We start from the raw sequence: 61,497 nt of genomic DNA on the forward strand, positions 1-61,497 counted from the left end.
GACAAGCATAGCAGAACAGAGCAGAAGGTGCAGGCAGACAAGACAGGGCTCTGTTCACATGGAACAGACTGGAAAATACAGGAAGATAGTTAGAACACAGGAGGTAGATACGGAGGCAGGGAAACGGGACAAGCAGAACCAGATACACACAAGGTACTTACTATGAAGTAGCGAGTGAACACAAAACTCACAAACAGAAGTACAGAGACAACGAGTTGGAGTTAGGTGCAGGTTCAGACACTGCAGGAAAAGGGAAGATTCGGACATAGAGACAAACAGGTAACGGGCTAGGACACAGTTCAGACAGGAACTGATCCAGGAACAAGATACAGGAACGAGCCTGGGAACTCAGCTCCCAGGGTGGCGGAACAGACTAGAAGTCACAGATACAGGTAACAGGCCTGGGTATACAGCCCCCAGGGTGGCAGAACAGACTAGAAGTCACAGATACAGGTAACAGGCCTGGGTATACAGCCCCCAGGGTGGCGGGAACAGACAAGATACAGGACAGGACAGGACCTCGCAACTCAGTTGCACAGAACACACTGTAAGAAAGTGTTGCTCAGGCACCTCCTCCTAGGTGGAGGGGGTTTAAGTATCCAGTGACTCACAGCAATAGGCTGGGGAGCCATTAGGAGTGCGCACACAGTAACTATAAGAATTAGGCAGTAACCGCGCGGCCGCCCTAAGCAATGAGACAAGAGGCACAGCAGGTACTGGAGCAAAGTGTGCAGCCTGGACTGATAGGTAAGATGGCGGTCTTGCATGGTGGGAGGTGGTAAGCCATGCCAGCATGCCACCAGGTGTGTTACAACAATGAAGACCTTCAGCAGTGGAAATCCATGATGTCGTAATGGGCTTCAGTTTATCTCTCTGGGAGCTGCCATGACAGTTACATTGCCTTTTAAGAGACACAGTCATGCATAGTACTCTTGTGAGATATGCATGTATTTCTCAATATCTGACATGAAATCAGAATAAACCTTTCCTGTTTTAGGTCAATTAGGATTGCCATAATTTTTAATGAGAGAATGAGAGAGAGAATGAGAGAGAGAGAATGAGAGAGAGAGAGAAAATGAGAGAGAGAATGAGAGAGAATGAGAGAGAGAGAGAGAGAGAGAGAAAGAGAGAGAATGAGAGAATGAGAGAGAATGAGAGAGAGAGAGAATGAGAGAGAGAGATAATGAGAGAGAGCGAATGAGAGAGAGAGAGAGAATGAGAGAGAGAGAGAATGAGAGAGAGAGAGAGAACGGTTTAAGGCATTTTTATTACTTACTGCAAAGTCAAAAGTTTACATACACTAAGATTACTATGCCTTTAAACAATTCTGGACTGCCCATATGATGATGTCATGAGTTTGGAAGCTTTTTGGCAACATTTAAGTTAATTAGAAGCACACCTGTGGATGTATTTTATCTATGTTAATGAAAACATGTTACCCAAGCAAGGGTTAATTCAAAATGGCAGCCTCCAGAAAAAAAGCTTGATTAAATGGAACACTGCACATGTCACAATGAAGACCTTCAGCAGTAGATAGCCATGATGTCATAATGGGCTTCAGTTTATCTCTGTGGGAGCTGACAATGACACTTACATTGCATATTAGGTGACACACTCATGCACTGTGTCTCATCCATACACGGTCAGACACAGCCATGGATTAAAATGAACTTTTATTCATGGGAACACCCCTTTCAGCTGGGTGGTGGTGAAGGAAGTGAGACCAGTGAAGGCAGGAATGTGTGAGGGCAAGGAAGTAACAAGACTGTGTATTGAGATGCTCTGTATTAATGAAGAACGTACGAGTAGTTTGTGACGCCCAGCTGTGCTTGGTATCACAAATCCTAGAAGGGTGTATTGATGGATTCCTCCACAAAAGGCCCCCATAACCATTCACACATCTCCACCTTCCACCTCAGACCACCAGAGGGAGCCCGTTAGGGATAGATAAATAGGGAAGGTGGAGCCAGGCAGCAGTTAGTCTATTCGGGAGTTAGTCTAGACTGGAGTCGACAGAGAGCAAACCTGTTGAGAGAGTTCCTGCAGGAGAAGCCTGAGAGAGGTTAGTCTGCGGTGGAGCACGGTCGAGACTCAGTTGTAGCTCAGAGAAGTGAGCTTAGGTGTGCCGGCGCCATAAGATCGGTGAAGCGCGGCAAGCTGCCGTTAGTGTGAGTAGCCTAGTGAGGGCCCGAGTAGGCCAAAGGCAAAGAGGAGAGTTAGTACATAGGGGGCAGAGGAGCTTACCCAGCTCACCCCGAATCAGTTACAGGACACCGGGTCCGAAGCTTACCGGGATCTCCACGACCCAGTAAGATAAACCAGAATCCCTGGAGAACTACAAGTCCCAGGATCGCTAAAGTGCTGATACATAACAGAGCCAGAAGACACATAGGCCCCGTAAGTCAGGAGCGTGTACTCCAAGGAAAGGCCCTACCACAAGGTCAGCCAGCGCAGGACAGAGACAAAGTTAGGCCTAGCTCCAGGCAGGTCAGAAACTTACTACGCAGAGGCAAGAAGCAGGAGGCTCAAAGCCCGCTCATTGGGGAGGATCCTGACATGCACCCTTCACCCTACAGTGCTCCGAGACGTGCCTGAATTTCCGTAAGTAAAAGGTACGGGAGTGACTATCGTGTCTGTCCCTGTTCTTGCTCTTACCCGGCTTGGTCTCACCTGTCCTGCATTCCCCGTCATACACTGCCCTGAGGCCTAGCTCAACCTGTGGGGAGCTATACCATCAAGCTGCCTTATCATCGGCCTCAGTGGACTGCGCAGCGCTGGTGATCTTCACCAGAAGCCACAGGTGGCGTCACAAACTCTTTTATTAACTTAACAAAATATCCACCCTTTTTAAGGAGCAACCCCCAGGGTACGGGCCCGGGAGCCGACCACCGCGACATCCCTAAAAGGCCAGGCTAAAGGCTCGGGTACCGAGTCATCCCCATTCCCCTGGGCGAGTCATCTCCGATTAGCGTCACGAACAGGATCACGTGCCCGCTGCAACGATGAAGTGTTTTGCCCGTTGCCACCGGGTACTGTGCGCCTTTCTTCTGAACTGTGTACGCAAAGTTGTGGTGAAGGTTGCTGCCATTGTTGGGCCGCTGAGCGAGAAGAAGGGCGTAAGCGCGGGAAAATAAGGGGCATACCTGCAAAAGAGCGCGAAGTCCCGGACACGCCCCACGCTTCAACGTCAGACCAAGAAGCGGCAGGTCCTGCGAGGAACGTCGCTGAACGGTCTGACGTAGGACGCAAGCGATGCAAGGTCCTGAAGACAACCATCACATGCGGAGCTGCGGCCTACCGGAAGAAAAAACAGAAGGTAGGCCACGGTTAACTAGGGGACGCCAGGATGTCCGACGAACAGCAGAACGCTGACCTGCCGGTCAACGTCCCTGAGGTTCAACCCGCCCCCGATGATGAGCAGGCCGAAGCCGCCGCTCCACCAGCAGCGCCTGTAACACCTGTCATTCCTATGACTTTACCGTACATTCCTGAAAGCAAAGTGGCTCCCCCAGTACAACGGCAAACCAGATACCCTGTCTGGATTCAAACGGAAGATAAGTGGTATCTTGGACATGTACTCTATGACCGGCAAACAAAGAGCTGCCATTGTATTAGGACAACTGACCGGTGCTGCGGAACGGGAAGTGGAAACATGGTCGGCCGCAGACCAGGAGTCAGTGTCCGCAATCTTTCAAAAACTACAGACTGTCTTTGAGGACCTTACTGAGGCGGACCTCCGGATGAGGTTCTATAGCTGCTCCCAACAACCAGAGGACAATGTTCAGGACTACGCCTGGCGTCTTCAAGGGGCCCTGCGGGCTCTAAACCAGGTTAGTCCAACCAGCGTTGAGAAGGAGAACAAGATGCTGAAGGAACAGTTTGTCCGGGGACTAAAGTCTCCAGAGGAGAGCAGGACTGTGCGTTGGTGGTCCCTGGATCATCCAGATGCCACCTTTGACAATCTTAAGGACATGGCTATAAAAGGACTGCAGCCCCTGGAAACAAATTCCATCCAACGTTACCAGGGTGGGGCTACCCCAGAGCCTGCAACAGGGTGGCACATGTTAAGGAGCTGAAACTCCTAAACCCTTCATCCAATTTTAATGTGGATACCCTCAAATGAAAGCTGAAAGTCTGAACTTCAACTGCATCTGAATTGTTTTGTTTAAAATTCATTGTGGTAATGTCTAGAACCAAAATTAGAAAAATGTTGTCTCTGTTCAAATATATATGGACCTAACTGTACATATAAATGTTTAACATGGCCGCGGCGGAAGGACGTCATTAGTCCCACCCATTGGTGACCGTGTTACATGAGCGTGGGTCGCCGTTTGGTTGGCATGACAACCCGGGGTCTGCAGGAGACCTCTGTGGTTGTCATTCACAGGAAGCTATGAGCACCTCTCAGCGGTCGGCGATCATAGCAAGTGAGCATTTCTGCTACACACAGGCAATCCCTGTTTGTAGCATAGGCGATCAGATGATCGCAGTTTCTAGTCTCCTATGGTGACTATTGAAGCATGTGAAAAGTAAAAATAAAATATTTTTAAAAACATTTAAAATATATAAACCTATAATTTATAAATATAAACGTATAACCCTTTCGCCCCATTCAAAATAAAACAATAAAAAAATCAAATATACACATATTTGGTATCGCCACGTTCAGAAGTGCCCGATCTATCAATATATGAAAAAAATTAATCCGATCGGTTAATGGCGTAATGAGAAAAAAAACAAAACTCCAAAATCAAGTTTTTTTGGTCTCCTCAACATTGCAATAAAATGCAATAACGGGCGATCAAAACATCATATCTACCCCAAAATAGTATCAATAAAAACACCAGCGTGCAAAAAAATAAGCCCTCACCCACCCCCAGATCCCGAAAAATGGAGACGCTATGGGTCTCGGAAAATGGCGACTTTTTTTTTGTTAACAAAATTAGATTTTTTTCACCACTTAAATAAAAAAGAACCTATACATGTTTGGTGTCTATGAACTTGTAGTCACCTGGAGAATCAGAATGGCAGGTCAGTTTTACCATTTAGTGAATATTGTAAAAAAAAACAAAAAACCAACAACTGTGGAATTGCACTTTTTTTTGCAATTTCACCGCACTTGGAATTTTTTTCCGGTTTTCCAGTACACGATATGGTAAAATCAAAGGTGTCATTCAAAAGTACAACTTGTTCCACAAAAAATAAGCCCTCACATGGCCATATTGACCAAAAAATAAAAAATTTGTGTCAAATTTTACTAAATTTGCTGAACCCAGTGAATTTGCACAAATCGCCTAAAAAATGCTAGCTGCCATTTTACACAAAGCAGAAGACGGCATCAGGCAGAGAAGGTTCACATGACTTCAGGGTTGCCGCTTCCCTATGATGCTTTGCACCTATCACATCACATGGCATAGCAAAACCAACCTGGAAGGATAGATGCTACATGCGAGGTTGTTACAGCTAACCTGGAGAGTTGGATTCACAAAGCCTCAGGTCAGGCTGGACATATGGACTCAGGCTGGAAGGCACATGGAACAGTAAGGACACAGAGAACAGGCTATGTGCCCACGATGCAGAAATGCTCCGGATTTTTTCCTGAGCGTTTCTGCATCTACCTGGCAGAAAAAACGCATACAGATTGTACATGCGATTTAGCATGCGGGTTGTCAAGCGCTTTTCCAAGCAATTTAAGCATCACTTGGAAAAGTGCTTGACAACTTGGTCACACTATATAAATCCATGCAACCGGCATGGATTTATATAGTGTGACCAAGTTAATAGTTAATAAGAATGGTAAAAAATAAAAAATAAACATTATACTCACCTTCTGATGGCCCCTGGTCTCCTTGTCCGGTGCGTCCAGTGTGTTGGGCGGCTCTCGGTGGTCTAAAAGGACCTTCCATGACGTCATTTAGTAATGTGACAGGTCACATTTAGGGTTAAAACTGAGTTTTCTGAGACTCTGGACTCATGTGTAATTGAGCTTCTGAACAGGTGATGTTGGTGGGCGGCTACTTTCTCCATATGCCTTAAAAGTTTTTCCATTTCAACATTGTATTATGCTATGAATAAGGATCTACGTATCCGAAACGCGTAAGCCTCTGTACGCTTTTATTTGCACTATGGTCTCATGGTTTTAATTTTTTCAAAATAAAGGCTATTTTTTAAGTCACTTTCACGAGTTGCTGGATAAATACCTCTTCATCACTGTCTAATAACAGTTTGTAATGCTTACAGAAAACTGTGTGTTGACCAGCAGATCTTATGGAGCAGTAGGTACAAATTGTAGAAATCACAGAAGTCTGAGGAAATGATTGGAACAGAAAAACTGGAGGGTGGCAAACTCCAAACAAGCGTCAACTGAACACAGTCTCAATACTTGGACTTAGAGGTGTGTCAATGTGGGCCTTAAAATGCCTTGAAAGATAATGTCACTGAGGAACGCTAAGCCAATTTTAATACCAGATGTGGATCACTGCAAAGGGCGACGGCCATAGATGAAGGGATTGGATCCCATCCCTGAAGACAAAATAGGTGTTTTACAGGTGTACAACTGCAGCATTGCAGAAAGTGAATGTATTAGTCTGAGAATAATAGAAAGATATAAATGATGGGGAGGGGAAAAAGAAAACGGAGAGGATGTACCTGTGTGAATGATCACACAGTGATTGTCTAGTTGGAAGCTGTTGGTCTGCATTTTACTTAGGTTTTTTCCATGCACAAGAAATCAGCAAGCCAACACAATGTTTTTTAAGGAAAAAAAAATGTAAACTCTGTGTCTGTCCGAGAAAGTCTGCTTGTCACAAGCAACTGCACTGAGTTTTTGCAGAAAACTAAAATTCGAACATTTAATTGCGACTTTGTCTACTCCGCAAAGTGTGCGCGTCACAATTTTTTTTTTTTAGGCAACTATTTTAGTAACACTAATGAATAGTAAGAAACTTTGACATTTTAGAACACAATAGAGGTCTCATCTGAGTGCGCTTAACCCCTGAGTGACAGAGCCAATTTTTACCTTAATGACTAAGCCCAATATTTGAAATCTGATCAATGTCACTTCATTTGGTATTAACTCTGGAACAGTTCAACACACTCCAGTGATTCTGAGATTGTTTTTTTTTTTTTTTGTGACACTTTGTACTTGATGATAGTGATAACTTTAGGTCAATATGTTTTGCATTTATTTGTGAAAATATCAGAATTTTGGCAAAATTTTGAAAAATTTGCAAATTTTCTATTTTTATTTGTTTTAAACGTTAGTCATGTTATTCAAAATAATTAATAAATAACATTTCCCATATATCTGCTGTACATCTGCATCATTATTCAAATATTTTATTTTGTTAGGATGTTAGAAAGGTTAAAAGTTTAGCAGCAATTTTTTTCAAGAAATTTACAAGACCTGTTTTTTTAGGTACCTGTTCAGATTTAAATTGACTTTGAGGGGCCTATATATTGGAAACTCCCTATAAGTGATACAATTTTAAAAACCACACACCTTAAGTACTTCAAAACTGCTGTCAGGAAATTTGTTAGCCCTTCAGGCCATACAGGAATTAATGCTAGTGGAATGAAGAAAAGGAAACTTTTAATTTTTCTTCTAAAATGTTGCTTTAGCCCCTAATGTTTCACTTTTACAAGGGATAGCACAAAGAAAATGAACCCCACAATTTGTTACCCAGTTAATTCAGACCGTGTTGATACCCACATGTAGACAGAAACCTCTGTTTGAACAAATGTCAGTGCTCAGAACAGAAGGAGCACCATATGAATTTAGTAACAAAAATTTGGCTGAAATAGATTGCGGGCACCATGTCGCATTTGCAGGGCCCTTAAGATGCCTAAACAGCAAACACCATTTTGAAAACAACACCCCCTCAAGGATTTTATCCAGGTGAATAGTAAGCATTTTGAACCCACAGGAATGACACAGAATTTGATAATATTAGGTCGCCATATTGAAAGTTTTACATTTTTTCACAAAAATTTTGCTTTAGCCTCAAATTTTTCACTTTTGTAGTAGGTACCATAAAAAAGTAGACCCCATAGTTTGGTACCCACTTTCTTCTGAGTGCGGTGATACCCCATGTAGTAAAAAAGTTCTGTTTGGACACATGGCAGGGCTCAGAAGAGAAGAATCGACATTTGGTATTTGTAATCTAAATTTGGCTGGAATAGCTTGCAGATACCATGTCTCATTTGTAGAGTTCCTGAGGTACCAAAACAGCAGAAACCCACAAGTGACCCCATTTTGGAAACTAGACCCATCAAGGAATTTATATAGGGGTGTGTTGAATATTTTAAACCCATATGTGCTTCACAGAACTTTTTAAAACGTGGATCTGAAAATGAAAATTACATTTTTTTGCTAAAATATTGTTTTACCTCCAAATTTGTAATTTTCACAATGGATAATAAGAGAAAATGGACCCGTTAACGTGTTACACAATTTCTCACGATATGTGGTCAATAACTCTTTTTTTGACACATGGCAAGGCTTCAAAAGAAAAGAGTGAATGCCATGTTGCATTTGCAAAGCCCTTGACATGCTAAATCAGCAAAAAAACAAACAAACACAAATGACCCCATTTTTAACCTACAGGTGATTCATAAAACTTTAGAAAATTTAGAGGTGAATACAAAAAAATTCATTTTTTCTACTAAAATATTGTTTTAGCACCAAATGTTTAATTTACACGAGGAGTACTAGGAGAAAATGGACCCCATAATTTGTTAAGCAATTTTTACTGTACATAGCAGTACCCCATATGTGGTTGTATACTATTGTTTGGCTTTTAGGATGCAGATTCCATTTGAATAGATTGTGGACTCCATTAGCCGAGCTGTGCCAGTTCAGCAGAAATCCCCCCAAGTGACCCCATATTGGAAAATTCACTGCTTAAGGAATTCATCTAGGAGTGTAGTGAGTATTTTGAACCTTAAGCAGGGGATCGCAGCTAATTCTTTCTTTGAAGTAAAACATTGTTTAAAAAAGGCAGTGAAATTTTTTTACCTCACAAAAAGAATCAGGTGTGAATTCCCTGCTGTAATGTCTGTATTGTGTTTTGCTTCCTCCCCTGCCCAGGAGCTGTGGTATGATCAGACCGTGTTTGTCTCAGTCTGTTCCTCAGGATCACGCCAACTCTGTCCTAATCATCTTTCTCTCTTGCCACAAAACACCCACTGCATGTTGGCTTGCTGAGCACTCAGACCAAACGTCTGCTCTAGCTGCAAGCTAGGCCTTGTCTGAGTCACTATCAGGAAGTCCTCTCTGATTCTGTTACATAGCCCTTCCCTCTCTGGGCTAGTCCCAACACAATTATGTCTTACTTTACTAACTGTCTGTTGCTGGGCAGAACTCTACAATGCATCTCAACACTACAATGCATCACAACAAAATTCATATTACCCTCACAATAACACATAACATTATACACATTACACTTTACATTGTACACAGCACTGATGTCTTCAAGGGAGAACAGAGCAATATGTCTATCGCCGTATATTTCCCCCTTCTTTAATGATGGTCGTCCTTGACCTTCCGGAAACCTGGAAGACACCAATGCACAACACCAAACATAATGTAACATTTTAATCAACATGACGTCTTCGTCTTTTTCTTCTCCGGCACACAGATGATGTCTTCTTTCTTCTCTTTTCCGGAGTGACACGAAACCAGCCCTACTTGGTTAGGACCCCAGAACCACAACTGTCCAAGTTTCTTTAACCCGACAACAGTCCTTTGGGATAACATTGGCCCCATTTTGCAAGGGCCCACAAGGCAACACAACAGTTCTCCCCTGTAAGGGGAACCCTTTTTCACCACGGGCACAGTCCATTGTCCTCAATCAGTCCATAAGACGGGGACACAACTGGGCTCGCAAAGCTGCCAGCCACTGGCCCTACCATAACCCGTGAACCAGGCCATCGTGAAAGGCTCTGGCTCCCGTCTGAATGCCATCTTCTCGCCATACTCTCCCTACACCAAGCACTTAATCCTGCATTCCCAAGAGTTGGGGCAATTAGATGAAATTTAAAAAGCCAGAACCTCACAATTTTTTTACACGCATGTATGAAACTAATGTGCTTCTAGTGTATATCTAATGAAAGTCTTACAGGACCGAAACATCAATTGATTGAATATACACTTATCTTTAAGCACAATATTCTATTTATAGAGTGCCAGACTTCATATTTTTTCAGTGAAGTGGAGGGGGTACACAGAGCTCAACATTCTGAGAACTGCTAGATCTGCAGCTGAGAAAACAGTTATTTTATAAAAATGATATCAAGCAGCCCAGTAAGTGATAAATTGCTGAAATGAGGGTCTCAACGCCTAGATGCAACTCTCAAATGGGGTACCTAGTGCCAGATTCACTTTAACAAGCCATCCAAAAATCTCTATTTTGGGATAAGCAATAGATTTTCTGTTTGGAAGACAAAGAAGCTTTGGCTTTTTAACAGGCAATTTAAAAATTATCACTTTTTGGGAGCAATAGATGTATTGTTTGCAAATTAAAGATGTAATGGCTTAAATGTAATGGCATTGACAGCCACAGCCACAGCAACAGAAGTACAGTATAGCTATAAAACTTATACTGGTCATATAGATATTTGACATTGCAATGGAGGAGGATGTAGAAGGGAAGTGCCCAAAATGTACATTATATATATATATATATATATATATATATATATATATATATATATATATATACAGTATATCTATATGTAGAAATATATATATGGAAATATATGTGCATGAGTGTATATATATATATATATATATATATATATACATATATATATATATATGTATATATGGAAATATATATATATATATATATATATATACATATATATTTTGCAGGTTAGCCCATGTATGCAAGTATCTATCTATCTATCTATCTATCTATCTATCTATCTATCTATCTATCTAATCCTCCCACATGTATTAATGTCCTACTGATCACAGTGTGGTTGCTGAAGGGGGAGGATTCAATAGAATGTCCAGCCATGTGCTAAAACAGGTTTTGCAGTATGGTTGGAAACGGACAAAGACCTAAGCCAGTGGGCGGGTAATAATACCTCACTTCCTCTTCTCCTGGATTTAAAATATCAAGAGACATGTGGCTCTCTCTTTGACGGGATGGACACCATGAGACATGTGGACTAAGTATCTTCCCTGTAACCCCTTACTTACTTACTAGGCCCTGCATACATAGGGATAGTTAGTTAATGTTAGACGGGAGGGCTGCTTATTGGATGTAACGTGGGTGGAAAATACACTGCTCAAAAAAATAAAGGGAACACTTAAACAACACAATGTAACTGCAAGTCAATAACACTTCTGTGAAATCTACCTGTCCAGTTATGAAGCAACACTGATTGTGAATCAATTTCTCCTTCTGTTGTGCAAATGGAACAGACAACTGGTAGAAATGATAGGCAATTATCAAGATACCCCCTATAAAGGAGTGGTTCTGCAGGTGGTGACCACAGACCATTTATCTGTTCTCATCCTTTTTGGCTGTTGTTTTGGTCACTTTTTCATTTTGCCATTGCTCTCACCCCTAGAGGTACAGTAGCATGAGGCGGTGTCTACAGTACAACCCACAGAAGTTGCTCAGGTAGTGCAGTTCATCCAGGATGGCACATCAGTGCGAGCTGTGGCAAGAAGGTTAGCTGTGTCTGTCAGCACAGTGTCCAGAGCATGGAGCAGATACCAGGAGATGTGGAGGGAGCCATAGGAGGGCAACAACCCAGCAGCAGGACCGTTACCTCCTCGTTTGTGCAAGAAGGAACAGGATGAGGACTGCCAGAGCCCTGCATAATGACCGCCAGCAGGCCACAAATGTGCATGTGTCTGCACAAACGGTTAGAATATGACTCCGTGAGGGTGGTATGAGGGCCCGAAGTCCACAGATGGGGGTTGTGCTCACAGCCCAACACCGTGCAGGACACTTGGCATTTGCCACAGAACACCAGGATTGGCAAAGTCGCCACTGGCACCCTGTGCTCTTCACAGATGGAAGCAGGTTTACACTGAGCACATGTGACAGACGTGACATAGTCTGGAGATTCCGTGGAGAGCGATCTGCTTCCTTCAACATCCTTCAGCATAACCGGCTTGGCAGTGGGTCAGTAATGCTGTGGGGTGGCATTTCTTTGGAGGGCCGCACAGCCCTACATGTGCTCACCAGAGGTAGCCTGACTGCCATTAGGTACCGAGATGAGATCCTCAGACCCCTTGTGAAACCATATGCTGATGCGGTTGGCCCTGGGTTGCTCCTAATGCAGGACAATGCCAGACCTCATGTGGCTGGAGTGTTTCAGCAGTTCCTGCAAGATGAAGGCATTGAAGCTATGGACTGGCCCACCCGTTCCCCAGACCTGAATCCGATTGAGCACATCTGGGACATCATGTATCGCTCCATCCACCAACGTCACATGGCACCACAGATTATCCAGGAGTTGGCGGATGCTTTAGTCCAGGTCTGGGAGGAGATCCCACAGGAGACCATCCGCAACCTCATCAGAAGCATGCCCAGGCGTTTTGGGGGGGTCATACAGGCACGTGGAGACCACACACAATACTGAGCCTCATTTCAACTTGTATTAAAGACATTACATCAAAGTTGGATCAACCTGTAGTGTGTTTTTCCACTTTAATTTGGGGGGTGACTCCAAATCCAGGCCTCCATTGGTTAATAAATTTGATTTCCATTGATGATTTTTGTGTGATTTTGTTGTCAGCACATTCAACTTTGTACAGAACAAAGTATTCAATGAGAATATTTCATTCATTCAGATCTAGGAAGTGTTATTTGATTGTTCCCTTTATTTTTTTGAGCAGTGTATATTACTAGGTAATTGTGGGTTGAATGTGTGGTATTGCTGTGATATTACTGTCAATATACAGTAAAGACCAAAAGTTTGGACACACCTTCTCATTTAAAGATTTTTCTGCATTTTCATGACTATGAAAATTGTACATTCACACTGAAGGCATCAAAACTATGAATTAACACATGTGGAATTATATAGTTAACAAAAAAGTGTGAAACAACTTAAAATATGTCTTATATTCTAGGTTCTTCAAAGTAGCCACCTTTTGCTTTGATGACTGCTTTTCACACTCTTGGCATTCTCTTGATGAGCTTCAAGAGGTAGTCACCGGAAATGGTTTTCACTTCACAGGTGTGCCCTGTCAGGTTTAATAAGTGGGATTTCTTGCCTTATAAATGGGGTTGGGACCATCAGTTGTGTTGTGCAGAAGTCTGGTGGATACACAGCTGATAGTCCTACTGAATAGACTGCTAGAATTTGTATTTTGGCAAGAAAAAAGCAGCTAAGTAAAGACAAACAAGTGGCCATCATTACTTTAAGAAATGAAGGTCAGTCAGTGCGAAAAATTGGGCAAACTTTGAAAGTGTCCCCAAGTGCAGTTGCAAAAACCATCAAGCGCTACAAAGAAACTGGCTCACATGAGGACCGCCCCAGGAAAGGAAGACCAAGAGTTACCTCTGCTTCTGAGGATAAGTTTATCCGAGTCACCAGCCTCAGAAATCGCAGGTTAACAGCAGCTCAGATTAGAGACCAGGTCAATGCCACACAGAGTTCTAGCAGCAGACACATCTCTTCAACAACTGTTAAGAGGAGACTTTGTGCAGCAGGCCTTCATGGTAAAATAGCTGCTAGGAAACCACTGCTAAGGATAGGCAACAAGCAGAAGAGACTTTTTTAGGCTAAAGAACACAAGGAATGGACATTAGACCAGTGGAAATCTGTGCTTTGGTCTGATGAGTCCAAATTTGAGATCTTTGGTTCCAACCACCATGTCTTTGTGCGACGCAGAAAAGGTGAACGGATGGACTCTACATGCCTGGTTCCCACCGTGAAGCATGGAGGAGGAGGTGTGATGGTGTGGGGATGCTTTGCTGGTGACACTGTTGGGGATTTATTCAAAATTGAAGGCATACTGAACCAGCATGGCTACCACAGCATCTTGCAGCGGCATGCTATTCCATCCGATTTGCATTTAGTTGGACCATCATTTATATTTCAACAGGACAATGACCCCAAACACACCTCCAAGCTGTGTAAGGGCTGTTTGACCAAGAAGGAGAGTGATGGGGTGCTACGCCAGATGACCTGGCCTCCACAGTCACCAGACCTGAACCCAATCGAGATGGTTTGGGGTGAGCTGGACCGCAGAGTGAAGGCAAAAGGGCCAACAAGTGCTAAGCATCTCTGGGAACTCCTTCAAGATTGTTGGAAGACCAATTCCGGTGACTACCTCTTGAAGCTCATCAAGAGAATGCCAAGAGTGTGCAAAGCAGTCATCAAAGCAAAAGGTGGCTACTTTGAAGAACCTAGAATATAAGACATATTTTCAGTTGTTTCACACTTTTTTTGTTAAGTATATAATTCCACATGTGTTAATTCATAGTTTTGATGCCTTCAGTGTAAATGTACAATTTTCATAGTCATGAAAATACAGAAAAATCTTTAAATGAGAAGGTGTGTCCAAACTTTTGGTCTGTACTGTATGTGCAGATATATATATTTTTAGTCGATAGCTTGGGTAGAAATATATATGTATGTAATAGACTTTAGACTTCTGTGTGTAATAAATATTCCTTATTGATACACTGTTTTGGCTCAGTTAGTATATAGTATAAGGCACAGATAATGTAAAGGCATAACTTAGTGGATATTAATTATTAATAGTCAAGTTTGATGGTAATAATTAATATCGGACCGCAATAGAGGTGTAGGAGAGTTCCCCCATTAATAACTGGTATTTTTGGAGGGAAACTCGTCTTTTACCAGAGGAGTAGTCAGAATACGACAAGCAGTAGCTGAAGATGATAACACTAACCAGGCACTAACTGAGGATGCAGCCTGGCTACTGGAAAAAAAGAGAGTGAGAAGAAGGGGTAGGAGGACAACTTGACCTTCTCTCATATTGCTGACCTGCATGATTTTCCCAAATGAGCAGGTGATGTCATTTCTTGTGCTGATGGCGACCTGTAGTTCCTAGTTTGTTTGAATCACTTTAAAAGATTAGTTGGCGAAAATGATTTAGTCTAGACTATCTCAGCTTTTAACGGATATTATCCACCTGGGGCAGGTGCGATTCATAAGAGGCAGAGAAGCTAGGGCCAATACAACCAAGTGTATGGAGCGTGGCCGCGCCCACTGTATGGGCTATAGCCAGGAGTATATATAACACATACATACCCTCCGGCCCTGGCTCAGAAACTGGCAAATCCTCGCAGCACACAGTGTGTGTGCTGGGGGGATTCATAAGTCTGCAGTCACACAGAGTGACTGCAGACTTATTGATTTGGACCAGACAACGACTTTAAGGTAAAAATTCACACTTAGAGCTTTTCGTGGAGTGTTCAATCTGTTGGCAGCCTCGCCTGATGCTCTAACAACAGTCAGCCATTATATGTACATCCCATCTACCCTGATACCATGCTTCCATGACCTTCAAATCTTGGTGGAATCATTCACCTTAATCATCCATGCCTGCACCAACGTTTTTAGGGAAGTTAGCAATATGGTTATGCAGAAAATGCACCTTGATAATTATGTTACACCCAAGCATTTTGCAGCTCTCAGAGTTTCTGGACAATTTTTGGTGTAATTGTTTGCTCGTGTATTTCTAAGAAAATCCTTGACAAGGTCTTTGAATGATAACCAAGCATTCTTTTTGGAGTTCTGACATTGTCCCGATGACATGTTAATCTTTGATGAGTTGCCGAATCTGTGGCCCATCAAACACACTGGCGTTTATTTTTTCAAATGACAGGATTGGAAATGCCAAAATGAGGTACTTGAAACAGTCTCCTTCAGTTGGCAAAGCTTTAATGAATTGCTTCATGAGACCCAATTTCATGTGCAGAGGTGGGAATATAATGTTCCCTCTGTCAACAAGTGGCTCATGTACAATGTTTGGATCACCAGGTTTGAGGTCAGAGCTTGGAAGCCAAATCCTCTCCACCCAATGCTTTGCATGAGCTCTGCTGTCCCACATACACAGAAAACAAAGAAGCTTGTTGTATCTGCATTGCTGACCAAAAAGGAAGCATACCATTTTAACGTCAAAACAGATGATCCGATTGTGTTTGTGACATTGCAACCAGTCAATGACTCTCCTTATGTCTCTGTATTCTTCGCTAAAAAAAAACTTGAATAGCCAATTTGGACGGCACCAAATAAATTGCTGCTGTGGAGGGAGACACACTTTAAACTCTGCTTTGAGTTATCGATGAACAGTTGACATTCATTTGAGTTATAGATTGGAATTCCCAATTCCTCAATTAAACCATGTATTTTATGGCAATACACAAAGCCAGTGTCACTTAAAGTATTGCAGAACTGCACTCTCTCTGGATCGAATGTAGGATACTTTTGCAAGCAATTTTTTTTTTCATACAGTCTTGACTTTAGGAGTTTTGAAGACTTTTTTGATAGTTCCAAATCTTGTGCCAAATCACTCAACTTATTTTAGTGAAATCCCTTATGAACTAAGACATCTTCAATTTCAAAATCTTCATCATTGCTGAAACTTTATTTTTTACCATAATGCTGTTCTTGAAAATGGGGTAGTTCAATGAAAACTGACACTGGGATTTCAGCTGAGTGAGACACTGGATGTATATTTGATGATAGATTAGAATACTGTATTTTATATTTATTCTTCTTGATATATTCTGATGTTTTCACTTTATAAAAAATACAGTCACTGGGATGATCTCTTGGCTCTTGCCAAACCATAGGTATACCAAATGGCATCATATCATGTGTTGCCGTCGTCCACACCCGTAAACTCTCGACACACTGCTTTGCACACCTTGTCAGGGGCCCAAGACTTATCTTGATCACCAAGTTTTACTTTGAAATATGCTAAATAGGATTTGCTCAACAAATGTGATGTTCGTCCTTTTACTGGGAATGGTGAAACTGCCAAAGATAACAAAAGGAATCAGGGCTACTTAGGCACTTACGACAAGAAATAGCAGAGACAGACATGATCTAGAAGAAAGGAAACAAGCTTAGCTCGAGGATATAAACTTTTGAGCAGTAGCCACTGGCTAGTGCACTACTGAAGGACTCATAGCATCATTTTGGACTTATTGGAGTTATAGGACTGGAGCAAACCGTCCCTCACAGCCTTTGAATAAGAAAAGAGTACCTATGGACATTTATACATTGACAGTTTTTATGTGTTTTTAGTGTAGTCTATTGATCCTATGAGGTCTTAATTTCTTGGATACACAGTACTATATATGAGGATGTTATAATACATATGTTCCACTTTTATCACTAAGCACAAATAGCGTATTTATTTGGAGATTATCATTTATCCCAAGGTGGTCGGGAGTGTTACATTGCAGCAGGTGATCTGTGGGTGGACTTAAGGGCCAGTGGCTATTTTGATTTTATATTTTTGTCAATACTTTTTTTTTTCTCCGTTATATATCTGAGAAGTTATGTGGCTCATATAGCAAGAAGAGGTCACATTTTCAGTAATGGCAACAATATATGAATCTATTTTCACAGGACTTTGTGCACTTTTTCAGTTGTATATAGTTGCAGATCTCAATACAAGCCCCAAAAGACCTTTGTCATTTTTTATATACATTGATGTTTTTATACAGGCGAGCACTTTTGGAGTTATGAAAATAATGCACATAGAAATATTTTCTTATACCCATACTCCAAAACAACTTTCTTTTCTACTGTTTTTGCATGGAAAAAGTCCATTGACTTGACACTTAAGAATCATACTGCTGAGGGTATTTACCATACTCTGAAGACTAACAGACTGCGGCTTCATTTGCATTTATGTTTCTGATGAGTCATTTAGAAAGAAGATTTTAACTTTTCAATAACCTTAGAAGCAGCTTCACTCTGATATTTTTTTTTCAACTTGTACCCATAGGCCTACCACATCCGTCACCCTGAATAGGGTCATAGAATCATAGAATCATAGAATGGTAGAGTTGGAAGGGACCTCCTGGGTCATCTGGTCCAACCCCCTGCTCAAAGCAGGATTCACTAAATCATCTCAGACAGATGTCTGTCCAGCCTCTGTTTGAAGACGTCCATTGAAGGGGAACTCACCACCTCTCGTGGCAGCCTGTTCCACTCATTAATCACCCTAACTGTCAAAAAGTTTTTTCTAATATCTAATCTGTGTCTCCTCCCATTTAGTTTCATCCCATTGCTTCTAGTCTTTCCTTGTGCAAAAGAGAATAAAGATGATCCTTCTACAATGTGACAGCCCTTGACATATTTGTAGACAGCTATTAAGTCTCCTCTCAGTCTTCTTTTTTGCAAGCTAAACATTCCCAAATCCTGCAACCGTTCCTCATAGGACATGGTTTGCAGACCAGTCACCATTCTGGTCGCTCTTCTCTGAACTTGCTCCAGTTTGTCTATGTCTTTTTTAAAATGTGGTGCCCAAAACTGTACACAGTATTCCAGATGAGGTCTGACCAAAGAGGAGTAAAGACCAATAATGACTTCACGTGATCTAGACTGTATGCTTCTGTTAATACATCCCAGAATTGTATTTGCCTTTTTTGCTGCTGCATCACACTGTTGACTCATGTTCAGTCTATGATCTATTAGTATACCTAAGTCTTTTTCACATGTACTGTTGCTTAGCTCTATTCCTCCCATTCTGTATATGCTTTTTTCATTTTTATTGCCCAGATGTAGTACTTTGCATTTTTCCCTGTTAAAAACCATTCTGTTGGTTGCTGCCCACTGCTCCAGTTTATTTAGGTCTTTTTGAATCCTCTCTCTCTCTTCTCTAGTATTAGCTATCCCTCCTAGCTTTGTGTCATCAGCAAATTTAATCAGTTTACCCTCAATTCCTTCATCTAAATCATTGATAAAGATGTTGAACAATACAGGTCCCAGGACGGAGCCCTGTGGTACCCCACTTGAGACATTCATCCAGCTGGATGTGAAGCCATTTACAATCACCCTTTGAGTCCGATCACTAAGCCAGTTATGAATCCACCTAACAGTTGCCTGGTCCATTGCATACTTGGTCATTTTTTCAATAAGGATGGTGTGAGATACTTTGTCAAATGCTTTGCTGAAGTCAAGATATACTATATCTACAGCATTTCCCTGATCCACCCAGTCAGTGATTCTGTCATAGAAGGAAATTAAGTTAGTCTGACATGACTTGTTAGTTATAAACCCATGCTGACTCTGGTTAATCACTTCATTCTTATCCAGGTACTTACATACATGTTGTTTAATAATTTGTTAAAAGATCTTTCCTGGTATAGAAGTCAGACTCACCGGCCTATAGTTACCTGGGTCCACCTTCTTCCCCTTTTTGAAGATAGGAACAACATTTGCTCTTCTCCAGTCTTCTGGGACTTCTCCTGTTCTCCAAGAATTTTCAAAGATTATGGAGAGTGGTTCTAAAATTTCTTCTACGATCTCCTTCAGTACTCTGGGGTGTAATTCATCTGGACCTGGAGACTTGAACTCATTTATGTTAGCTAAATATTCCCTCACAATCTTTCTGTTTACAGATAACTTGGATTCTTCTATTCCTTTAAAAGGACAGTGAAGATCAGTTGATGTTACATTTTCTTTCTGAGAGAAAACAGATGCAAAATAGGAATTAAAAAGTTTGGCCTTCTCAACATCCTCTCTTACCATTTCTCCATTTTCATCCTGTAAAAATCCTATAGCATCTTTGACTTTTCTTTTACTTTTGACATACCCCCAAAATCCTTTTTTATTGCTTTTGACATCTCTTGCAAGCCTTAATTCATTGTCAGCTTTAGCTAACCTGATACATGCCCTGCAGGATCTGCAGACTGCATTATAATCTTCTTTAGATATGCCTCCCTCTTTCCATTTAATAAACATTTCTTTCTTTCTTTTTAGCATGTGTTTAAGTTCTGTGTTCATCCATCCTGGTTTCCTTAAATGCTTCCCATTCTTCCTACTTTTCGGGATTGTTAACGATTGTGCTTTGAGAATCTCATTTTTAAAAATTTCCCATCCTTCCTGGACATTTTTGTCCTTAAGGACATCCAGCCATTGGATCCCTCCTATTCTCTTTCTGAGTCTCTTAAAATCTGCCTTTCTAAAATCTAACCTTGAAGTTTGAGTCTTCACATGTCTTCCTCCTCTAGTTATCCAAAATTCTATAATAGCATGATCGCTGCTTCCTAGGGTCCCAGCCACCTTTACCTCCTCAACCATTTCCTCCCTGTTTATAAGGATTAGATCTAAAGTAGCAGATCCCCTTGTTTTCTCCCCTACCTTTTGGAAGATAAAGTTGTCAGCAAGAGAGGATAAGAATTTGCTTGACCTGTTAGTTTTACTTGAGAGAGATTCCCAACAAATGTCTGGATAGTTGAAATCTCCCATGACCACTACGTCATTTTTTGGAGAACTTGGTCATTTGATACATAAAGAGTTCATCCATATCTTCAGCTTGCCCAGGTGGCCTGTAGTAAATGCCTACAATGGTGTCCTTTCCGTTGTTCTCTCCTTGTATTCTTACCCAAACAGTTTCCACAGAACTCCCAGTCTCTGAAGCTTCAATCTCTGTGCAGATATACGCTTTTCTAACATACAATGCGACACCTCCTCCTCGTTTATCAAGTCTGTTTCTTGCAAATAAGTTGTATCCTTTTAGCCTTTTATTCCAATCATGTGTATCGTCCCACCAAGTTTCAGTGATTCCAATGACATCATATTTCTTTTCCTGCGTTAGTAGTTCTAATTCTACTTGTTTGTTGCCCATGCTTTGTGCATTTGTATAAAAACATTTTAGTTTGTGATTGGTTTCTCTTCCTCCCATATTTTTATTATTTAAATTGTTTTGTCTTTGTTCTTCCTTTCCACTTCCAGTAGCAGAGATCTCAATAGTATTTGTCAGCTGTATGGCTTTTTCTGGCCTTTTGCTTCCCTTCCCACATTGTTCTAGTTTAAAGCTCTCCTGATGAGTGCAGCAAGGCGACTTCCAAATACATGTTTTCCAGTCTTCGTAAGGTGCACCCCATCTCTAGCAAGTAGTCCATCGTATAGGTAATTCATTCCGTGATCCAGAAATCCAAATCCTTGTTGACGGCACCATCGACGTAGCCAGTTGTTCACCTGTAGAATCTTATTCCACCTCATTGTTCCATGGCCATCCACTGGGAGGATGGATGAGAAGACCACCTGCGCTCCCAATTCTTTCACTTTCTTGCCCAAGTCTTCAAAGTCACTGCAGATGGTTTCCAGGTCCTTTCTTGCGGTGTCATTTGTCCCCACATGTATTAGCAGGAATGGGTAGTGATCTGTAGGTCTGAAGAGTCTTGATATCCTGTCAGACACATCTTTAATTTTTGCTCCTGGAAGACAGCACATTTCTCTTGAGGTTATGTCTGGTCTGCAGATAGCAGCCTCTGTTCCTCTTAACAGGGAATCCCCCATGACCACCACTCTCCGTTTTTTCTTCACAACATTCTTCTTTCTCCATCCAGGAGGATTCTGAGGGCTTACAAGGTTATTCATTGCTGGCAAAGTCTTATCTTGCTGTATTTCTTCATGGTTCTCCTGCGAGAGAGCCTGGTACTGGTTCCTGAGCAGTATAGGTGCTGACTGCCTCTCTATCCTCCTGCTTCTCTGGGTCACATGCTTCCATTCCTCTGTTTCCTCAGGTGCAGTTCGAATTTCTTCTCTTTCTGAATCATGAAGAGATAATTCTGCTCTGTCTAAGAACTCTTCACCTTCCTTAATGATTTTCAAGGTAGTTAACCTCTCTTCTAGATTTCGCAACTTTTCCTCCAACAGGGACACAAGCTTGCATTTCTGGCATGTGAAGTTTGGCTTTTCCACTGGCAAGTCTGTGAACATGTAGCAGGATATGCAGCTCACCAAATGGCTCCTGGACTCTTCCATGTTCTTACTGTTAATGTTCTGAAAACAGTGAAAAAAGCTTAAAAAAAAAGCTTCAAAATGCGCGCGCCGGTAGGCGCGCGGTTTACCGATGTCCTCTTTTCAGCTCCAACAGCCAAAATCCAGTGTTCTTTGAGCTCACGGAGACTCTTCACTTACCCCAAAATGCAGTGGGAATATGCAAATTATCTCCTCAGGACTCCTCCCCTGGGTCAACGGGATCTCTGTGGACCTGGATATGATCATAGTTACAGCGGACATAGAATCACGGTATACATGCATTGATCACAGTGATGGTTTGGAGGCAGTCCGCTTCATCCTGAGGAACAGTAACTGGGACAGCCCACTGTATGAGTTAATATTTGAGCTCTTCCAATTCGTGCTAACCCACAATTTCTTCATCTTTAAAGATTGCTATTACTTGTAGAAGCCTGGCACTGCCATGGGTGTGGCCTGTGCACCCTCGTACGCCAACCTCTTCCTTGGATATTGGGAGAGGGGAATTTTTGGTGACAAGGGTGTGCAGGCCGTGAACCATGTGCAGAGCTGGCTGAGATATATAGACGATGTTCGAATTTTCTGGCAAGGCACGGTGGAGGAGCTCAAAGAATATATGAGCTCTTTGAACGAGAATTCACTGAACATCAAGTTGACCTACAAATACAATCTGAAGCAAATCGATTTCCTTGATGTCAACTTGAAGTTGGATGAACATTCCCTCCTGCAAACTGATGTCTTCAGGAAGGCAACTTCAGTGAATTGTCTTTTACATGCTTCATCCGCTCACAACATTGCCACTATCACAGCCGTCCTGGTTGGGCAGTACCTCGGGATGAAGCAGATTTTTTCCATGGAGGAGAGTTTCCAATAACAGGCCTGTAATCTTAGGGAGAGGTTTTTGCACAGGGGGTATAGCCATAGGAGAATCAAGAAAGGATACAACAGGGCCAAAAATATGGCATGCGACCAACTGTTATAACACAAGGTGAAAAAAACTAATTCTGATCAGAAGATCAGATTTATTTCCACATACAATCACAAGTGGGAAACTATGAGGACCATCCTTAAGAAACATTGGTCTATTCTTTTGACCAAACCTTACTTGGCTGAGTGCCTTAGTGATGCCCCTTTGATGACCTCAAGACGCTCTAGGAACCTCAAGGACCTTTTGACAAATAGTCACTATGTCCCTCATGCTTAGAATCCATTTGTCTCTTGACGGCGAATTCAGGGATGCTTCGCCTGTGGTCACTGCTTGGCTTGTGCTAATGTGTCCAGTTCTACTACTTTTAATTCGGTTGATGGCACACAGCAATTTAACATCAACCAATATATATCCTGTGGCACCATTCAGGTGGTATACTTTGCCACGTGTGGCTTCCCCAGAGGAAAAGTGGGCCTGACATCTAGGGAGTTAAGAACTAGGGTCAGGGAGCAAGTGCACGATATTGGTGCAACCAGGGTAGTTGCTGATGTTTCAACATTGAAAACATTGCCACGTGACTTCAGAATGTTTCACGAATGTAATGCAAAAAACATTATCTATACGGGGTATTGATGTTGTGCATGGTGGTATCAGAAGGGGCAATCTTCAAAAGATACTAGCTCAAAAAGAAACACAATGGATCACAATTTTGGGGTCCATGGCCCCTTACGGATCAGTTTCGCACCTTTTTTGTAGACCCTCATCACTTCTTCCTGCTCTTTTCCATTCCCTTTTCAATTATACGTAAAGGATTTATTAAACGTTCTATATTTAGTTGTAAATAATGTTCTTTTTATATAATTTTCTGTTTTTGTGATTTTCCTTGTTGCTATGGAACTGGGACTTGATCAATTACGTGGTGTCAGGAGCTATGTGGGATGTCGTTGCCAATATTGCACGATATGAAAACCGCAAAGTATGGACTGAACTAACGATTTCTCAATACTACGCACCATTAAGAAGAATTCCTTGTATACTCCTATTATTCATGCTTGTATGTTATTTCATGGTTTTAAAATCTGTATATTTGCCCAGTTGTTTGTATAAAGATTCCTGTATTTAGTTACTGTGCAGCAACTGCTCCTGTCCAAAATACCTGTGACTATGATGTGCGCATGCGTTTCTCCCCCGCCTTTTGCCTTTTCTCCCCATGGCATCTTTGTAGTGTGGAGCGCATGTTGGAGACGTGTCCATGCTCCCGCGCATGCACTTTACACATGACACCAGTAGGGGTTGATTTATGATGTGGGCGTTTGGGCACGCGCATTCGCTGCCCATATCATTTCTTATTGGACACCACTCCAACCATGTGACCAGTTACTATGGTAATAAAAGGTCCTGTCAGGTGCTTTACTAAACATTCCACCATGATGAAGCAGTTGATGTGAAGAGAGAAATGCATGTAGGGGACATAGGGGGTCTTCTTTTTGGGCTAACAGACACTCTGGTGCCTCTCCTTTCCATTAGTATGTTTGGGGTTCAACTCTCACTACAAGCGTGGTCTTGCAAGTAATGTGTTTTGACCTGTTGGTGACCCTATCACCCCTTGTGGGATTATCACTATGTCTATGTCCTATAGTTTTACATGCTGCAATATGCTATATTCCCTATTTTCTCATAAATTGTAAGCTTGCGAGCAGGGCCCTCACTCCTTTTGGTTTCTGAGTTATGTGTTATTCTGTAATGGCTTTTTGTCTGTACAAATCCCCTCTAAAAAAGTGCTTCAGAATATGTTGGCACTATAAAAATAAAAATGATTATTTCCTTGGGTGGGACGATTATCATGTTTATGACTGCAGCAGGAAGTATGCTATTGTGATTGTGCCCATCTATTGCTGTCATGCGAGCTTTGCTCTACTTCTGGCACCTGATGTATCATCAGTTCAATCCTTTTGTCGATCATGCTTTTTTAATGTTTATTGGGGTGTCTCGTATATTTTAACATTTGTACTCATTAAAGTTTGTTATATTTGAAGCATCTTTCGACTTTAAAGTATCCCCCTTTATACAATATGTAGCTATATTAAGTTACTTCTAGGTTCATCTGGGACACTGGTGTTTAGCAGATTCCTTCAATATGTATTTTATTGTACCTTGTGGGTTGTTGTTTAATAATGTATGGCACTGCTGCAGTGGGGAGAACACACTTAAAGGGATTCTCCGGTTCTAATCATTGATTATCTATCTGCTGCATACAACTTTCAATATGGTGGGTGTGCTGGAGTCAGACCCCCATCCATCAGCTGAAAATTGTTCTGGCAGCAGCTGGACCTAAGCAATGTACCAGCGAAACACAGCAGTCCCGCACATTGCTTAGTAGACGAATGTTGATCGTTTATCTCCCATTAAAGGGAATGTACTGCAGTATTCAGGCAGTGGCCACCAAGCCATTTACGGGGTTGCTGTATGTAGTCCATACATCGCGGGGAGCACCTAGTTTACAGTATACATCTGGAAACTCTTCCAGACATATACAATAAGGTCACCATGGCAAAGCATTCACCTGACACAGGCTAAGTGTGTTTTTCAGCCTCAATCTGGCCAGCAGACTTCTGTAACTGTATAGGAAAGAGCAGCAGATTGCACCTTCCTATACAGGGGGACACTGCAAACAAATATATACCATGCGATTTACATCTCTTCACAGTGGGTCCCTATAGTGGAAGGATGCTTCGAGATCCATCCTGACCATGCACACTGATGGGCGCATACCTCCCTAGCCAATGCATCCAACAGTATCCACAAGCAGTGTGACCTAGCCTTAGTTCAGGACACTGCCAGAGCAGTTTCAGCTGATCATGTCAGACCCCCATCACTCTTATATTGAGATGAACAGTCAATTGTTAGGTCCTGGACAACCCTTTTAACAATTTATGCAGCACATGTCTCCAGCAGCACAAGCTAGGCACTATGTATTGGGCACTAAAATGGCATATTTGCAATTTTCACTCTGCAACATCAAATGCGCACCAATTTCTGGAGAACACCAGTGGGGTTCAAAATAGTCACTTGTGCCCTAGATTTCCATGAGTGTAATTTGCAAAATGGGGTCACTTTTGGGGGATTTCTGATGTTTTGTAACCTGTAAGAATCAGCTGACATGTGCCTGGTTCAGTGCGGGCTCAGCGCCGGAGCCCATGCTGAACCGGGGGTGGTGGCCTGGGGCGTACTAATACGCCCTAGGCTTTAAAGGGGTTAAGTACACATGTGAAAAATATTAGTTATACCACACAAAATATATTGTATTAAATCTGTCAAACAGTCGCAAATCATGTTCACGGAGCGACGAAAACTTAAAGCCCGAGCATTCTATAAATACTCGGTGCACGGCCGAGCATACTCGGCGAAAGGGTTAACAAAACATACTCGCTCATCACTAATCACCACATAAAGTGACACTTGTCAAAATTGAAAAATTTGGCCTGGTCAGGAAAGTGAAAACAGGCTTCGGCGGGAAGGGGTTAATACTTGGTCAGATGCACAACCCATATAAATTCAAACTTTACAATAATTAGAACCTTTAGTTCTGTATAGATCACCTTTCATTAGGGATCTCAATCTCATCACTAGCAGGATTATAAAGTAATGCATAACTACACTGCTCAAAAAAATAAAGGGAACACTTAAACAACAGAATATAACTCCAAGTAAATCAAACTTCTGGGAAATCAAACTGTCCACTTAGGAAGCAACACTGATTGACAATCAATTTCACATGCTGTTGTGCAAATGGAATAGACAATAGATGGAAATTATTGGCAATTATCAAGATACCCTCAATAAAGGAGTGGTTCTACAGGTGGGGACCACAGACCACATCTCAGTACCATTGCTTTCTGGCTGATGTTTTGGTCACTTTTGAATGTTGGTTGTGCTTTCACACTCGTGGTAGCATGAGACGGACTCTACAACCCACAGAAGTTGCTCAGGTAGTGCAGCTCATCCAGGATGGCACATCAATGCGAGCTGTAGCAAGGTTTTCTGTGTGTCAGCGTAGTGTCCAGAGGCTGGAGGTGCTACCAGGAGACAGGCCAGTACACCAGGAGAGGTGGAGGGGGCTGTAGGAGGGCAACAACCCAGCAGCAGGACCGCTACCTCCTCCTTTGGGCAAGGAGGAACAGGAGGAGCACTGCCAGAGCCCTGCAAAATGACCTCCAGCAGGCCACAAATGTGCATGTGTCTGCACAAACGGTTAGAATCCGACTCCATGAGGGTGGTATGAGAGCCTGACGTCCACAGATGGGGGTTGTGCTCCCAGCCCAACACAGTGCAGGACGCTTGGAATTTGCCACAGAACACCAGGATTGGCAAAGTCGCCACTGGCGCCCTGTGCTCTTCACAGATGAAAGCAGGTTCACACTGAGCACATGTGACAGACATGACAGAGTCTGGAGACGCCGTGGAGAGCGATCTGCTTCCTTCAACATCCTTCAGAATGACCGGTTTGGCAGTGGGTCAGTAATGGTGTGGGGTGGCATTTCTTTGAAGGGCCACACAGCCCTCCATGTGCTTGCCAGAGGTAGCCTGACTGCCATTAGGTACCGAGAGGATATCCTTAGACCCCTTGCGAGACCATATGCTGGTGCGGTTGGCCCTGGGTTCCTCCTAATGCAGGACAATGCCAGACTTCATATGGCTGGAGTGTGTCAGCAGTTCCTGCAAGATGAAGGCATTGAAGCTATGGACCGGCCCACCTGTTCCCCAGACCTGATTCCGATTGAACACATCTGGGACATCATGTCTCGCTCCATCCACCGTCACGTTGCACCACAGACTGTCCAGGAGTTGGCGGATGCTTTAGTCCAGGTCTGGGAGGAGATCCCACAGGAGACCATCCGCAACCTCATCAGGAGCATGCCCAGGCGTTGTAGGGAGGTCATACAGGCACGTGGAGGCCACACACAATACTGAGCCTCATTTTGACTTGTTTTAAGGACATTACATCAAAGTTAGATCAGCCTGTAGTGTGTTTTTCCACTTTAATTTTGGGGGTGACTCCAAATCCAGGCCTCCATTGGTTAATAAATGTGATTTCCATTGATGATTTTTGTGTGATTTTGTTGTCAGCACATTCAACTGTGTACAGAACAAAGTATTCAATGAGAATATTTCATTCATTCAGATCTAGGATGTGTTATTTGAGGGTTCCCTTTATTTTTGTGGGCAGTGTATATTCGATAGATAGAACAGGATCACACCAATAGGTAATGGTCACAGCTCACCTCCTCCCCGTTCCTGCACAAATACCTCTGCATACATCACAGACCATGCTTATAACACTCTCCCTTGTAAGTCTATGAGCCATCTCCAAACTGTAAAGCATATCTTAGGGTATGTGCCCACGATGCAGATTTGAAGCAGAAATTTCCTGAGCATTTCTGCATCTCCTTGGCAGAAAAAACGCATGCGGATTTTACATGCGTTTTTTTAGCATTTTTTTCAAGCGATTTTGAGCATCACTTGGAAAAGGGCTTGACAAGTTGGTCACACAATATAAATCCATGTAACTGGCATGGATTTATATTGTGTGACCAACTTAGAGGAAATTTCTACTATCAAATGCAGCATCTAAAGTAAAAAAAATAATTAAAAATGTAAAAAAATCTTATATTCACCTCTCCGGCGGCCCCCGGTATCCTCCTGGCAATGTCCTCGCTCCTTGGCGTCCCGCGGTGTACTGGCAGGACCTGCGGTAACGTCATTCAGTCAGCTGATGGTCACGTGACCATCACCTGAGTAAATGATGTCACCGCAGGTCCTGCCAGTACACCGCAGGACGCCGAGGAGAGAGGACACTGCCGGGAGGAGACCAGGGGCCGCCAGAGAGGTGTGTATGAATATATATATATATATATATTTTTTTACTTGTAGGTACTATGGTACCCGGGTTGGAGGAGAGTCTCCTCTTCTCCAGACCCGGGTACCATCCGCACACTGAACCGCATAACATCCGCATGCATACATGTGGATGTTATGCGGATCAATTCAAGTCAATGGGCGCGATTTTGCCTCAAAATCGCACCCAAATTGGTTGTGCTGCAGATTTTTCCACAATGATAATCCGCATCGGAAATTTCTGCAGCATGTGCACAGCACATGCGGATTATCATTGGGGAACATCCCAGACCTCTTAACAAGCGATTTTAATGCGTTTCCGCGGCGGAAATGCTGCAGCGGAAAAGCATTAAATCCGCATCGTGGGGACTCAGTGGTGTGCTCTATAAAAATAAAATAGAACACCGCATCTGTCCATGAGTTGTGTCTTTGTTGTTGCAACTAGGTTGTACGGTCGTGAAAGCGGCTAAGCTAATATGCCACACACAACCCATGGACGTATATGGTGATTTTTTTTCTCTTTTAACAGAAATCAGACATTTTCTAAGCTTTTTCTTTTATAAGCCGCTCAAGCAAGATGGTCTCCATATAATCATGTATAGATAATAGAATTAAATATCTGCAATCAGAAAATAAAGACAGGTTGGAAAAACAAGGAAGTATGTTTCAGTATCTGGTTTAATTAGTAAAAATATAAGTGATACATTCCCTTTAAAGATCCACTAGCTTGGGCACTATAAATGATCTGATTCATGCCTTTTTATAACTTGGGATCCAAAAACGTAATGAAATTAGTCAATCTACTGTGATTCCACGAGGATTGATTCCCTGGTGGATACGAAACCCTAGGAGACAGCAGGATGTCCTGTCTCCTAATGCACCAGTATGAGCAGACCACAGACTGTGGTTGGTCCATGCTACTAGTTACAAGCAGAATCTGCTTTACAAGTTATTTAACAAAAAACAAATATTGTGCACACCCCTGCACTATTGATTTTCTATATAATTGGGGATACACTTTAAGTAACAGATATAACATACTATGCAATGTAAAGTAACAGCAGCCATTGTTTGTGTGGTTTGCAGCAAACACTTTTAGTGTCTGGCACTCTAGTTTTGCTGTAATCACAATGACTTAAAACTAGGACCTCAAAAAGGATTAGGACAGGGAGATAGAATGAAAAGAAAATTAGGAAGAATCGTGAAGTATTGAGAGCAATGATGTAGTTGCTCTGCAAAGGGGATTTCTTTTATAGTTGGGCTTTAAAGGAAAGCTAAAAAATTGCTAGAAATATGTGCAAGTGCATACTACACATCATCATTGTTCTTTCCATTAGGTTTTCGCTTCCCCTGAATAGTCGAATAGTGTTTTGCCACTCTTTTCAGGGGAACAACATTGATGGTAGTAGTAAAAGCATACAAAGCATGTGGCTATGCAGAGGGATTTCTATTACACAATGGGCATATCAAGTAGTTATAAAAACACGTCAAGTAAAATCCTGAGCATATACAGTACTGCACAAAAGTTTTAGGCAGGTGTGAAAAAATTCTGCAAAGTAAGAATACTTTAAGAAAAAAAAAAAAAGAACTAGAAGTCTTATTAGGTTGTTTTTATAAATTAACAAAATGCAAAGTGAATGAACAAAAAACTTGTCAGAATGTGGCATATCACCTGGCCACATTCCGACTAGACATGTACGGTCTAGTTTAATAAGTGAATTGAGCGAAGCCGCGCATGTCTAGTCAGAATGTGGCTGCCAGTATACATATCGCATACTTGTGGTCACATGACTGCCCAATCTTGCCGCTGCCACAGAAGAATCCTGACAGCGCACACTCTGAGGATACACAGAGCGTGACTGAAGACTTTCATGCCAAACGTGGACAACCCATTTAAGCTACAGATGCAGGGTTAATCTGTAGGTTAATAGCATTACAGTGTTGTGCAGCCGCCTTACTGAAAGTGCGGCTACCAAGAGAAAATTAAATTTATTCCACCGGCTTTCAGTCATAGAGATATGCCCCGAGTGGCTACGGTCACTGCTCAGTACACACTAAGCAGCTGTGAGGAGACCCTGGTACTTTGAGTGACAGCTCATTCTGCACTGCATATGTGCAGAGCAAACTCTCCATTAAATTGCCAGGGGTGCTTACAGCCACCGCTCACAATGCTACGAGTGATGACTGTAGTCACTCCAGGCACACACCTATGACTAAAAACCAATTGTTCCAAGGAGGAATAAAGTGAATTTATCTCTAGGTAGCCACGCTTTCAGTAAGGAAGTCGGGCAGCAATATATCGCTACTAACCTGCAGATTAACCCTATATGTGCAGTTTATTAGCAGTTGCGGACATGACTGTTTCCCTTTAACAGGAACAGCTGTTTAGGAGGCTTAAAGATGAGTGACTAACAGCCAAACTGTGCTACAAATATGATGTTGTGACAGGCAGTTTCACGTTACAGATCATACCCCGTGACAAAACGGAGCACAGCAACAACACACAAGGTAGTTATACTGCATCAGCAAGGTCGCTCCCAGGCAAACATTTCAATATAGACTGGGGTTTCAAGATATGCTGTTCAAGGTAATTTAATAAAAAGACCAATAGGCAGCATTGAGGGCTGTAGATCGAGTGGCAGCAGATCATGCTTACTTCCCTTCGAAATCAGAAGATGTTCAGCATTGCTCTCAGCTCAGAACTGGCAGCACTCAGAGGGACCCAGCTACGCACTTCTAATTTAGAGAGCACTCTTACTTTGCAGCATTTTTTTCCACAAACTGCCATAAATTTATGCACGATATTGTATTTATATACATACTGTTATAACAAAGAGCTACCATAATATAACTAATTCTTTGACACAATCAAGTAGCATTATTGTTTTTTGTTTTTACATTGATCATTACATTATAACATAGTGAGGTCTTGTGATATCCAGTGTATCCCTTGCTCATACACATGGTCATATTACATCTCCATGCATGAAATGTATATTAAGAGCAAAGTACAGGATCAGATCCAGCCCAGAGAGCTCAGGAAAGTCTTTTCCATTCTTGGTGCTAACAACATGATTCAGCCATATGCATCATCCCTCACAGATACCGTATAACCAGAAATGTGATAGTCAAACAAAATAGATATTTTTGTGAAGTACATGATCAATAAACAAATTGTTAAATAAGTCTGATCAAAATTTTAATTCTGTAATCAGTCCTAACTGTCTATGTAACGGTGGGTAAGAGTATGGAAGTACTTACCGATCACCAACTTCCCCAGTTTCCAAGGCCGCTCGGGTCCTCTTCTGGCCCAAGTGACCTGAAGTCAAACGAGCCGGCTCACACAGGGGTTTGTGTGGCTGACTGGAGCTCGCTATCTCAATGTAAGTCTGAAGTCTCGTTCGGAGTCTTCTAGAATTACACTGGGAAGGCAGCTACCACTTCAGACAGTAGACCATGTGTGAGCTCTTAAAGCTGCAGAGCAGTCAGGCGCTTACTCGAGCGGCACAGGAAATTGGAAAAGCTGGCGATCATTAAGCATTTTAATACATTCACAAACCATTACATAGATCATCAGGATGGATTTCGGAATTTAAATTTTGATGAGACTTGTTTATACAGACAGTGGAACGTTACTGGATTTAGCCACCTCTTCAACAGAAATATTATTGAAACAATTACGTTTCCAAAGGCTGTTGGGGACAGTTTTTACACTGAGGTGGGCTACCATATCATGAAAAGAGCATTTGCAAAATAAATTAAATAAAATCTATGGTAATGGATTTTAACATTGCAGTTTCCTTAGCTTTTGACATATCACACAAACACACAATTAGAAAAAGAAAAAAAGAGAGTCATTGGAATTGAACAGATTGCTACTCTCTTTACTGTGATGTTAGTAAGGAGATACTTCTATTAAAAGTCAGTCGTTTATATGGAATCTGTTGCCAGATTTTTGCTACCCCATCTGAGAGCAGAATGAGGTAGGGGCAGAGACCCTGAGTCCAGCGATGTATTACTTAATTTACTGTTTGCAGCAGTTTTGACTAAGAACTGTTTATTTGCTGTAGATCTACCAATTCTCTGAATGTGGAGCTCTGGGTAACCCTGCCCACACCACTGAGTGACAGCTGTCTGTACACTGTGCATAGGCACAAAGCTGCCAAATCAGTGGAGTGGTTGAAATACACGGCAGCAGTTTCACTAGTCCTCTAGTGATAATCTCCTGCTGATAAAACAGTGATTTTAGAAAAACTACAATAAGCAGCCCAGTAAGTGACAAAACTGGAATCAGGTTTCTCCCCCTATATTTTGCTGCTCTCGGATTAGGTAGCAAAAACCTAGTAACCTATTCCAATTAAAGAGTATGTCTAATGCCAGTTGAAAAAAAAAATATTTTCAGGTGTTCCTAATCGAAACATATAATTCTCATTAGTATACTTTTATTTCAAAAGCTGTTCTGATCTTCAGTTATCAGCAGCAGTAAATAAGTGCTATTTGTGAAGGGGGCTGGCTCACTTCAGTAGATAAATCAGCCCCTTTTATGGCTATGCATCAGTTTTCACAAACAACCTGTTGCCTTAGTTATTAGAGTGGACCAGTTAGTTTGCTGGTTATGTGCCATCCTAGGAAACACTTGAGCACCAACCAGAAGAGGAGCTACTGGTATAGAAGCCGAATAGGTCTTTGGAAATAAATATATATCAACAAGTTCCACATGTTTATATGGAACGCGCCTAAAGATTTTTGTTTTGCAACTAGACAACACCTTAAAGTTCTTAGCTTAATAAAAAAAGAATAAGAATATCCTATATGTAGTTGTATGCATTTTAAAGGGAGTGGGTCATAAAAAAATTAAGTTAAGTCTGGTTTTTTTTGTAACATAAAACCCTTTTAATTGACTCAACGGTTTGCAAATCTGTTTATAATTTTTTTTAATGTAATTTTCAAATTTAGATTTTTACATTTTCCATATCACTATCTACATTAAAAACAAACTCCAAAATCAAATCTGCTTTCACCCTAGGCCTAATATTAGACTTTTCAGCCGTCTCATTAACATCACAGACAGTATTACAATAAAAGGCTTCACCTCTATATAAAAGGAGATAACACAAGATTAGCCACTCACAATAGGAGGGGGGTCACCGCTCACCTCCCTTTGCCAAAATCAGAGTAAAGGCCCCGTCACACTAAGCGATATCGCTACGTGTGACACTTTGCAACGATCAGGCCCCTGCTGTGAGGTCGCTGATCGTTGCAAAGTGTCCTGGACCATTTTTTGGTCGTTGGCCTCCCGCTGGCCAGCACACATTGCTGTGTGTGACCAGCGGGACCAACGATCTGGCTGGTAACCATGGTAAATATCGGGTTACTAGGGGCACGCGCGCACTTAGTAACCCGCTGTTTACCATAGATACCACTCTGCTACGGTGAGCGGAGGCTCCAGCGCACAGTAGCAGAGTGGTATCCATGGTAAACAGCGGGTTACTAGGGGCACACGCGCACTTAGTAACCCGATATTTACCATAGTTACCAGCCTGCTCCTGCTTAAGCAGCAGGCTGGCAACGGGAGCAGGACATCGTGGAACGATTCTTTCCACGATATCGCTGCTCCCCTGATCGTTGGTGAGCCTGCCTGTTTGACAGCTCACCAGCGATGTATTAGCGATGCAGCAACAATCCCTGACAGGTCGTATCGTTGTCGGGATCGCTGCTGCATCGCTTAGTGTGACGGGGCCTTAAGGCTGTGTGCCCACGATGCTTCTAAGCGTTTCCGCAGCGGAAATTCCGCTGCAGAAACGCTTAAAAAACGCTTGGTAGAAGGCCTGCCATGTTCCCCAATGATAATCCGCATGTGCTGTGCACATGCTGCGGAAATTTCCACTGCGGATTATCATTGCGGAAAAATCCGCAGCACTACCAATTATTTTGCAGAAGCGCTGCGTTTTCGCCGCCATTGACTTGCATTGGACCGCATGTCATCCGCATCACTACATCTGCACATGCGGAATCCAAGCGTTTCAATGTGCGGATGGTACCCGGGTTTGGAGAAGAGGAGACTCTCCCTGGACCCGGGTACCATAGAACCTGTAAAAAAAAATAAATAAAAATAAAATATATACATTATACTCACCTTCTGATGGCCCCCGGTGTCTTTGTCCTGGCTTCACGGCAGCTCGCGGTGGACTCAAGGACCTGCCATGACGTAATTTAGTCATGTGATGGGTCACGCGACCGCTGACATTGGCAGGTCTTTCAGTGTACCGCGAGCTGCCGGCAAGCCGAGAAAAGCACACTGGGGGCCATCAGAAGGTAAGTATATATTTATTTTTTATTTCTTAACATTCTATCAGTCACACTATATAAATCCATGGCAGGAAAAAAGCATGTACAATCCGCATGTACAATCCGCATGCGTTTTTTCTGCCAGGGAGATGCAGAAACGCTCAGGAAAAATCCTGATCATTTCTGCATCGTGGGCACATAGCCTACAAGCTGTAAACACTTCTATAGAACTGAATAGAGACCGTTCATTCCTGCTTATGGTCATATGATTGCTGAAAAGAACATGACGTAGGAGTTGAATTTTAGGTCTCATGGCCAGTGTGGAAATTGAAAAATTTCTGATTTTTAAATATAATGATATGGTAAAAAAAAAGAAATTTGAACTAAAAACTTGACTTAACCAATAGCCAGTTTTCTCATGACCCATTCCCTTCAAAGCTGAACACCAGTATTTGACTACCCCATGCCACATTCTCAGTAGGGTAGAAAGTTGGTAGAGTACTCACACTGTAGAGCTTCCTCAGCTCTTCCTGTGCCACCATGGTGTGAGCTACGGATCTCTTTTTCCTCTGATGAGTGGCTGTTTAGGCTCAGGCAGTCTATTTAGGACTTATTAAGCCTGAATATATTTTTAAAGGGAACCTGTTACCATGTTTTTGCGATCAAATCTGAGAGCAGCATGATGTAGAGATAGAGACCCTAATTCCAGCAATGTATCACTTACTGGGCTGCTTTTTGTAATCTTGATAATCTACTGCTGATAGCACAGTGGTTTTATCACTAAAGCAATAGGAAATCTGCTACTATGTAGTCCCCCATATTCATGAGCTCTGTGTAACCCTGACCCTACCACTAATTGGCAGCTTGCTGCCTATGCACAGTGTATTCAGAGCTGTCAATCAGTGGTGAGGGCGGGGTTACACAGAGCTCAGCATTCAGATAACTAGTAGACATGTAGCAGAGAAAGCAGTGATTTTATCAAAACTGCAGCAAGAAGCCCAGTAAGTGATGCATCACTGGAGTCTGTACTCGTATCTTAGGCATCTTGGCTCTGCATGAAATGGAGAATAATCGATATTGGGGCTAACTGCAGTCAGATCACAATTTTCAAGTTCATCAGATTTAGGCTTTAAGACTGTAAAATTATTTTGATAGTTCACATACTTGCATGTGTGCTTGGTATAGGTAGCTAGAGCACAATAGAAATTAATGCTCTGTATCCAAAGTTATCATCAAAGCAAAATGTCAGCTCCACAAACGCTTTGCTCATACAATATATTGCTCTCATTGGTACAAGATGCTTCAAAATGATAAGGTGTGACTTCCTATAATGTTTTATCAGATTCTAGAACAATTTAAAACACCGATGGTAGAAAGATGTAAAATAATGAAGCAGAGATTTTGATAGAAGATAAAATAATAGAACTAGTGCCTCTTTCCTCTTATCCCACAAGGCAATGTAAAGTCATTGTTCAATATACAGCTTGGTTTCATCTTGTCCTCCTACGTCTTGTGCATGAAGTGCTCTTGTATTCCATAATGAGGAGGTAATAGTGACCAGTGCCTTGTAACCGGGGGCTTCTGGGCTTTATCGTGAAAATACAGTTGGGTACTAAATTGGTTTAGTTCTCTAACTCTCCCCTTGTAGATCTCCAGAGGAAAGGTGATTATCTACTTATGTCCAGACATTACAGAAGAGAATCATCTGTACAGCCACCCTCCAGCCCATAACGGAACTCTTGTAGGTTGGAAACACCATAGAAGTGGATGAAGGCAGCGGCTACAACCAGTACATGAAAGATTTGGTGAGACTGAAACTGGAAAACAAAGGGAAGAGAAAAGGACACAATCTTAATGTAGTGTATGACCAACCGAAAAAATGTAACTTATTATTTGCAATATGTCTCTAAATATCCTTGGATATCCCTTGGATCCCGGTCAGACGCCTCTCACCCAGCCAAACCAGATCTCACACGTTGAACTGATGAGGGGAAGCACCCCGAAACAGTGTCTGCAAACTGAGATTCAGGTTTGGCTTTTATCTTAAATCATGAGGCAAGGCTCGTTAAAGGGTCGATATTGACTTTTATCATTACTACTTCTTATAGGCGGCACTAGAGTCCTAGTCCTCTTCCTCTCTAAAGAGACAATTAGAACATTTAAATTTCCCAGAGGAGCACTGCAAGGCTTAAAAGTCTCCTCACAGTGGCATGCCAGGCTTGGCATGTTACTCTTTACAAGGAAAAACGTTAACCCTTGGATCTAAATATCCAACGCAGTCATAAAATTAACAAATAAAAGGATACCTATTTTAGTTTTTAGAATATCCTTTCAACTGCAAGGTATAATACATCTACAATTAATTTTATAAACCACCATATTTACCCAGATATCAAACTTTCCAGGGAAGAAACGTTCAGGGATCCGAGCTGCATACAGACCAGCCCCTGTTATATACATGACAGCCATTAGGAAGAACCAGCCCATCTGGCCCACTGTAGTCGCTTTAACAAAGCCCTCTGCGATAGTGAAATGGAGAGTAGGAACAATGCCACTCAGGCCGAGGCCTAGAAATACGCCTAGAAAGAAAAGATCAATAAAGGATTATCCTTTATGCAAAATACATATTTCAAAGTGTCATATGTTTGTTTATTTTTTTTTACATTTATGTACAATGGGGGAAATAATTATTTGATCCCTTGCTGTTTTTTGTAAGTTTGCCCACTGACAAAGACATGAACAGTTTATAATTTTAAGGGTAGGTTAATTTTAACATTGAGAGATAGAATATCCCCCAAAAAATCAAGAAAATCACATTGTATAAATTAGATAATTTTTTTGCATTTTGCAGTGAGAAATAAGTATTTGATTCCTCTGGCAAACAACACTTAATACTTGGTGGCAAAACCCTTGTTGGCAAGCACAACAGTCAGACGTTTTTTGTAGTTGATGATGAGGATTGCGCACGTGTTAGTAGGAATTTTGGTCCACTCTTCTTTGCAGATCATCTCTAAATTATTCAGATTTTGAGGCTGTCACTTGGCAACTCGGAGCTTCAACTCCCTCCATAAGTTTTCTATGGGATTAAGGTCTGGAGACTGGCTGGGCCACTCCATGACCTTAATGTACTTCTTTTTGAGCCACTCCTTTGTCACATGACTAAATTACGTCATGGCAGGTCCTTTTAGACCATCGCGAGCTGCCGCCAAGCCACGACCAATCGCTAAGGACTTCTGGGGCCATCAGAAGGTAAGTATAATGTATAATTTTTATTTTATTCTTTTTTTTACAGGTACTATGGTACCCGAGTTTGGAGGAGTCTCCTCTTCTCCAGACCCGGGTACCATGTGCACATTGAACCGCATGTGCAGATGTAGTGATGCGGAGGTCACGCGGTCCAATGCAAGTCGATGGCAGCGAAAACGCAGCGTTTCCGCAAAATGATTGGTAGTGCTGCGGATTTTTCCACAATGATAATCCGCAGCGGAAATTTCCGCAGCATGTGCACAGCACATGGGGGATTATCATTGGGGAACATGGCAGGCCTTCTACCAAGCGTTTCTGCAGCGGAATTGCCACTGCGGAAACGCTTAAAAAACACATAATGGACACACAGCCATAGAGGGGTAATATGCTGGGATTGAGGGATTTTATCTCTTTTGATACACCCTAAAATCTTGTTTGCTTTTGCGGCTGCTGCTTGGCATGGAATACTGCTGCTCAAATTACTTGTAGCCAGAATACCCAAATCCTTCTGTTCTGTAATCATAAGTATACTTACATTCAATGTATATGTAGCAATAGGATTACTCCATCCTAGGTGCATTACTCTACATTAAACCTCATGTCAAGTGTTTGCCCATTCAGACATCTTATCCAGATCATTTTGTAACATCAAGGTCAGTTTTTATTGTCCTACATAGTCTTGTGTCATCAGCAAAGACTGACTCTTTCCTCTCAAGAGTAGAGCTTAAAAAAAGTTGGTCCTAGCACAGATCCCTGTGGTCTCCACTGCTGACTATACCTCACTTAGAGAATGTACCATTTACAAAGACTCTGTTTCCAGTCACTTAACCAGATTAAAAGGGTTGTTCAGTCTTAAATTACAAATCTGCAGTCACTCTGATACTGCAGACTTGTGAATCCTCACAACGCGCGCACTGCTGTGAGGATTCGCCAATGCCAGGAGCAGCGGGTCGTGCAATTTGCATACTCCCAGCCACATTCCAACTAGACTGTTTCTAGCCTCACCCAATACTCTTGCATTGCGGGTAGCTGTGCCCTTCTAGTCAAAATATGGTCGGGAGAATGCTTATTGCATACCTGCGGTCATATGGCCGCCGTTCCATGCACAGAGACTCCTCATAGCTCGTATGATGTGAGGATTCATAAGTTTGCAGTCACATAGAGTGACTGCAGACTTGTAGCTTAAGCCCGGACAACCCCTTTAAGTAAAAAAAACAAAACACTGTACTAAGTCCAGCACTAATATCATACAGAAAAAAGTACATAAGAACCAAAATAATACAGAAAGAAGGCGGCTATAACAGGCGAAACATGTGTCGGGTCTCTGTTGTCCCTAAGCAGGTCATTCATCATTGTGTAACATGTAGCTCTATGTTAGTCAGGGCGTGCAATGACATTCATGCAGATTCGTTTGTTCGATTCTATGGCAGAATTGCCTATGTCTGGTGTAGTTCTAATGACTTGAATGACATTCATTAGCTTGCTTAGTAACAACCTGATTATTTGGTGCTTCTATTTGTAATGACTTGATATTTGGGGCTGCGGTGCCACCTGGTGGTTTCCCACTTTTTATGACTGTTTTTTATTGTATTTTGTATCATCTTATAAATAAAAATTTGTATACTATTAGAGTTTTCTGTATTTTTTTGGTTCTTATGTAGATTTTTTCTATAGGATATGGATTCTATTCGTACTGAACAGTTTATGATGTCCATGTAGATTCTTAGGCATAACATGTGGGCACTCTATTTAAGTCATAGCACAGTAAATTGTAACAAACAAGTTGCTTTACAAAGCTGATCCCTATGCAGTGATTATCCAGCATAAAAAGATCCTAGAAGGGACCTGTCAATCACGCTGCAGCCTCAGTATTGATTTTATTTCAATCGCATACTACATCTTAAGGTGTTTTGTTTTTTTTTACTCCGATGCATGTATTTGTGGCTAGGCATTTTTGCAATTGGGTTTCATTAAACATTTTGCGGGCTTCGTTTAGCTACACAGTCAACTTTGAAGTGGTCTGTGGTCATAAAAAGACAAATGACAGAGTTACAAACACTCACATCTGAATGAGCATGGACAGAGAAGTCATTCTGCAGCCAGCAATACACAGTGCAACACATGGCTATAGAAGGCAAGTGGTGCAAGATTCAAGATGCCAAATTACAAAATAGGTTTTTAGCCCCAGATACATGAAGAAAAAAACCCTGTTGTTCCTTTTAATGCTATAGTATTTAAATATATAGTAAATTACCAACAAGTTCCTTTTATGCAATGGTAGTCAGCTTTCTAAACATACCGTATTTTTCCGACAATAAGCAGCACTTTTTTCCCTCCAAATTTGGGAGGATAATGGGGGTGCCTAATGTAGCTTACCTGGGAGGGGGGGTGGCGGCGGTGGAACAAGGTCACAGGAGGCAGGCAGGAGCAGGGTAGCCACTGTAGGAAGCAGCAGCAGGAGTGGGGCGATGCTGTGGGCCCTGGGCTAGGAGGAGGGGGTGTCCCGGCGGTGCACACATTGACCTTGTGGTGGGCTTCAGGAAAACGACGCTGGTTGTCGGTGCATGTGCAGATTTATCTCTCAGCTCACTGGCGAGCCAAGATCTCAATCTGCGAATGCGCAGCCTCCGACGTGATTTTATTGAAGACAGTCGGGAGATCAATATGTGCAGACGGGACTCCGCTCCTGCCTCGCACCAAGGGGACACCCCCGCCTCCTAGCCCAGGGCCTGCATCATCGCCCCACTCCTGTTGTCAAATTACACAAAAGTGATGCTGCCCCACTGTCCCCGGTAAGCTACATCCGGACTGTAAGACGCATCTGTGACCCCTGACGTGCCTGATCCAAATGATAGGTTAAAAATAGATTTTAACCTATTTAACTCCTGTAAACTTGGGGTGTGTCTTCTAGTCTGAAAAATACAGTACTTCATTAGTTTTGACAAATGTTTAATAACACTAAAGTAAATGAGCGAATTTCAGTTTTATCAGTCATGAGAAATATAATGATATTTTATAATGTTATTTATTCGGAAGGTCTCAAAAATATTATAGAAAAAAAAAAAAAAAAAAAAAGTCATGAATGGCACTAGCATCCAATATGTACTTTTTCTATGGATATGTTAAATGTTAAAATTACCAGCTCGTGTTGGTCTATGCTTTGGTGTGGCAAAGCGATCCCATTGTGCTACAACAATAGCAGTGATGCCCAGCACACAGACTATGGACAGGTATATGAGACGAGGCTGAGGGGAGCAGTAGAATGAGTAATACAGCCAGGGCACAAAGCTTCCCATGATGAGGAGGGCAATACCAGAGTAGTCCAGCCTGGAAAATTGGAAGTGGTTAATACAAAGATGCATTTATGGAAAACATTACCTAATAATTACTTTTACTGATGTACATGAAATAGTTTTTAAGGTTGAAAGTAAATGTAGGTTCATCAAGTCCAACCTATCCTATAGCCTAACATGTTGATTCAGAGTAAGGCAAAAAACCCATGTGGCAGTTTCTAATAGCACCTTATTAGGGGAAGAATTCCTTCCCGACTCCACATATGACAATCAGACGAATTCCCTGGATCAACGTCCCATCACAGAACCTAGTAACCAGAACCTGTAATAGAATCTTTTTCAAGAAAGGCATCCAGGCTCTTCTTGAATCAACCATTAAACATCACGTGGCAGAGTTCCATTGTCTCACTGCTCTTACAGTAAAGAATCTGCGTCTGTGATTACGATTAAACCTTCTTTCCTCTAGACCAGGAATGTCAAACTCAAATACACAGAGGGCGAAAATTAAAAGCTTGGACAAAGTTGCGGGCCAACCTTGATCTTTATGAAAAAAAATGTCTACAATTGAGGAAATTTTTCCATATCAAATATAACAATGAACTTTTTTATATGGAAACAACCTTAACGGGGTTGTCTCATGAATAAAGTACATTTTAATTAATAGATTTTAGAATAAAATTTTGGAATATAATATAACCTTATGTAAGAGCCGTAAAAAACATATGACCCAATGGCCTACTTTAAATATGTAATAAAGGATAAAAGACCTTGAATAATACAGAAACTAAATTAAGATGCAAACAAAAAAGTGCCCCGAAACTCAGTATGATATCCCCACAGAATTTTCCCATACGCACTGTAAGATGACCCTACTGTACTCCTCCCTCTCCCTCAATCCCCCTCGACAAAGAATGGTGACCCCATCACAGAATGATTCTCCAATTGTAATACCCACAACAGCCCTCCATACAGTGTAATGGGCCCCACAAAAAAGTGCTCCATACAGTATAATGGCCCCACAAAAAGTGCTCCACACAGTATAATGGCCTCACATTAAAAAAATAAATACCTCTACTCGTTCCTCCACTGCTCCAGTCTCTTCAGATCCTCTGCGTCTGAGACGTCAGACGCAGAGGGGGAATAATTGGAGAGGGAGTATCAGCTGACACTCCTTCCTCCATCATTGTTTTTGACTGTCTAGTAGAAAGTGCGATGCCGGGTGGGGGATGCACCTGGCGTTGAGGTGCAAATACAGAGTTTGACATATGTGCTCCAGACATAGAGGATGCCCCTTGTTTCCATTGTAGGCCTAGGTGTAAAGATCATTAGAAATATTCCTGTACTGTCTCCTCGTATATTTGTACAATGTAATAATATCATCCCCCAAGCCTTCATTATTCCAAACTGAATAACCCCATGTTTGATAACCTGTCTTGGTATTGCAGTCCACCCATTACCCTAATAACCTTGGTCACTCTTATCTGCACCCGCTCTAGTTCAGCTATGTCCTTCTTATACACTGAGCACAAAATTGTACGCAGTATTCTAAGTGTGGCCGCACTAGTGACTTGTATAGAGGCAAAACAATGTCCTTGTCTTTTAATGCATCCCATTATTATTATTATTATTTGCCTTGGCAGCAGCGGCCTGGTACTGGTCACTAAAGTTGAGTTTGCCGCCCACCCATGTCTTTTTCAGTGATAGTTTTACCCAATGTTTTAGCATTTAATGCATAAATGTACATTTTATTTCCTCTGCCCAAGTGAATGACCTTACATTTATCTATATTAAACTTTAATTACCATTCCTCAGCCCAAGCCTCCAGTCTACATTAATCCCCCTGTAATATTACATTACCCTCCTCTGTGTTGAATATCTTGCAGAGTTTAGTATCATCTCCAAATATTGAAATTCTACTCTGTATGACCTTTACAAGGTCATTAATAAATATGTTAAGAAAAGGAGGGTCCAATACGGACACCTGTTCGAATGTGAATAATGAATATTTTCAGGTAATGTGCATAGTCTCTGGAGACATTACTCATGTCAGCTTTACTCTAGTCTAATCTCGGACCACAAAAATTCAGATTAAAAGAGCCCGATACAGCATTTTTTTGTTTTTTTTTGGAAAAGAAAATCAGTTTCACAAACCGGTAACTAACTTGATTTTTTTTTTTTTTTTTTTTTTAAGAGACAAAGACAGTAATATCTGAATATGTTTAAATATTTATTTTTAATTAATTTCCTCTTTTAGTCATGATATCTTAGTTTTTAATTTAGAAAAAAATGCATGATGTATGCATAGACACTCGATAATCAGAGTAATAGATAACTAAGCATAAATACATCTCCAATGCAAAGTTAAGAATTATTCTAAGGTAAATTCACACATTCCATATGGCTGTGGATTTTACTTTTGGATTTGCAAAACAAAACAACTAATTTCAATGCATGCTGAAATCTGTTGTGAGCAAGCAGCAAAATATGGCACCCTATTGTACATGATATTCCCCCATGATAAAGAGGTCATTTATACAAGCAAAACATGCGTAGGGGACGTGGGGAATCTTCTCACCAGGCTGACGGTCCCATTGGCGTCCATCTCCAACTGCTGGGTATGTTCATGAGTCCAATTATTTAACATGTATTCTCCCTTGAGCCTATTGATAACTACCAAGATGTACTAGGTACTATACCTTCCCTTTGGCTCAGGGTTTAACCTATGGACTCATTAGATACTATCAGTATGTACTACGTATAGGAATGCCCTTGTGGCATAGTCACTATTCATGATACCACATTGTTATTGGTGCCACTGGCTACTCACAGCTTGAGGTCTGTGTTGATCACTTTTTTGTGCATAAATGTTATATGGTGTGTTTTTTGTTACTGATTTTAATCTTTATATGTAATAAAATTTGAATAATCGTTCTAAGCTATTGAAGGCTTCATTTTTCTCCTGGTTATAAATTATGGCATGTATATGGAGTTGTTTTAGGTGGACAAAAGGGGCACTGTTCCCACTTTTGAAACTCTAATCATGATGTTTGTGATCCAAATGGGTTGTTGTATACTATTGTACATGTTGTAGGTTCCCCATGGATAGGTGAAGAAAAACCCTCTGCGGGTACAACTTTCCTTAGATATCCATATGACTTATGTACCTTACAATTGCAATGGTGTTCATTGAATTACATGCAAGCATTCAAACAGCATGCAATCTAAACATACTTACTTAGAAAATGTGCGGGATACTTTCTCCGAGTGACAGTACACAGTGTGAAACAGCCAAGAGAAGCTGAGACACAACACTGCCCCCAAAAAGAACATTCCAAAAACCACCTTCTCTTGTAGGGGAGCCATGAAGTACATATTAGGTCTAAGCATAGTCAAAACCCCCAGGAAAAGGAATAGTAAAAAGCCTGCACAAAAATGACAAAAAGATAGAAGTTAGAAGTGCATTTAAATATATCAAGGTGTACTGGACAGTATACTTCTGTTACTCTTGGACCAAAAAGATTCTTTACATTTTACTTTAAAAAGAATATTTAGGAAAGTGTGTACTGGTAAGCAGGTTTGAAGGTCTCAGAAATAATAATAATAATAAAAAAAGTATCACATCAACGGTAGACATAGCTTGGAGAGAACGAAGATATTTTCCAATTTCTACAGATACGGGACATACGAATTTAATCAACTACCCCTATGTAATGATATGTTATGACAGCAGAAGAGATTCCTACAAGCTTCAGGTTCCATCACATAGTGTATACCAGAAATGTACCATGTACCTAGTAAATGAGTCCAGATATTTCCTGTCTCAGTATGTATTCTGAAAATGCTCCTGAAGCAAGCCCGGAACGAAGGCATTGGTGGACGGTGTCCATGTAAAAGGTAGTCATTATCCTTCAGCCAGTCAGGAAGCACGTCATATGGAATAACTCTCCACCGGCCTTCCCACACCTGTTGGATAAGCAAAGAAACATTTGCAAAGTCAAGCAGGACACTGACCACAATCATTTTATTTATGCAAGCAGCCACCAGGAGAACATTTTATAACATTTTCACCCATTAACCCTATACCAAATTATGAATTCAGTACGTTTGGATTACACATTTGTCTTTTTATCTAGTACTCCGGTCAGGATTATTTACTTGTTTTGTCAATTCCCTGCATTTAATATAGCAATTTCATGACCACAGCAGTTCACACCAGTGTTTAGTTTTGCAAAATATAATATGTTACATTATCTGATTAGCTTGTGTTAAAGGAAGTACTAAAGAGTTATTCCCAAATTCACAACGTGGTCTTCTACAACCCCTGGCAAAAATTATGGAATCACCGGGCTCAGAGGATGTTCATTCAGTTGTTTAATGCTGTTGAAAAAAAAGCAGATCACAGACATGGCACAAAACTAAAGTCATTTCAAATGACAACTTTAGGGCTTTAAGAAACACTAAGGCTATGTGCACACGATGCATAAATGCTCCGGATTTTTTCCTGAGCATTTCTGCATCTCCCTGGCAGAAAAAAACGCATGCGGATTGTACATGAGTTTTTCCTGCCAGGGACAAGCGGATGTGAAGCGTTCTTCACTTGCATTTCCGCATGTGGGTTGTCAAGAGCTTTCCAATCGATTTTAGCATCACTTGGAAAGTGCTTGTCAACTTGGTCACACTATATAAATCCATGCAGCCGGCATGGATTTATATAGTGTGACCTTAAAGAAGGTTTAAAAATAAAAAAATAAATCTATACTTACCCTCTGATGGCCCCCGCAGTCTTGCTTCACTCCGTCCTCCCTTGCCGGCAGCTCGCGGTACACTACACTGAAGGACCTGCCGTCACACAACTATGACGTCAGCGCAGGTCCTTCAGTCCACCGCAATCTGCCGGCAAGGGAGGACAAGCGCAGCGGGGGCCATAAGAAGGTAAATATAAATATTTATTTTTTATTCTTTTTTTTTTTTTTTACAGGTACTATAGTACCCGGGTCCAGAGGAGAGTCTCCTCTCCTCCACACCCGGGTACCATCCGCACATTGAAACGCTTGGATTCCGCATGTACAGATGCAGTGATGCGGAATCCAAGCGATTCAATGCAAGTCAATGGCGGCGAAAACGCAGCGCTTCCGCAAATCATCAAATTAGATCTGCTCGTTAGTCTGCATCTAAAAAGGAGTGATCACACCTTGGAGAGCTGTTGCACCAAGTGGACTGACATGAATCATGGCTCCAACACGAAAGATGTCAATTGAGAAAAAGGAGAGGATTATCAAACTCTTAAAAGAAGGTAAATCATCACGCAATGTTGCAAAAGATGTTGGTTGTTCACAGTCAGCTGTGTCTAAAATCTGGACCAAATACAAACAACATGGGAAGGTTGTCAAAGGCAAACATACTGGTAGACCAAGGAAGACATCAAAGCGTCAAGACCGGAAACTTAAAGCAATATGTCTCCAAAACAGGAAATGTAGAACAAAACAAATGAGGAACGAATGGGAGGAAACTGGAGTCAATGTCTGTGACCGAACTGTAAGAAACTGCCTAAAGGAAAAGGGATTTACATACAGAAAAGCTAAACATAAGCCATCATTAACACCTAAACAGAAAAAAAACAAGGTTACAATGGGCTACGGAAAAGCAATCGTGGACTGTGGATGACTGGATGAAAGTCATATTCAGTGACGAATGGCAAATCTGCATTGGGCAAGGTGATGCTGGAACTTTTGTTTGGTGCCGTTCCAATGAGATTTATAAAGATGACTGCATGAAGAGAACATGCAAATTTCCACAGTCATTGAGGATATGGGGCTGCATGTCAGGTAAAGGCACTGGGGGATGGATGGATGGAAGGATGTTTGGGGATGATGACATTTTTTCAAGATGATAATGCATCCTGCCATAGAGCAAAAACTGTGAAAACATTCCTTGAAAGAAGACACATAAGGTCAATGTCATGGCCTGCAAATAGTCCGGATCTCAATCCAGTTGAAAATCTTTGGTGGAAGTTGAAGAAAATGGTCCATGACAAGGCTCCAACCGGCAAAGCTGATCTGGCAACAGCAATCAGAGAAAGTTGGAGCAAGATTGATGAAGAGTACTGTTTGTCACTCATTAAGTCCATGCCTCAGAGACTGCAAGCTTTTATTAAAGTGGTGGTGCAACAAAATACTAGTGATGTATTGGAGTGTTCTTTTGTGTGTTTGTTTTTCATGATTCCATAATTTTTTCCTCAGAATTGAGTGATTCCATAATTTTTTCCCTCTGCTTGGTCTGTAAAAAATTACGCTTACTGAGTACCACATTTTTTTTCTTGATTTCTTTTAGTGTTTCTTAAAGCCATAAAGTTGCCATCTGAAATGACTTTAGTTTTGTGCCATGTCTGTGATACGCTTTTTTAAAACAACATTAAACAACTGAATGAACATCCTCCGAGCCCGGTGGTTCTATAATTTTTGCCATGGGTTGTAATAATGTACACAAATATTTACTCATTTGTGCCAAAAAACTGTTTTGTATCCGCACCATTTTGCAGTTATCACACCCCAGAGGATGCCCTTTCATGGTCTTATTACCCTTAACGTGCTATTGGAACCGTCCTTCTATAGTTCCAGTCATTGCACTGGTTGCCCATTCACTACAGAGTACAATACAAACTTGCCCAAAAAGCTCTCCACAATTCCGCACCACCAGACATCTCCTCCATCATCTCTATCTACTGCACTTTACAGAATCCTGGAGGTTATTTATCTAATGTAATTTAATACATACATGTATAAACTGCATCAAAATTGCGGCTCAAGGAAAATAGCAATGTTTTGGGGCGGTTAAATATTTAATCATTCACATAAATAAGTCTAAAAAATTGAATATTGAAAAATGACATACAAATAGCTGTGAACCACACCGATTAGCCATATTGCAGATAGTGGTGATATCAAAAACAATAACAAATATATTAAAAAAGCCGGTTACTTAGGCCAGCACACTAACAGAAATATTTGTTAATAATTCCTTTCAACAAGGATAAAAATAATTAATGTGTGACAATGATAATGTTTAGTACTTTATAAATAGAAACCATGTATCACAATTGACATAAGTGGTAGTGCTGGTTTACACAAGTACAAAATACAGCTGTTAATTACCATACGACTGAATAATGCAGTATACAACTGACTAAATGTATAATAATAACTCACCATCGCAGATGAGTAAAAAGTGTTTATTCCTTGAGGGATGAAGCTTACAACGATAAATCTCCAAAATATCCCGATTTCTTCACAATTGCCGAGGGGTTGTAGTGACATACCTATTCATCTTCTGCCTGCTATTTGAGGGGTCACGCGACGTATCTCCAGAGCGGACGTCACCAGCCGGGGTGCCTCGGTACTTTTCCCAGTAGAGTGCAGCTTGTGTTTCTTTCCCTTTGTGAATCACTCCAACCTTTGGCAATTGTGCAATGATTAGGAGATTTTTGATATTTATCGTTGCAAGCTGCCATTTATGTCAATTGCGATACACTTTTTATATTTATGAAGCAGTGACTTGTACTAATCATCATCACTGACACATTAATTTTTATCCTTATTGAAAGAAATAATTAAATATTTCAGTTAATGTGCTGGCCTAAGCAACCAGCTTTGTTAAATATTTTTGACACCGCCAGTCTACAATTTGGCCATTAGGTGTGGTTCACTGCTATTTGAATATATTTTTTCAATATATCTTTGTTTTACACAAGCCTTTTTCTATACATTTTTTTTATTTTTCTATTTTTTTATACTTATTTTTGTGAATAATTAAATATTTAGACGCCCCACACTATTGTCATTTTCCTCGAGCTGAAATTTTGATGCACTTTATAAATATGTTAAATTACTTTATTTATATCATCTTGGAGGCTATGTAATTCTGAAGTGCAGTGGTGACCGGGAAAAAAATAAAAATAAAAATAAATAAAATCAAATCATTTTTTTAACCCCTTAAGGACCGAGCAATTTTTGTTTGTGTGTTTTCAAATGCCTCACCCCTACTTCTTATAGCATTTTTATTTTCCCCTGACACAGCCATGTGAGGGTTTGTTTTTTGAGGAGCTAGTTGCACTTTTGAATTACAAATTGGTAAAAAAAAAAAAAAAAAAAATAGCTTGGAGACACCATTTTCCAAAAGCCACTACATTTTTATTTTTCTATTGGCTGTAAGCCATAATCATTAACAGAAATAAACACTTGAAATAGATCACTGTCTGTAATGACTCTATATAATATACGAGTTTCACTTTTTGTATTGAGGAACTGAAATAAATTAACTTTTTGATGATATTCTAATTTAGTGAGATGCACCTGTATGTACACCCACTGACAGGTATGTGCACAACGACTTGTGGCATCAGTTGTCTTTTTCTAATCTTTATATGAGATATTAATGTCTGTAAAGCGCTGTGGAATTAATGGCACTATATAATTGAGTAAAATAAATAAATAAAATATTAGAGGTTGCAGGTGTACTTATCAACTTATACAGAATATTAAATCAGCCAGGCAGGGTTCTGTACAAGAGCGGAGCGTGCACAGAAGAACAAGGTGAATCCTACACTTAAGGCCCCGTCACACTAAGCGATATCGCTAGCGAGATCGCTGCTGTGTCACGGTTTTGGTGACTCACCAGCGACCTCACCAGCGATGTCGCTACGTGTGACACTTTGCAACGATCAGGCCCCTGCTGTGAGGTCGCTGATCGTTGCAAAGTGTCCTGGACCATTTTTTGGTCGTTGGCCTCCCGCTGGCCAGCACACATCGCTGTGTGTGACCAGCGGGACCAACGATCTGGCTGGTAACCATGGTAAATATCGGGTTACTAGGGGCACGCGCGCACTTCGTAACCCGCTGTTTACCATAGATACCACTCTGCTACGGTGAGCGGAGGCTCCAGCGCACCGTAGCAGAGTGGTATCCATGGTAAACAGCGGGTTACTAGGGGCACATGCGCACTTAGTAACCCGATGTTTACCATAGTTACCAGCCTGCTCCTGCTTAAGCAGCAGGCTGGTAACGGGAGCAGGACATCGTGGAACGATTCTTTCCACGATATCGCTGCTCCCCTGATCGCTGGTGAGCCTGCCTGTTTGACAGCTCACCAGCGATGTATTAGCGATGCAGCAACGATCCCTGACAGGTCGTATCGTTGTCGGGATCGCTGCTGCATCGCTTAGTGTGACGGGGCCTTTAGACTAGCTTGAGGATAACTCAGAGGGGGCTAGTCAGGAGCACACAGGAAAGAAGGGGGAAAGAGAGGAAGAAGCAGGCGCTGTTGGGAAAAGTAGTTTCAGGAATGTAAGGGTATGTTCACAGTTGTCGTCAGCAAATTTTTAGGCGGATCCACTAAATAAAATGGTGGAAAAGGCATTGACAAAATGATCAAAAGAATGGTCCTATTAGTTTGTATGGGAAAATAACTTGCTGTTCATATATTCAGGCTTTTGAATAGCTCTTAAATGGCTCTCAAAGATAACAAGCTTTTAAAGGAAGTACAATCAAAATTCTTCTGGCGCTTTCCTGCTAGGGAGATGCTCAATACTTTATAATAGCAATCAATGGTAAAAAGACATCCAAGAGTCTTTCTAAGGCTATGTTCACACCTGTTTTTCAGCGTTTTTTGCTGCAGATATTTCTGCAATTTTCTGCTGTGTTTTGCAGTACCAGCAAAGTCTACGAGAAACCAGAATTCTCTGTTCACACATTAATTTTTTGTTGTTGCGTATTTTGAGCCTTGGTTGGGTTTTTGAAAAATACAGCATGTCACTTCTTTCAGCATTTTTTCACCCATAGGAAGTAATGGGTGGTGAAAAAAAAATGCTGAAAAAAAAGCAGCAAAATTTGTATCAGCATTTTTGATGGCAAAATAGAATGTTTTTTTTGTTTTTTTTTCACAGAACTTTATGTACATGAATAAATAAACAAAAGGACAGTGGAAAAACCGCTGAAAAAAAACACACAAAGAAACCTTTTTCACGCGTTATTTGAACACAGGACTTCTGACAGCACAGCTACAAAAGGGAGCCCTTATTGGCAGACCTGTCTGAAAGATTCTGGGCTGGTGATTTATAACTGCATCTCTTCAGAAGATGAGAGAGGAGTGAAAGGGAGGGGGATGAGCAGCGCTGGAGAGAGCTGACTGGGTTATTCAGAGTTAACTCCTCTCATGCAATGTATCTAATGCACTCTAAGGGTATGTGCATACGGGTCAGGAGCCGCCTGCGGCCACGACAATATGGAATGGCTGCGCAACTTCCACTCATTATGCAAATGAGAGGCGCCATTTTTTTTTTTTTTTCCACATGTGGACTTTCCTCATAGAGGTTTAGTCTATGGGTAAAGTCCACATGCGGACCCTTAAGAGAAATAGAAATGCTACGGGTCTGAAAAACGCGCCGCATATTAGTTTCCACAAGTGAGCTGCAGGTGCCCAGATACGAATAGTGGACATGGGATTTCTAGAAATCCCATCCACTATGCTGTAAAATCTGGATGCTGCGGGTTTGACACAGCATACCAGGCAACGTCAAACCCGCAGCGGCTCCTGAACGTCTGCACATACCCTAAGCCAAGGTTTGGAGGCTGAACTCCATGGAAACAAGCTGTACACTATAAAAGCTCTCATTGCCTGGGAATGACAGCAGATAGAAACAAACAACTCAATTGCAAACTTGCTTATTTGCATGCTAACTATTAAAGCAATTTAATACTCCTTTAAAAAAAAGATGCCTCAGGTTTGCAGAACTCCAGAGAAAAGGAGCAATCCTTGAATCGATTCCTATGTGAATATAACCTAAGGATAGGTACACCCATTCAGCTATGTGACACTGGATGCACAGAGGAATAGAAGGAGATGAAAAAAGACATAAAAGGTACAAGAAGGAAAAGTTATGTTGGGCTTAGTCTGTATATGACCAATATCACTTACTGTGCTTTGTGAAAAATAATTTGTGGGAATAACACTTTAAAGAAAGTGATAATAAAATGTATATTTTATTGTAAATACGTTGCAGTGTTTTATGTTACTAGACAGTTTTCACACTAGCCACTGCAGCTGTCACAATAAGATGATGCTTCTTATTCTCAGTAGTTCACCAGACAGCTTTGCTGTATATATAGGTATATGATAAGCAGAATCACATCATTAACATTAGAGGGTGGGTAAGTGAATAACCTCTTTCTTGTACTGCTGAAAGCCTAGATACGTTAGAATAGCTGCAATACAGACACTGATGGGCTCTGCACTCATCCCTGTCCATTAGGGAAGGGTTTGGTGCAGTACCCTGCTGTTATAATTGTAAAAGGAATACAGGAAGCCACACTGTGTTTCAATAATATGCCCATCCCTGCCCGAAGGATTTACAGTGTTCAAAGAAAGACCAAATGAATAAATATGACACACACACCACTATATACCTAAATCACACAAAAAAATAAAATAAAAAATATTGATAAAACTACATGCATTTTTCTGTGAGTTTGCACTATAAATTTAGAATGTGGTTCCTTGTCAACTGTGGGGCACATTTATCAGTGCTAAATACTGACACACATTCACAACAATCATGTGGCAGTATAAGGGTATGTGCACACATTGAGTATTTGCAGAGAAAATGCTGCGTCTTTTGATGCGCTCCCCCCATTCATTTGAATGGGTGAAAAACAGCTGAAAAAATTGGCATGCTGTAGATGAGAAACGGCTTCAAATCTGCAAGGAAAAACATAAGCAACGTGTGTGTGCGTGAGAGTTCAGAAATCTCATCCCTTTTGCTGGTACTGTAAGCTGCAGCGTTTTTGGTGCAAAAATTTCTACTGCAAATATTCAGTGTGTGCACATACCCTTGGGTAGAGAAGTGTAACGCTATACATTATATATGTATAAATTATGCAGAGTGTCAAAATATATACCTTAGATTAGATGACACGTTATGATGTCATGCAGTATGCCGAAATAAATCGGGAATAATCCTGTCTGCTAACATTGGTCAGCTTTGGCATATATTTTACAAAGGTGTTATTAAAGGGTGAAATGTCACATGCAGTTATTTCTGTACCTGTCGCACCTTTTTTTTGACAATTTGTAACACTTTATAAGTTACTGAGGTTCAGTATTACAATCTTCTATAACCTACACTTGAATTTCAGTAGGTGTAAATCAAACCATAGTAAAAGCTTTACATTGCAAACGTTTAAAGCACCACTTTAGAGAAGTCTTAAAGGGGCATTCTCATGTTATTAAATTGCCTTAGTTAGACATCATGAAAATAGGCAAATTTGCAATTGACTTGCTTTTTCTATCTGCTTTCATTCTCTTGCTGTAAGAGTCCTTATTTTACATGGTGTTTTCTCCAGTGCCTGGCCAAGTATGCACTCACTGACAGTTGAAGAGGTTGGCCACTTTCTCCTATTCGTGAAGCTTTCCTCGCACACTGACTACCACTTCTGTATATAAAATGGTAGCTGGAGGAAGAACAAATGACCTGCTCAGCCCATCAGTTTCCAGAGCAGTCCTCCTAATCACAGTGCTCACTTCCCGAGCCATGTGCTTGTTCAAAAGCCGTGTTAGCTCTATATGTAGACTGGCAGACCGTTAGAGTGTTGTAACAGGCTGAAACTGCTAACCAGAAATTTCACTCAAAGAGGAGTGACCGCCCTTCAAGCAACAAGGAAGCAGGAGACTGCAGAGCTGTGAGCTGCTCAACAGACAACTTGAGAATACCCCTTTAAAGATAGGAATACATCCAAATGCAGTAAACTGGTTAAGTCATTTGTAATGTTACAGCGCAAAACAGCCGTTGCCTTGTAAATACCGCCTTCATGTGCAACCCCCACTGACCACGTCACCTGTTTGTTGAATAAAGGGCAGTACGGTGGCTCAGTGGTTAGCATTGCAGCCATGCAGCACTGGGGTCCTGGGTTCAAATCCCAACTAGAACAACATCTGCAAGGAGTTTGTATGTTCTCCCCATGTTTGCCTGGGTTTCCTCCCACACTCCAAAGACATACTGATAAGGAATTTAGATTGTGAGCCACAATGAGGACAGTGCCAGTAATGTCTGTAAAGCGCTGTGGAATTAATGGCGCGTAAAAAAGTCAGTAAAATAAAAAAAATAAAAGGTAGTAGAAGGGCAAGGGCCACTTATTCCTCCTACTGAAAAGAAAACGTGTGCATGCTGTTTTTTTTTTATATACAAACAACAATGGAAGCACCACTCATAAGGTTGTACGTTCTAGCCAGCCCTGTTACGTGAATAATGTGTGATGTCCTCCTAAAAAGGTCTTTAGATACTGGTGCCAGCTCTTTCTCTGCCATATAAAATCATCAGAGAAATGGCCATTCCCTCACCTTATAAACAAACTCTTCCATTTTCTCCATGGCATGATGTGCTTGAAGTGGTAGAGTCAGTACTCTAACCTCCTCTTCCTCCTCTTCTTCTTGAGACCCCTTTGCAGTTTGGTTTTCATTTCCCTAAAGCAGAATCAAGGATTAGGTCATTACATGGCTTCTAATATCATTGGTGGGTTTCATTTTTTTTGACTATTCTGTGCTTGCAAACGTTCAGTTCAGTTCCTCTGCTATCTATCTCAATAGATTTTTGTGGCTCGTAATTTTACAACTGTCTTCAAGAGGATATTAATAATATTCATGCTTATTGCATTTTCCACCAACCCCTTTGCATATGCCTTAATAAGATATCTTCTTGCTCTAGTGCAGTGTTCCTTAACTCTAGTCGTCAAGGCCAACCAGCAGATCATGTTTTCAGGATTTCCTCACATGATAATGATGAGTCCATCACCTGTTAGATAACATGGATTTGTAGGTGGGCCTCGAGATGCTCCAGTCAAATTGAGCCATCCACAGGAACAATTTTGATGTAGTACTACATTTCCACTGCAATTACATGTGTATGGTAAATGTCTGGCTGGTCGCAGGTTCCCTGAGCGATGACATCTGACGTGGTGGTTTTCCCAAAACCACTTCAAACACTATACCCCGTTTCTGTCAATGTAGAGAAGGTGACAAGGTAAGGCAGCAAGCGTTTTGTATATCTAGCCATTTACATTTCTGAATCCTGATGGTATGATGCAGCACTAAACCATTCTACCAACACAAAAGAGATTTTATGCAAAAGTGCAATGTATTCAAATACGACACATAAATCTATACTTACACAAGTTGACGTCTGGCCCTTTCTTTCTCTTCCCGTTTCCAAGAGTGGTCCCAATTCCGTTAACTCTAGGTCGTCCGGATCTCCCCGAGTACTGCTGGGCAAGCTACCCTCCTGCCCTGATACTTTACAAGTGGCCATCTGGCCTTTGTATGAAGGGGTGGGGGAGGGGAATTAGAGTGCCGTTTAAGTATAAATAGCCTGCTGTTCACTGTCTTGGACCTAAGAAACCAGAATCCATAAACAAAGTTAACGTCATTCATCCATATAGATGGAATTTCACGTGATACAATTACATATTAGAGCGAACATTCATGTGTTTGCTTTTTTACTGACACACAGATTTTGGTTTGGTTTCCTGAAATCCATGCCACAAATTACATTTGCTTTTTTATAGTTAATGGTTTTCATCTTTCACACATTATACAAGCACAGCAAAACAACCTGTTCATACCCTGATCAACAAATACTACAAGTGATAAAATGCCTTGATTCACAGTGTCTAAAGTGAACCGGACAGCTCATACATAATGGCCAGTCCACGGGCAGCAAGTATCAGGCACTGGCTGTATGATCTCAGCCAGGTATGGGGGACTGTGAAACGCTGCAGCCCGCTGGAGAAAAAACACACTTTAAAAGCCTCCGAGGACCAAGCAGTGCTGGAGACTAGTCAGAAAGGCGGGTCTCCGGGGGCTACTCCCAACCCGCTGCCCTGGATTGACATGTTTCCCTGTGTGTATGTAGGGGCCGGGAGACCTGTCAGTCACTGACAACAGAGATGCCGCTAGGGTCCCGCCTGCCCTCTAAGTCTCCAGCACGGCTTGGTCACTAGAAGCTTCTAAAGGAAGTTTTTTCTCTAAAACGCTGCAGCGTTTCAGAGTCAAATATACCTGACTGAGGTCATACAGGGAGTGCCTGATACACACTGATCAAGGATCGGGAAGTATGTATCCGCTGTCAGATTCCCTCTAATAGGTAAAAACGGGTGAAGAGCGCAAGTGCTCGTTACTCGAGTATGCCTAGGGTGCTCGGGCATACACAGAGTATCGTGGGTGCTCGAGCGACATGTTCTGAGTCCTTGCGGCTACATTTTGCGGCTGTTAAGGCAGCCACAATACATGCGGGGGTTGTCCGTGTTTGTCAGGCAATCCCTGCATTTTTGTGGATAACTGCCCTGAAAGACGCGACCGCAGGGACTCAAACATGTCACTTGAACACCCGCGATACTCGGCGCATACCCAAGCACCCCAGGCAAACTCGAGTAACGAGCACTTGCGCTCAACACTAGTAAAAACACAAATGATTCTTTATGGTAAGAGATCAAATAAATACTCCAGAAGCGGCTCCCTTGTCAATCTCTATAGTGACTGCCTACCTTTGAGCAAACAATATGGTAAAATAATTCCCTGCAGGAGAACTGGCTCCTATAAAAGAATTATATTGTATATGCACTTTCCTCAAAGCAAATAATATGGGAATAACCACCCAGGGCCAAATTTGAATAGGCTTTCAAAACAGATATTCTATCTATCCTTAAAGGGGCCTATTAGGCACTAGTAATAATTTACCATATACCGTAACCATCCAGTTGGCATTGACTCCTGAAACACTGCAACCATATATAAACAATAAGGCAGCAGTGATGTTCCCTCCATCTGACATTACTGATAGCACTGCATGGAGTTAGTGTAGGCTAAACCTTTGACATGACAGAAAGTATAGCACGTCCTAATACGTGGCAGTATTGTTTATAGTCAGCAGGGTTTTCAGCATTAGGAGCTAAACGAATACTGAGCTTTCTGGTTTTATAATTGTGCAGTGAAATGTCTGCAACTTTATAATGTGTCCAAGATCTCAATTTCCTCTGCATTGATGGGAAACGCGAGTCCAGCTTATTTTGCTCCTTTTTATGGTCCTAGTAATTCTAAAAAAAAAAAAAAAAAGACTTATTTTTGTAGAAAAATAGAGACTTTTTTTGGCTACAAAAACCTGAAAATGCGAAGTGTGAACAGAAGATATGAACGTTTTGTAATAACACACAACATTCACATTTTCCGCCCTTCTGTAGCCCCTTCACGCCACAGCCCTTTTCTGTTTTTTTTCTCCCCTTCTTCCCAGAGCAATAACTTTTATTTTTTGGTCAATATGGCCGTGTTTTTTTGCAGGACGAGTTGTACTTTTGAACATCATTGGTTTTACCATATCTTGTACTGGAAAACGGGAAAAAAATTCCAAGTGCGGTGAAATTGCAAAAAAAATGCAAATCCACAGTTGTGTTTTTTTTTTTTTTTTAAACAATAACAACAGAGGAGTACTCACACAGAGATGAGCTTATAGGAGCATAGCAGGTAATAGGAGTAACTGATTATTAGAAAGTTAGGACATATGAAAGGGGGTGAAATTGGTAATGGAAAACCTCTTTAAAGGGGTTGTTCAGTCACTGCATACTGATGACCTATCCATCCATAGGATAAATTGTCATTATGAGATCGGTGGGGATCCGACACAAAGAACTCCTACGAATCAGCTGTTATCTGCTCCTGCCACGGTTGAATGTAAACATTTTTAACAGCTGCACTGTGCATCTCTATTCACCGCAGAGCGTTCTGAAGTCCCCCTCAGCGGTCGCTATACATTGAAGGGAGCTGTGCTCTGTTTTAGGTGTTCATATCCAGCGGATCATGGGGCAAACAACAGCTGATCGGCGATGGTGCCAGACTCAGATTGATATCATATTCAGACCTACCCTATGGATAGATAGTAGTGATGATTGAGTATGCCTCATTAACCCTTCTGTGGAGCATGCACGGGTGCTCGCCGAGTATTTTGGCGTCCTCAGCGTTTCATTCATTGTCTCCGCGCCTGCAAGTGTCACGGCTGTTTAGACAGCTGTGACACATGCAGAGATAGCCTGGCGAACCGAGCGTGCTTGCTAAAAGGCTTAATGAGGCACACTCGATCATCACTAATAGATGGGTCACAGATGACCTGACTACCTCATTTAGCGCAGCAAAATATGGCGACAGATCTAAAAGGCATATGAGTTGCATCACATCTGAGCTCCCCTTCTGCAATCAGACTAGTTTGCAGTATTCATTGCTCCTATTTATCAAATGACACACTAATTATGGTGGCACTAGAGCCATTAGTACTAACTTGTCTTATTCTGAAAAATCTGCTTTGAATTGTGCAGGTGGCTAATTAGGAAATACTACACACAATTATTGATATGTTCCCTTACGGTGACCTTCCAGCTGCAGAATCGCCAGCGATCTATGACTGTTCTGAGCCAGCGCCGGGCAGGACAGGCATGTAGTTAGCCCCATGAAATAAACATAAAATAGTCCCAGAAAACTCCTTTAAAGTAAGCTTCTAATATTTATCATAGAGAACCTGTCACACTGAAACAGGTTTCTGAACAGCAGGCAGGATGTTTTAGAGCAGGAGGAGCTGATCAGATTAATAGACATTTTTATGGGTAAAGATTCAGTATAACTTGCTTTTTACTCATTGAAATCCCTGGTGTCTGCACATGAGTCCAGTGGGCGATCCTATCCAGTGATTGACAGTCTTCCCTGTTTAACTGAATGCAGATAGCTGTCAATCACTGAATAGGAGGCTCACATAGAAAAACTTTAAAAACATATTAGATAAGTATTTAAATGCCTAAAAATAGACAATAAAAAACAAACAAAAACCTCAGTAATCTGAGATGAAAAAGTGTTTGTTTCATCCTGGATCACTTGGGTTTTATGTTTTTGATTGTCTATTTTATTACATATCTAATATGTTTTTGTCTCTGTAAGCATCAGATGCTGACCCGTAGTCATTAGTGACGCTATGTCACACAGCACTCACTGGACATATATACATATATATACATATATATATATATATATATATATATATATTACACATACAAACAGGGGTTTCGGTGAGCACATATAGGTTTGTAGGAGAAGATTGAGAATATCATTGTGCGCAGCGTCTCCCCTACACCGCGCTGTCCATAGATCGCACTGCACGTACAATGAGACAGGTTCCCTTTAATATGTCAGATTCAGCTGCTTATTTCCGGTAAGAAGGGCTGACCGGAGCCGCTGTGCAGATTGTAGATAAATGGGAGATTCGACCGGGGCTCCAGAGTGATAAATGGTCATGTAATGGCTTCCTATAGGGCAGAACATTACTACACCCAGCACATAGGATCCTCCATAGTAACCTGACAGCGGTGCAGAACAGGCCATGTAATGGGTTGATCGTCCTATCTGCATGGATGGTGGGCAGCATCACCCTGACTGACCCTTCCGAGCAGACGACACACCACAGCGGGCCCCGAGCAGCAGGCTGCCTGACTGCAGGAGTCGATGACACGCCATGTCTGCGTCCATGACCAGCTCCTCAGAGACAAGCAAACGGCCGCCGCACATCGCCGCCCTCCGTCCTCACGGCTGGGAAGTAAGAGCAAGACATGTTTACCTCAAGCTTCCACCGAATGTCTCCGGAACAACCACAGCCTAGGAAATGACAACACACTCAGAGCCACTTCCGGTGCTGGCAGCGATTGGCCGCACGCCCGTAGACGCGTTCATTGCGGCTGGTGACGTCACTGCGAGCTCCGCACAGAAGCGCTCTCCACTGGAACTGTACCGTGTTTTGTCCCTGCGGCGGCCATTTTTCTGTAGACCAGTCTCCAGGCTTTCTGTGCTAGGAGAGCACTGATTTCACCCTCCTGGTTGCTTCCTTAGCATTCTTTTTGATGTTTTTCTCCACACTTTTGAAGGAGTTCTTTAAGAATAAATCGTTAGAATATTATATTTGGGAGGAATTATGTGGTAAATAACCGCTAGGCCTCATGCACAAGGTTGTACAGAGCTGCGCAAAGCATCTATTTGGTATTAATGAGCCAATCTGTGCCCTATTTGTGCTAGAGAAGTGTATTTCTGATACAGGGCATGAGATGGAGCCATTTTCACTAAGGTAACAGGACCCCTAACAACCCCTCATTGGTCAGGTACCAAGCTCCAAGGACCACATCCACTACAGTAGAATAGTTACCTTCTTCAACTTCAAACATATAGAATTGTGCAGTGTTTGCGAACCATTTACATGATATGAGGGACACATAGTGATGTTCATCCCAGACATCCTGTATTTTAAATGTCAGACCCAAGAACGGTCATGGAAATGAATGTAGCTTATCTATAATGGGGGCTTATTGGTTTCAGTTAAGGTGTCCAGCCATTGGCGGATACCATAATGCAAACTAAACAGACCTCAATAAATAGATAAAGGGGTACGTATGATGGTTTTTACGTCCGTCATGCAACAAATACAGCTTGCAACAAAACTGATGGTTGGTGGTTCTTGTAATGTATTCATGTACTGATGGTGGCTCTTAGGATGTATTCATGGAGTGATGATGGTTCTAGTAATGTATTCATCACCAGAACCATCATCAGTATATAAATACGAAACCAAAATCATCATCAGTACATACAGTGGTGGAAATAAGTATTTGATCCCTTGTTTTTGTAAGTTTGCCCACTGAAAAAAACATGAACAGTCTATAATTTTAAGGGTAGGTTAATTTTAACATTGAGAGATAGAATATCCCCAAAAAATCAAGAAAATCACATTGTATAAATTAGATACAATTTTTTGCATTTTGCCGTGAGAAATAAGTATTT

The 61,497-nt window shown here is 41.6% G+C and overlaps 1 protein-coding gene across 1 annotated transcript; it reads right to left on the reverse strand.

Annotated features, from left to right (window-relative positions):
• Positions 1 to 29,431: 29,431 nt before the first annotated feature.
• On the reverse strand, positions 29,432 to 60,420 carry ADIPOR1 (adiponectin receptor 1). Its single transcript, XM_073666698.1, has 8 exons — positions 60,287 to 60,420; positions 55,811 to 56,029; positions 54,985 to 55,107; positions 45,390 to 45,561; positions 44,834 to 45,020; positions 41,445 to 41,632; positions 37,445 to 37,638; positions 29,432 to 36,876 (listed from the first exon to the last, which is right to left on the reverse strand). Exons 2-8 carry the CDS (start codon positions 55,946 to 55,948, stop codon positions 36,748 to 36,750), a joined length of 1,131 nt encoding a protein of 376 aa, XP_073522799.1. The 5' UTR covers positions 55,949 to 56,029; positions 60,287 to 60,420; the 3' UTR covers positions 29,432 to 36,747.
• Positions 60,421 to 61,497: the final 1,077 nt, after the last annotated feature.

Source organism: Phyllobates terribilis, unplaced genomic scaffold, assembly GCF_046119375.1.
Source record: "Phyllobates terribilis strain yellow unplaced genomic scaffold, ASM4611937v1 Scaffold_2__4_contigs__length_985480577, whole genome shotgun sequence".
Taxonomy (NCBI): domain Eukaryota; kingdom Metazoa; phylum Chordata; class Amphibia; order Anura; family Dendrobatidae; genus Phyllobates; species Phyllobates terribilis.

What these genes read in the sequence shown, in the direction of transcription:
- ADIPOR1 (XM_073666698.1), bottom strand. Translation starts at nt 55,948, where the DNA reads ATGGCCACTTGTAAAGTATCAGGGCAGGAGGGTAGCTTGCCCAGCAGT. An exon ending in TATCTGGACTCATTTACTAG is followed by an intron (nt 45,021 to 45,389) that starts GTACATGGTACA and finishes ATTTTTGTGCAG; the next exon opens with GCTTTTTACTATTCCTTTTC. An exon ending in GTATCCCGCACATTTTCTAA is followed by an intron (nt 41,633 to 44,833) that starts GTAAGTATGTTT and finishes CCAATTTTCCAG; the next exon opens with GCTGGACTACTCTGGTATTG.